General features: G+C 48.6%; 2 protein-coding genes and 2 long non-coding RNA genes across 7 annotated transcripts in view; 1 reads left to right on the top strand and 3 right to left on the bottom strand.

Annotated features, from left to right (window-relative positions):
* The window catches only part of TAMALIN (trafficking regulator and scaffold protein tamalin), a 7,783-nt gene extending 3,763 nt beyond the window's left edge, over window positions 1-4,020 (bottom strand). Inside the window, exons 1-2 of one of the 2 annotated variants that reach the window (XM_045467063.1) lie at window positions 3,663-4,020; window positions 1,473-1,522 (exon numbers count right to left, since the gene is read on the bottom strand). In XM_045467063.1, coding sequence (XP_045323019.1) covers window positions 1,473-1,522; window positions 3,663-3,914 — 302 coding nt within the window. In that variant the 5' untranslated portion in view covers window positions 3,915-4,020. Of the gene's footprint in view, window positions 469-1,472; window positions 1,523-3,662 lie in introns of those variants that run through there. The other variant, XM_045467064.1, reaches the window with a different exon arrangement.
* A 6,346-nt stretch (window positions 4,021-10,366) lies between these two features.
* On the top strand, window positions 10,367-14,106 carry LOC123592110. The gene is made up of 2 exons (XR_006709594.1): window positions 10,367-10,872; window positions 12,068-14,106. It is a non-coding gene; the product is annotated as an uncharacterized LOC123592110 (long non-coding RNA).
* ACVR1B (activin A receptor type 1B) lies at window positions 12,625-47,611 on the bottom strand. 3 transcript variants are annotated; one of them, XM_045467062.1, is made up of 10 exons: window positions 47,421-47,588; window positions 30,910-31,149; window positions 29,837-30,085; window positions 26,416-26,646; window positions 25,068-25,190; window positions 23,443-23,610; window positions 22,229-22,385; window positions 20,872-20,996; window positions 17,330-17,460; window positions 12,625-15,826 (listed from the first exon to the last, which is right to left on the bottom strand). In XM_045467062.1, the coding sequence occupies exons 1-10, from the start codon at window positions 47,509-47,511 to the stop codon at window positions 15,701-15,703; spliced, it is 1,641 nt and encodes a 546-aa protein (XP_045323018.1). In that variant the 5' UTR covers window positions 47,512-47,588; the 3' UTR covers window positions 12,625-15,700. The 3 variants fall into 3 exon arrangements, with proteins under 3 accessions (XP_045323018.1, XP_045323016.1, XP_045323017.1); XM_045467060.1 differs by lacking the exon at window positions 25,068-25,190 and having other exon boundaries at window positions 47,421-47,611; XM_045467061.1 differs by lacking the exons at window positions 25,068-25,190; window positions 47,421-47,588 and adding an exon at window positions 46,045-46,174.
* A 2,144-nt stretch (window positions 47,612-49,755) lies between these two features.
* On the bottom strand, window positions 49,756-54,496 carry LOC123591339. Its single transcript, XR_006709251.1, has 3 exons — window positions 54,087-54,496; window positions 50,735-50,853; window positions 49,756-49,804 (listed from the first exon to the last, which is right to left on the bottom strand). It is a non-coding gene; the product is annotated as an uncharacterized LOC123591339 (long non-coding RNA).
* Window positions 54,497-70,276: the final 15,780 nt, after the last annotated feature.

The following is a 70,276-nucleotide window of genomic DNA, read 5'->3' as shown; positions in this document are numbered from 1 at the left end:
CGCGGGTTGTCGGAATGCCCGTCCCGATCCCCGGCTGACCTCCGCCCCACGGAGCCGCGGAGACTCAATCTCGCCTCCAGTGGAGGCAGGCTCTGGAAATGGCTGGCCCCCGGAGGGAATGGGCTTCCCGAGTTTTTCAGCCACACCTCCAGCTTTCTGGTGAGCCCGAGAGACTGGCCGACTAGCCGAGGCCCCACATTCGGCCCCAGCCCTGAGCCTCTCGGCTCCACAGCCTTGGGGAGAGGGCTGGCCCCACCCCCAGAGGCCAGTCACGAGGCTCGACCACAGCTGCTCCTCCCAGCTGCGACGGGCCAGCCCACCAGATGTGAGGCTGGGGGGGGGGGGGGGGAGGGGGGAGGGGAGGCTCGAGGCCGCCCCTTCCCGCACTGAAGGCCTGCCCCCTGGACACAATGGTCTGGAGCGCCTCCAGATCCCCGCCTGCTGGGGGAGCCCAGAGTTTCCTCTGCCCACCCCCACCCCCTTCCTTCCCGCCCGGCCAGGGGCAGAGTGAAAGCAGCCTCCAAAGGCCCCCTCAAGTCTCGGCCGCTGAAAGGCCCTGGAGACCCAGGCCCACAGCGCCCAGCCTGACCCAGATGCCCCTCAAATGCCGCACAGCAACTCCGGGCCCTGACTCCTCCCCACTGTAAACGCAGGCCTTTCCCCCCTCTGTGTGAGCTGGGGCGGGGAATAGGGTGACCCAAGTGCTGTGTTACCCCAGCGCACTCTCGGGGTTTTCTGCAAGTGTTGGCGAACTTTTTCTGTAAAGGGCCAGAGAGTAAATATTTTGGGCTTTCTTTGTGGGCTCCATTCGGCCTCTGTCATACATCGTTCTGTTTTTATTTTTACAACCCTTTAGAAATATAAAAACAACTCTTAGTTCAAGGGCCAAACAGGCCAATCCGGCTGGCAGGCTGCAGTCAGCTGATCTATTTTAGAAGCCAGGTCCAAGTCTGCATGGGCCAGGGCCAGGGCCAGCACGAGGCCCGAGGTCAGGGCCTACTTCTTCCCCTCACCTCCGATGCTTCCTAAGAGGGCCGCCACAGGCTGGGACCAGCATAGGACTGGACTTCTGCAGGCAGGGCAGCCAGACTCAAGCAGCTGGACCCAGCTGGGCTGTGGTCTGGGCCCCCGGGGCTTGCTGGGGCTGGGAGAACTCAGGGGAGCCCGAAGGCTTCTGCTTCCTCCACCTCCCAGATCCAGAGCTCCCCAGGGAGGGCTAACTGGCAGGGACTGCGGGTGGCATGAGGAACACCTGATGACTCAAAAGTCCCTACCTCCTTTCTCTGCCACCCCCTTAGCACAGCCCACACCCCCACCTGCCCCTCACTCCTAGCAAGGGAGCCATGCAGAAAGGGTGGGAGAGTGACGCCCCCTGGGCTGACAGCGGTGTCGTGCTGCCCCCCCACCCCCATCCCCACCCCAGCACCTCACACTTTTGGACCAGGGCAGGGGCTGGGGTGCTGGTGACTCACCTCTGCTGTTCGGGACTCTGGCTGAGATTCTTCCAGCGGAATCCTGAGCCCTGCGGGGGAAGACAGAGGACGGAGCAGGTGAGAGGGGAACTGTTCTTGAGCAGGTACTGAGAATCCTATTCTGGGAGGTCCCTCCCCTGGGCTCCAGCCCTGGACCGTTCACCTCACTTCCTGCTGCCTGCCTGTCGGGTCCCAGTTCCACACCTGCTTTGCTGCCAGTGTAACTGTTTGCCCAGTACCACTCCAGCATCACTCCACAGTTCTCCCTAAGGCTCTACCCCATAACTGAGACTGTGGGGACACATCAGTCCTACCAGTTTCCAGATGCATGAACCTTAATGGTTCTGTGCTAGCTCCCAGGTTGGGAGGCAAGGGGGACTCATTAATCTGGATAGAATAGCCTCTGTCCTCAGGGCGTATGTCTGCAGGGCTCAGGACTCCCAAACCCGGCAAGCTGAGGCAGAGGCTCTTTCCAGAGGTTCCCCAAGAAGGGCTGGGGTCTCCTGGGCTTGCCTGTCAAGGTACTCCAGAGACCCGTGCCAGTCGGGCATGTCCTCCTAATTTCTCAGCCACCGACAGTGACTTGGGGGAGCTGCGGTCAGAGGCCCAAGCGTGGAGGGGCAGGCAATCCCAGCCTGAACATGGAAAGGCAGGGGACAGTGGGGCCAACTCTCCTCCCCCAAAGTACAGGCTGTTTCAGGGAGCAACTGTGGATCCCAGCTGTAGGTGGCCAGCTACACCCACCTCCACCTGTGTCTCTCGACATTGCCATATATTTTGTTGCTCTCTGGGACAAAAGCAAAAAAACACAGATCTCAAACTTGTCTTTAAGTCTCACTATACTTAGGAGAGAGATTAGGAGGTTTTGTTTGGTTGGCTGGGGGTGGGTGGGGGGTTGGTGACAGGCAATGTCAGAGCTGAGGGTTCCTGCCTCCCTAGGGCCCTTGAGAAACTAGTCTCTCTCCCTCCCTAAATTATTGGTCTTTGGGAGAAGCCATCCCAGGCCAGCCCTTGTCCTGTGTGCCCTCAACAGCCCAGGGCCTTCCTGGTCTGTGCCCTAGTTAACCCTCCCCCCAGGCTGCTCCAAGGCTAGGAAGTGAAGTGAGCCCTCTTTTCTCCAGAACCAAAGACCAGCCTCAGGGGTGAGGAGAGTTCCCAAATGGGCCAGGGTGGAAGGACTGGGCAGCATAGAGAGACCCCTTTGTCTTTCAACCCGATTTTCATAAAATGCAAATTCTCAACAAGCTGTTCATTGTGTGTGGTGGGGGGAAGCCAAGGGCCAGGGGAGGGGGGAACTGAGCGGGGAAGGCCACCCCCCTCCCTCCTTAACCTGGGTCTTCTGTCCCCCTTTCTGAGTGCTCAGGTCCCCCCAGGCCAGAGGAAGAGCCTCGCGGAGGGGGAGACTCAGAGGGCGGGCGCGGCTCGCATCCTTCCTGCCCCGCGGGCGCCCTGCGACCCCTCCCACTGCGTCCGGTCCCAGTGAAGTCCCCGGAGCGGTAGCCTTGCGCCCCGCACCTCCGACGCAGGGCCAGGCGGCAGGCCCGGAGCCTAGCAATCCGAGCGTCCCCTCGGAAGGGTGAGCTCTCGGGAGTCCGCGGCGCTACACACATTCTCGTCCACCCGCCTCTCCCCCCCGGGGGCTCTCGGACCCTCAACTCGTCCGGGAGAGCGGCGGGACCCCAGCTCTAGGCCTTCACGTTCCAAATGGAGAAGCCCAGGCTGGGGGCCTGGGGGCCTAGAGATACCTGAGCGGGGGGCGGGTGGGGGGGGAGTAGGGGGCGGGGCACAGGGGTGTTGAGGGCAGCTGGAGCGAGTAGGAGAAGGGGGTGCTGGGGAGGAGTCGGGAAGGAGAGGAGCGAGACGCGACGGCGGCGCGTGGGGAGTGGGGAGCCGCCGAGATTGGGGGCGGCGTGGAGGCGGGGGCCGCGGCGCGGGGAGGCTTGCGCCTTCGGAGGAGGGGGCCCGGGAGACTGGCCGAAGGACAGCAGGTTCTGAAACGTGTCGGTGGGGAAGAGCGGGCTGGGGGGGGGCGGGGAAAGTGGGGGACCCGGTGGCCCCCGAGGAATATATTGTGGGGTCAGCGGGCATAGATGCGGGATGTTGAGGGGCTGAGCAGGTCTCGGGGCAGGGAGGGACACCGGAGGGTACCTAGAGCTGGGGGGCCACGGGAATTGGGGGGTGGGGACGCACCTTTCGGCGGGGCAGGGTGCCCCCGGACACGGCGAGCGCGCGATACAGCTCGGCCGGGTGATAGTCCTCCAGCGCCGCGTACAGCTCGTCCCCGGGGGCTCCGGGGCTGGCGGCTGCAGCACGGGGACCGGAGGCCGGGGTCGGGGCCGGAGCGGCGGGAGCGACTTCCGAGTCGGGAGCCCTGGCGGCGGGGTCCGGGGCGGCCGCCGCCTCCTCCTTCTGCTGCAGCTTCCTGAGTCGGCGTAGGGTCATGGCTCCGGCGCCCGGCGACCGGCGACCCTCGGTGGCGGCGCTCGCTCCGCGCGGCGGGAATACCAGCGGCTCGGAGATGCCAGCCGGGCGGGCGGCAGGTCGCTTCCCTTTATAGGATCGGCGAGCTGGGCGGGCTGGGGGGCGGGCTGGGGGGCGGGCAGGGAGCGGCCTCGGGTGGCCTCGCCCCTGGAGCGGCAGGCCCCGCCCCCGGGGGGGTGCTGCCCTGAAGCCCCGCCCACAGCGTCCGACACCCTGCCAGGCTGGGGAAAGTCTTGACCCGAATACCCGCTAGGGGAAAACCTAGCCACGGAGGAGTGGGGCAGGGCATCCTGGGGCGGGGCCAGGGGTCTCCCGGATACCTGAAGAGGGGATGAGTGTGTGTGTGTGTGTGTATCTGTGAAGGGGCTTGTGCACGAGATTTGAAAATTTAGAGATGGATGGCTTTGGAGATTCATGGAGAATCTGGTGGTGAGGGTACAGAAAGGGATCACTGTAAGGAGGTTGGGAGGCTCAGGGAAAGATTCTGAGAGATCCAGGGATCTGCAGGAGACTTTAGGCAAGGGAAGAGTGGTGGCTGCGCTGTGCAGGGGGAAAAGGATGCACAGGGGGAAGGGTGAGATCCCTGAAGGAGGTTAGAGATAACCCTGAGCTGACTGTGCAGAACCCCCCCAGGAAGTGAGGGCCCGGGATCTCCCCTCTACACCGCTGCCCCAGAAGAGGTGAAAGGCTGCCTCCCCTTCTCTGTCAAGGGGAGAGGGAAGCGGTGGAAACCCGGGATCCCGTGGGCGTAGTTCTGGCGTGTCCCCTCGGAGAGCCTGGAGAGTGGTCCCTCCTAGATAAACTTTCCCCCAGCTCCTGATGTTGGAGCTCAGATACCCCTTTTCCCAGCAGAAAGATCTTAACTGTGTGTTGACTCATGGAGAGGGGAATGTGCCTGAGCTGAGTGGGTGCTCAGGGTTGGGGGATGTGCTCAACCATTCTCTGACCCTGTCTTCGGGACCATCCCCCCCACCCCCCCCCACCCCCGCCCTGTGTTACCGTGGCTGCCAGGCAGTGGGAGAGACTGGAACAGCCCAGCTGAAGTCTCTGTCGTCAGTGGTGCCCAAATAAGAAGTGAGAGGAGGAAGTGGAAGGCCAGTCTTGGCGTCTAAAGAGCAGCTAGCCACCACAAGGCGTCAGCATCACAAGCTGGGGGCCTCCGCATCCCACCATTGGCCACTAAACAGAGGCTGGGGAGGTACAGTCCCCATCTGTCCCCTTCTCCTCCAGTCTTCCCAAATCTGTGTTATGCCTTTACAGCTGACATTTATTGAGCATTTACCATGGGCCGTGCACACCGTTCTGTGGGTGCTGTTACATACATGTGTTAACTCATTTGGCCTTCGTAACAACCCTAGGAAATCGGTACCTCACGGATGAGGAAACTGAGGCCCAGGGAGGTTAAGTAACGTGCTCTAGGCCACTGAGTGCCAGAACGGAGGCTCAAAGCCAGGCAGCCCGGCACCGGAGCCTGCCATCCTAACCCCTATGTGATGCTGTCTGCTTCAGTTTCTCCTTCCCCCTACATTTATGCCCTGGTCCATGCCGGGTACCGGCTGGGCACTGGGGCTACAGAGTCTATGTCTGGTTATATATACATGCGCTGTGTTAGACGGGTGGCATGAACGGTCCAGAGAGGCAAGTGGCCACATCCGACAGGAAGGAAAGGCTGTCTCCTGTCTCGGTGCCCTGGTCTGTCTCAGTCGCTGTCCTTCCTTGTCTCCTTGACTCTGTCTTTCCCTCAGCCCCCCATCCCTGGGGCCCCAGCTCCTGCAGGAGCTATGGGTGGGAGGGGTCTGTGCCACCCCTCAGTAATTACACAAGTCCAGATGGCAGGATGCTTGTTGGGTGGGGGGCAGAGGGTAGACTGGGGGCTGCTGGGAGCCAAGAGCTGAGTCCCTTCCTCTCCCTCCTGCCACCTCCCCCTGGGCACCACCAAGTGGCCATCAGCTGAGGGGCCGAGGGGGTGTTGGTGGGGAAACATGGGACTCTATTGTGAAGCATCAGCACAGATGGACCCCTGGACCGTCTGCTGCCTGCTCCTGACAGACGGCATCTGGGGTGGGGGTGGGGGTGGGGAGGAGAGCAAAGGCAGGGGAGGCAGTGGTTTGGTTTCTTTTCTCTTCACTCCTGTGCGTATCCCTGAAGAGACCAGCAAAAGGGCACCCTGTAGGATCCCTTGTGCGAAGGACCACCACCTTACCTATCCCAGGGATGACCTAAAGGACACCTCCTTGCCTGAAAGCTGGACAAGTGAACACCACGGGTGTCACGGCACCCGCGTCTAACAGCCCTGTTGAGACATTCCTCCTTCGGGGGCGCCTGCGTGGCTCCGTCAGTTAAGCGTCCAGCTCTTGATTTCAGCTCAGGTCACGACCTCACAGTTCATGTGATTGAGCCACGTGTCAGGCTCTGTGCCGTCAGCGCGGCAGCTGCTTGGGATTCTCTTTCTCCCCCCACCTCTCTGCCCCTCCACCTGCTGGCATGTGTGGTCTCTCTCGAAATAAATAAACATTAAAAAAAAAAAATAGACATTCCTCCTTCAGGTTTCCCCCTCTTCCAGGCAGAGCTCCGGAGAACCAAAGAGTAAGTGTGGGCCCAGGAAATGCAATTTCTGGGAGGCACGTGGCATGATTTCCTCCAGTCCTGGAATCCAAGAGCTGGAAAGGAAGGGCCTGCCCTGTGGCCTGGCAACGATACGATGTGGTCCAAGCACTCACTGAACACAGGAGGCAAACTGAGGCCGGTGGGAGGGAAGGATGGAGGCAGGACAGGCCCTAGTACCCACTAGACCCAAGGTCTCCGGCCTCCAGAGACTATTTAATTCAGCTGCTAGTTGCTCCCCTGAGAGTTCAGAGAGTTCAGAGATATGTGTGTGTGCCTGCTTCCTTCTCCCAATCTCCTCAGTATCTCCAGGGAGGGGATGGGGGGCCCAGGATGCCACACTATGGGGTGGTGATGCCCTCTGGTGGCCGTGGGTCTCTGGGTGGAAAATCTTCAAACCAGAGTGAAGGGCTGTCTGGCTAGTGCCTGGCTCCACTCGGGATCTGAGTGGGGTTTAGGGAATCCCCCACATCTCCTCTCCTGTGCAAGAAGGTCCGTGTCCCACTGAGATGCCAAGCTCCCCTTCGGTCACAGAGTTCCGGAGTCTCACCGCTGGCCCAGTTAGGAAGTTGCGTTTTTGATCTCCACCAGGGCTGCCGGGCTGCAGGTGAAGTTCAACAAGGAGAGGGCGGACAGCTGGAGGGGCCTCCTCTGTGCAAGAGTCTCCACACGCCAGACACGCGAGGTCGCTGGCGCTTTGCCTTTTCCCACCCTCCGCGACTTCCTCCTAAGCTCCTAAGTCTCTTGCATGGCATCTGCTCCCCCCATCCTATCTTCCGCAGCTCCTTAAAGCTCGGGGGTGGAGGGGAGGGTGGGGAGGAGCGTGCTGCACACGCTGCCTGCCTGCTGGGACACCTCTCTCTGGGAGGCCTCCTTGCAAAAGCCCCATGACTCTGGCCCCTCAGACATCTGCACTCAATCTGTGGCTCATCCCGAGCCAGTCTGTGTTTGAGAAGAGCTCCCCAGCTTTTCCTCCGTTCGCTCCAGTTGCCCTGGCTCTTAGCTCTCGGGATAGGGCTCGCTGCGGCGTGGGCTCGCCTAATGGACAAGGTCTGCGGAAGACCCCTCCCCTTTGGGACGAGCCCCGGCCTGGATACCTAACAGTCAACAGTGCCCGGTGGAGGAAGTGGGGAGAGCCGACTCTTGTCCCCACCGTCGTGCTCTGTGTGCTCGAGCTCTAGGGTGCCATCAGGAAGCCGGGGCACTTAGGGCGAGAGCTCCGGCAGCTCAGGCCGCTCTGCAGTCTAGCTCGATGTCCGCTCCAGCATCATCATTTGCTTCCAGAACGGGGAGAATGAATAATAAATAGCGCGCTGGGATTCCCCTCTGGGTACTGCTGCTGCTCCTAAGCTGGGGAACTGGGAGAGGGAGGGCCTGGGACTCAGCTGGCGCTCTGGTCAGGAATGAGGGGCTGGGCCCCCAGTTGCATGACACAGAGGGAGGCACAGACAGCCGGTGGGCAGCTGACTGGGCAGGGAGTGGTTGTTTTTCCTAATGGCGCCTATTGCCCAACAGTTTCCACTGGATAGTGTCTGTGTGTGGCGCTGGGGCCCAGGGGAGCCCGGCAGCAGGATCTGGCACAGCCCAAAGAGCCGATTCTAGGGGGTCTGGGAGTAAGGGCGAAGCAGATATGGTAGTTTGTTTATGTTGGAGACGGGTGGCCTCTGGGCCTAGTGTGGCCCAGAGGCCTGGGACCACCTTGCCTCTTGGGTGGGGAGGACGGGGTGTCCCCTGCTATGTACACAGGAAAGATTGACAGAAGAAGGGAGGGTTAGCCCCCCAGCCTGCCTCCCAGCACCCATGTGCTGCTTACTCCTAGGACACAGGGCACGTGTTATTTTACCTGCCTTGCTCGTTTCAGAGCACGTACAGTGAGAAACAGAAGACAACTGTTCTTGGGGAGCCTGGCTGGCTCAGCGGGTTGAGCGTCCGACTCGGCTCAGGTCATGATCTCACAGCTCGTGGGTTCGAGCCCCGCATCCGGCTCTGCGCTGACAGCTCAGATCCTGGAGCCTGCTTCCGATTCTGTGTCTCCCTCTCTCTCTGCCCCGCCCGCACTAGCGCTTACGGGCATGCTCTCTCTCAAAAATAAACATTAAAAAAAAATTTTTTTAAGGGAAGAAAAAACCACACGCACAACAGTTCTTAGGGCCCCAGATACCCCAGTCCTCCGCCCTCTTGGCAAACACAGTTGCTCTGGTGGCTCGTCCCTGGTTCCCTCCCCGAGACAGGGTTGTGCACCCAACTATGGTTCTCCCATCGACTCCAAACTGAAGCTGGCTCCCCTCTTTCCCTGCCTGTTCACATGTGATCATGCCCCAAATTTGTGCGTTCTCCCATGGTCTCTCCCTGCCCTCCAGCTGTCCCTGTGCCACCACCACAGCGGTTGCCTCCCGAAGTCTGCACTGTGATCATCCCGAACACAAACAGGATCGCTTCCCCCCGCCCCCTCCCTGCGCCCCGCCCCTGCTAAAACCCACCAATGGCCTATTCCCTCCATCGGGAATCAGGAACCCCACAGAGGTTTTAACTTAAGGGCGGCTCCACATACTCATGCTAGAGAGGACAATTTGGAGATCAAGTCCAGACTCAAGAGGAAAAAGTGCTGATTTGCACAGGCTGAGGCAGCTGTCACAGGACAAGTGATGGCACTGGTGGCCTCCAGGATGAAGTCTTATTTCCTCAGCACGTGACAGCCCCAATGGACTCCCTCATTGCGGCTCTGGCTCCCTTGCCTCTAGCCTTAGCTGAGGACATCTGTGGTTCTTGAAGGGTGACACACGTTTTGATTAAAACCCTCTCCTCCTCTCCTCTGCCAGCAGGCCAACGCCTACAACAAAATAGAGATGTCACCTCCCTTGACCCCAACCCACTGGCGGTCCTATGCTTGCAGGACGTCCTGTATCTGCCCCTATCCTAGCATGTACCTCACCCCATTGTGGTTATCTACATGCCAGTCCGTTCTGCTAGTTTGGGAGCCCCTGGAGGGCAGGGGTGCCTCCTTTCTTTCCCCAGGCACCTGGTGTAGGCTTCCATGATACATTACGTATAATTCTATAACAGGACTTGCCAGAATCTGCCTTATTGTCCTCTCTGTCCAAACCCTCTCTCTGTCTTGAAGGGCAAGGACCACAGACTGCATTCCGCCTGCTTTATACATTTAGGGTTGCTCAACAAATTAAAGAGAGCCTAGGCCATCCAATTGCTCCTTAAACCTTCCCACCCCATTAGCACCCATCCTTGGTTCCCAAGGAGCATTCCTGGAGGGACCCACGGCTCTCTGCCATATTCCTTAAGTCCCATCCTGTCGGGCCAGGGGATGCTCAACGACTTCCGGCGCATGGTGCTGTTTGAGTAAACACGTCTAGATGTTGCTATGAAGGTATGTTTTAGATGTGATTAACATTTCAATCAGCAGATTCTGAGGAAAGCAGATTACCCTCGGTAACACGGATGGGCCTCATCCAATCAGTTGAAGGCCCTAAAAAACCCTGCAGTTCCCTGAGGAAGAAGGAATTCTGCCTCCAGACTGCCTTTGGACTCAAGACTACACCATCAACTCTTCCCTGCATCTCTAGCTGTCGGCTTGGTTTGAAACTTGCCAGCCTCCACAGTCAAGTGAGTCAATTCCTTGAACGATCCCTCCATCCGTCCACCCTATTGGTTCTGCTCCTCGGGAGAACCCCAGTACACCATTCCAGGCTTGATCCAAAGCCTCCCCCCTTCAGGCCACCTTCATTATGCATCCCTCCTAAGTTCCTGAGTGCCTCCTCAATTCTACTTTACCCTTCATTCTGTTTTGGTCCTATTTAGCAAGCACGTTCTCCAGACTGTAAACCTCAGAAGACACGACCTGCCAGGGACAAAAATTTAAGAGGTGCGAAAAAAAACCCAAGTGAGACATTATTCCAAAGAATTCAGGTCTCCTGTGTCACAGGGGCCTTGCAAAGGTGAAACAGTGTCAGTAACCTTCAAGGCACACAAAGAGGTACCAGCAAACTTGCCCTTCTGATGTTCAGAATGGTGCAGGTGAAGCTGCAATCCATAGCCTGGTGGATTTTCGGTCCACGCCTGGCAAGATGACTGATCCGTCACAGGATGGCTTTTTAACGGGGTTGAGATTCACTACGAGCCACCACATCTTTTTCAACAGAGAGCTTCAACAGCCACAATACCTTGTCACTTCAGAGACACCTGGATTTCTGCGGCTATCTTTGTCCATAAATGAATTATGGCTAGGGCACAAGGACAATTTAATTAGCAGCTGATCCGGGTTATTGGGCTATGTGCCAAACTTCAAGCCAACTTCTTAGAGGTGAGTTACTTGATTTTCTCCAGCCCGACAGTCTCAGATGAGAGAACAATGGAAAACTGTGGATAACCGTCAGAATTTTTTTTAGATTATTTATTATTAAATTAATTTATTTATTTATTGAGAGAGAGAGAGGTGGGGAGGGGCAGAGAAGGGGGGGGGAGAGACAGAGAGAGAGAAAGCCCAAGCAGGCTCCACACTGTCAGTGCAGAGCCCGACACAGGACTTGAACCCACGAACTGAGATTGTGACCTGAGCCAGATGCTTAACTGACTGAGCCACCCAGGTGCCCCTAGATTTTAAGTAATCTCTACACTCAGTGCGGAGCTCGACCTTGTAACCCCAGGAGTCACATGCTCTACCGACTGAGGTGCCCCAACAGTCAGAATTTTTAAATACTGACAGGCTGGGAGCAACGAGCACACTCTCTGATAAATTTAACAGGGTAAACATAGAAGGTCTTGCACTTGAGTTCAGAATACCAACTTCCCACACATGGGCTGAAGGACAAGGCGGCTGGGCTTTCCTCAGCCCATGAGATGCAGTCCTGGGGTCCTCAGATGTGACCCGCAGGAGTCAGGCACAGTCTGGGATTCGTGTCCCAGCCTGTGCTTTCAGTTACTGCCTGGATGGAATGTCGTGTGCCCTCCCGACCCCAGGCTCTAGCTGGGTTCAGTGGGGAGCAGCTGGCCCTGGGGGGCGGGGGGAGGGACATGGGACCGTGCAGGCGGGAAGGTGCAGACGGCTTAGGGGCTGCAGCCTGGGACGAGACACCCTGGACCCAAGGTCTTTTCCACCCCGTGAGCTACACTGACAATTTATCGACTTCTCCGACCCTCCTCCGTTCCTAATCTGTAAAGACAGGATAATAATGCTGTTTGAGGATTGGAGCAGTTAATATACACAGATCAACTCTGGGTTCATTGCTTAGCCACACAGTAAGTTTTCAATAATGCTAACTAATGTTAACTGAAGGGACCTTATATGGAAGAGAAAGGGACCGCTCTCAACCACCTGTGGAGAAGTCACCTGGAGGCTTCTGGTTCCACAGAGGAGGGGCTTGCTACCGAGCAGATGGCCTGCGGGTGAAGGCGTGGGCCTGCCAGCACAGGGAGGATGCTGCAGGGGAGTCCAGTGCCCGATGCCGAGGGACTAGGCGGCCGCAGGGTCCCGGCAACTTGAGCTTCTGCGCCTCTAGGACTCGATATCCTGGGTTCCCGCGGCCGAGAGAAGGAGGAAAGATCTGCCCCGCCACCCACACACTGAAAAGACGACGAAGCACGGGAAGACTCCCACCTCAAATCACCCGAGTCCCCCGAGATTCGCATTTATTCTCCAATCTACAAGGGGAGAAGCACAATCTGAGCAGGGCTCTTAGGCAGCCTTCAAGGCTAGGTGGCTGCTGACACACCAGGATCGAGATCCTCTTTTGTACAGAGAAAAAAATGCTGAAAGACAAAGGCAAACACAGACAAAAAAAGCCCAAGAAAACGTGTGTGGTTTGTGCCACCCCCTCCTCCACCCCCCTGCCCTGCACACTCCAGGCCAGGCCGCTCCCGGTGTTTCAGGGAGGGGAGACCCTGCACTCAGACTGGCTCCTCTTCTGATGCGACCTGCTTCGACATGCTGTCGTCATTCCGGCCAACGAGGAAGGCAGCAAGGCCACCTCAGCACGTGTCTGCTCCCTTCCCCACTCCCCTGACAAGAGCTGGGCGGTCAGTCTACACACATGGAAGACAGAGGGCACCAAAAAGCTCTGTGAATAAAACTTTAATAATGTACAGCAGAAATTGGACAGGCTCATTCTTATATTAAAACAAAAGATTTCCTATATTACAACTTATTTACATTTGCATACTGAAGAGGTAAAGTGTCTAAGTGGCTATTTTACAGTCCTTTCTAATAAAATGTACAAAAACAAACAGAAGTACCGAGAATGCCGTTCGGGGGCCTTGATGGCGACGTAAGAACGGGCTTTGACTTGGTCTGTGAATCCAGAATCCAGAGGTGTAGGTAGCCCTACGGATCAGGGTTAGTTAGCCCCAGGGGCCAAACACCACGGCTTTAGGCTTTAGTTTCTCCCCAACTCTCTAACTCCTAACCCTTGGTGTTAAGAGCGATGGGGACAGGGGTGGGAGCTTCCCAAAAAACCGCTCAGTCTTCCCCGAGGTGTGGTGAGGCCAGGAGGTCCCCCTGGGGAGAGGGCTAGAGGCTTGGGAGTCCCTGGGTCGAGGAGTGTTGGCAGATCCCAGAGGCTGGTTGTGACCGGGGCACAGGAGTCTAAGTTCCATTACCACCCACACCCTGCCTGGGTCTGCTGCAGAGCAGGTAGGTGGGGGGTCAGCAGGGCTGGGGAAAGAAGGTCCCCCTAATGACACCATTGGTATTCAAGGGAAATTAGTCAGTAGCCAGCAAACTGGCCCAAAGGGTGAGGCGAAGATCTCCTTTAACGCAAGGGAAGAAGCAACACGTCAGGAAAATAAATAGGAAGACCGGGAGCATCTGGGAGACCCGTGTAAGCAGGGAGAGGCGTGCCCCTCCTCCACAAGCTTTGGCAGAGAATCACTGGGCTGGAGGCAGGCATGCTCTCAGGCTGCAGACATCATATGCCTCCCCTGGGGGCAGGAAGGGGGCTCAGAATGAATGCAGTAATTTAGGGTCTCACTGCCCACTGCAGGGCTCTTTGGGGGTATGGAGGGATCCTGGTCCTTGGTGGTCTTTTCTAAGAGCAATCATTCCAGGCTCAAAAGGCTCTCAGAACCAACGGTACAAACTTCTGGTCTTGAAACAGGCACCCACTAACTTGACTCGGCAACTTCTTCAGTGTTCCAAGAGTAGGACCCAAGCCTGTCTTGCTCACATACGTATTCCAAGTGCCCAGCACAATGCCTGACACACAACAGGTACGCAGCAAACATCTGTTGAGTAAATGCCTGGAGGAGAAGGCGCAACCGGCTGGACAATGCACAAAAGGCCAGGGCCCTGAAGCAAAAACCACTCACAGAATTGAGGGGTGGGGGGCACAGTGCAAGAGAGACTAACCTCCAGGGCAAAGAGGGAGGGACTCTCGCTGCTCGGTGGGAACAGGCTCAGGTGCAAGGACAAACATTTCCAGTGTGACTGAGCTATGTGCGCTTGATTGGAGCATTTTTTTTTTTTTTTGTGGTTGTTTTGTAGCAATTTCTTTAAAAACAAAGAGGTAATCATCACATAGAGATGGTTTTCCTTTTATAAAAACTTAACAATATTAAAAAAAGTTAAAATTCAGACCCTTCCAATAAAATTTAAAAAAAAGAAAAAAGAAAAAAAGAGAAAAGGAAAGAGAAAAGAAAAAAAAGAAAAAAAGGAAAAGAAACGAAACGAAACGAAAAGAAAAGAAAAGAAAAAAGAAAAACAAACCACTCCAGTTAAAAGTTATGGCTTCAAAGTTATTATATACCTAAGATACGCTGACCAAACCACCACCCATAACCGTGCTTCTAGACATCATTAAATACTATACTCAGGTTAAAATAACAGGTTTGGCTCGGGCTTTTCCCTTTCACAGGCCCCTGAAGTGGGTACGTGTCTCCCATCTCCCCTCCACTGCGATCAGATAATCCAGTAAAAGACCCATGCAGATGCCTCCCTCCCACCCCGACTCCCCCCCCCCACTGCTTGCCCCCCCTTCCCCTTCCCCACCCTAAACCCATCACCACCAAAAATATACACTGCTGTTTCCAGAATCTGGGATATGAAAGACAGATGTGACATTCCAATGTGAGTCCCAGGATCAGGGCCTCAAGTCCCTTGGCCCTTCTTGATGCTGTTGAGGATGATGCCCTTGGGCTGGCTCATTTCCCACGGTTGCCGCTGACCACAACACCCGAGACTTCCACCGAGATTCTTTCCCTGCCCACCCCCGCCCGTCCCTGCCTCACATTTGGACCCAAAAATCTCCCCCGCCTGCCACGGACAACTGGGCCAGCTTTGGTTCCACGGTCTGAAATGGAGGTGCCGACACATGGGCAGGCGGAGCAGCCTGCTGGGAAGGGGGTCCCGCTGTGGCGTGGGGGTTCTGGGGGGAAGGGGCCAGGAGAGAGACCTTCGGGAAGGGCACCAGGGAGACTAGACGCTGCTCACTACCAAACAGAGGCACCAGCACGCAGAGACGGCATGACAACCACACCCCCGACCTGCACATGCACAGAAAGCTCAAGCAGGTAAGTGCGCACCTACAGACACACACATACACACACACGTGTAAGGGCGTGGCACGGACCAGGCACAACAGGGGACGCACCTCGGCACATGCACACACGGCTGGACAGACAGGCGGCAGGCCCCGCCTCTACTGCGTGAGACAGGAGGGGAGCCCGGGGCCCAGAGCTGCCCGTGTCAGGGGCTGTATTCGTGGCTCCTCTGGGCCACCGCAGAGCGCCGCCCGCCCCGGCGGAGCTGGTCCCTGGAGGACACCGTCGGTACTGTTCAGAAATGGCGACACGCGGCTCCCCCGGGGTCCTCTCGGGAGCCCGTCGCCACCCTGGCTATCCGCCAGACGCACCGGGTTTTGCGGGACTTCCCACTACAGCCAGTTCGAGTTGTGGCATCGAGTTCTCCACACCATCCGCTCTCAGAGTCTCCGTGCCGTTAGGAGGTAAATATAAAAGGTGTCTGTGTCTCAAACCCAACATGGGAGTGAGGGAGTCTCCCGGGCTCTGTCCCTCTTTGGGACCAGGGCTCCTGGCCACCGAGGGCTGGGCAGAAACGAGAGGTAGGCCTCCGTCGTACGCTCAACGCGGCAGCTGTGTGTAGTTCCCGCTGCCAGGGCTGCGTGTGGGGAGGGAGAGGCTTAGATCTTCACGTCTTCCTGCACGCTGAGCTGTGAGAGGGTCTTCTTAATGCGCAGGGCAGTCAGGCGGGCCGCGCCGTTGGCGTACCAGCACTCTCGCATCATCTTCCCCATGACCCGCAGTGCCTGCACGGAGACCCGGAGACCCGGAGGCCGCGTCAGCCGGACCCCGCCCCGGGAGGCCCTCCTGGCCTCGCTCCACCTCGCCTCTCAGCAGAGCCTGGCACCATCTCCCCTCCCCTCTGAGCCTGGGGAGCGCTCTGCGAGCCTCTGTCTCCCCTCGGCCCTCCCTTCCTCGGGGACCAGGAGAAAGGGGAGGACTGGCCCGCGAGTGCAGCCAGCCGGCCCACCATCGGGGTACTTCGGACGGCGGTACCCGAAGTAGCCTGTGCTCTGAAAATCACTTCTCTCAGGTCTGAGAATCCGTTTGTACGCTTCCGTACAAACTGTGTTCTTTGAAGGAGCACGTGAAGCAGGCACACCAGGAACGCGCCTGGGTGCAAGCAAGCACACGGCCGGAATCCCGGGGCTCATGTGCACGGACGGGATGGGGATGGGGAAGAAGCAGGACAGGAGCCCCTAAAAAGCAATTCTGTCAGAGGCAGAAAGCCACACTGCCACCGCCTGGACCACACGGGCGACCACTGTGGTCAGGCCAAGAGATGGATTTGGAAGGCCACCTATGGACCTCTACCGGTGACTGAGGGCGACAAAGGTCCCTGATTGCTGTCCTAGTCCAGTGGTTTTCAAAATTTCAAAAACTGACTGAAGAGGTTGTGGGATGGGGGAAGCTGAAGACCAGTTCTCTCAGCCTCACCCTCATCCTCTGAAACCCTGACCTGAGGGCTCCAAGGAACATTTTGGAAAATGCTGCTCTATTATGCGACGAGAAGACACCACCTAAAATGTGTGCTCAGCGATTCTGTTCTAAAATGCAGAAATGCCCTCTAGTGGTTAGAGTCCTTTCTAAAAGCAGAGCCACGAGGGCCCTGAAGACTCTAAGACCCCAGAATACCATGTTTATTTGGAACCTGTATCATGAATTTGTCCTCATTTCAATTATTTCCCCCAAATGCTGTCCCTGACCCACCCATCTGTATCTCCCCCAAATTCCAATCCTCCACACCCTCCTCCCTTCTGAGTTTTTAGAAAGGCCACCTCCCTCACAGACATGCCTTCTAAGTCCTGTCCTGCCATTCTTCTATGCCCAGTCTGAGCTTCGCTTCTTTTCTGGATGCCTCTATTTGATTCTTCCACAGAGCTCAGCTCGTCCCTGTGGTTCCAGAGCCATCTTTCTAGCTAGACCGGTCTAACGGTTCCCACCCAGTTTTTATTTCTGTCTTTTGCTGACCACCTCTTATCTGTGTCTTGGGGACCAAGCCTTTTCTTCTACTAGGCTGTCCATTCCCAAGAGGACCCTACAGTGCCCAGGACAAGGCACTGTGGCCCCTCTGGGATTCATATACAACAGCACATAACAGTATATAAGTGACACAGGGGGTACCTCTGGGCATGGCCTCATTGGCAAGCTCTTTCTCTCTTTCTTTTTTTTTTACTTGGGAAACCCTTTTTCTAAAGTAGAGAAATCAGGCAGATGGAAAAGCCACAGGAGGCAGGGAAGCTTCCTACCTCGTAACTCTGCCACCAGTTGGGGATGTTGGGACGTAGCTTCTGGTCACATACGACCTTTCGCATTTCCTCAATGGAAGGGTCAGAGGGCACTAAGTCATAATATGGTAGCTGATACTCTTCATGGACTCCTGGGAGAAAAGAAAATACCCACCTGAGTTATCAACAGAAGGAGGGCATTACTCAAAAACCTGTAACAACACTCATACCATGATCTGTAAATACCACCTCCCACTAAGAAGAGCTAGGGCTCTTGGAAAGGTTGGTGGGTTCCAGGAATGGGATTAAGAGACACACGAGATTAGTAAGGAACATCTCTGTCATACCAAAAGCAAGCAAACTATCAAAGACTACTGAGGTCATGTTAAAAGGCACCAACTTGAAAAGCTCCCACTGGCCAAAGATGAGAATATTTAAGCAGAAGTAAGACTAATCACTTCAATGGAAGCAAATATTTTAAGTCCACCAGTTCATTATACTTTAAAAAAAAAAAAAAAAAAGGACACCCAAATCCTTAGTCACCTTTGTAAGACGAGAGGTAACAAGTTCACTGTTTTGAAAAATGGTAAATAAATGGGAAGAATCAAGTATTTTTCCTGGTTTCCCTATTCAAACTACATATCTTGGTAACCAAATGGGACAATTACGGGAAGTTTCTCTTTAGAGAAGAAATCTAGCTAATACATGACGATTGACAGTATCAGAATATTGGCATTTTTCAACCTCTAATGAATATGCTCATGAACAATGATCACTGGTGGCTGTTAACATCACAAAAAGAGAAATGACTGGTATTATGTACCTTGTAACAGAACTCTGGGGGAAAAATATATATGATTCTAGTCATTAGATGCAACTATCATAGAAAAGTCACAGGACTAGAAGAACACGTGAATGCCATAAAAATGTAGTTGCCAAAATCTAGACAGGAAAACTTTACAGGACAAATGACCTGGCTTCTCAACTAAACTGCAGAAGAAAAACAGTGGAGGGGGAAACTATACATTACAAGAAACTTAAGATGTGTATCAATCAACTGCAGTGGATGGACATGATTTGAACGCTGATTTGAAGAAACCGTTTTAAGAAAATTATGAGACAACTGGGGAAGTCCCAACACTAACTGATGTTAAATGATATTAATGTTCACTTTTTTTTTTTTAATTTTTTTTCAACGTTTTTTATTTATTTTTGGGACAGAGAGAGACAGAGCATGAACGGGGGAGGGGCAGAGAGAGAGGGAGACACAGAATCGGAAACAGGCTCCAGGCCTGACGCAGGGCTCGAACTCACGGACCGCGAGATCGTGACCTGGCTGAAGTCGGACGCTTAACCGACTGCGCCACCCAGGCGCCCCTTAATGTTCACTTTTTAAAGTGTGATAACTGTATTGTATTTAAGTCCTTATCTTTTAGAGCTACAAACTGAAACAGTTTCCATAATAAGCTAATTTGAAAAATCCAACGTAACTTTCCCATGCCTTTTTCCAGGAAAAATTCTGCTGTTCTGAGCTACTAGGATATTTTTTAAAAATGCTTATTTATTTATTTTGAGAGACAGAGACAGAGCACGAGCAGGGGAGGGGCAGAGACAGAGAGCGAGAGAGTGAGAGAGAGAGAGAGAGAATCCCAAGCAAGGGGCTCAATCTCATGACCTGAGCCAAAACCAAGAGTCAGACGCTTAACCAATGGAGCCACCCAGGTGTCCTGCAGTAGGGCGGATTTTTAAATAGAGTCTTGGTAAACATCTAAGGGATGCTTTAGAACCTATGCTCTGGCCTCAGTCTGCCGGCGTTTGAATCTGAGTTTACTAGCCGTGTGACCTTGGACAAATTACCTATCTCTGTGACTCATTTTCTTCATCTGAAAAATTATGACAGTAATAGTCACCACCTCTTAGGTTTGTAGTACAGATTAAGTGAGTTTATACACAGTGAATGGTGAATAAATGTTAGTATTATTTAGGGGTGCCTGGGTGGCTCAGTCGGTTAAGCATCCGACTTCAGCTCAGGTCATGATCTCACAGTTCGTGAGTTTGAGCCCAGTGTCGGGCTCTGTGCTGACAGCTCAGGGCCTGGAGCCTGCTTCCGATTCTGTGTCTCCCTCTCTCTGCCCCCCTCCCTGCTCACACTCTATCTCAAAAATAAATAAATATTAAAAAAAATTTTTAATCTATTATTATAATACTTAGCCCCAATTTCTGAATGGTGTAAGAAGGAAAAAAATTAACTTATTGACAGTTTAAGACCTGTATGACCAGATTTTTCTTAATCTGTTTTATCTGCATAGAATGATCAAAGTTTTAGGCTGGCTTAGTCAGTAGAGGATGTGACTCTTAATCTCAGAGTCTTGAGTTCGATCCCCATGTTTGGGGTAAAGCTCACCTAAGAAAATAAATTTTATTTTTTATTTTATTTTTAAAAATTTTTAATGTTTATTTATTTTTAAGAGAGAGAGAGAGACAGAGTGTGAGCAGGGGAGGGGCAGAGAGAGGGAGACACAGAATCTGAAGCTGGCTGCAGGCTCTGAACTGTCAGCACAGAGCCCAATGAGGGGCTCGAACCCATGAACCGTAAGACCATGACCTGAGTCAAAGTTGGACGCCCAACCAACTGAGCCACCCAGGTGCCCCAGAAAATAAATTAAAAAAAATTTTAAATGTACAATTCCATGAGTAATACCTGTGTGGCTACTCCATAATTTGGATCTTCCCAAACACATCAGAGATGGAAAAGGGCAGTAATACAGAAGAGGGTTCTGCTGGAAGACTTGTCAGTTTTAATTAATTTAATTTAACTTTAATTTATTTCATTTCCAATGACCTGGAATCTCTTACATCAAAGATAAATAGCTGAGAGAAAGGTTCTAGTGGTTCCTGAACACATTCACATGGCAGAATACTTGGAAGTCGCTGTAAAGTACTGATGTGCTAAGTTAATGATAAAAACTGTTTCCTGCTAGGTCTGATACTACCTTTTACTAGATTCTGGCATGGGTTAACAGGTGCAAATGCCAAAAATGTAAGAAAAAATTACAGGAAGAAAAAACCTCATTTTGAGAAAATTCTACGTATAAGAAACTTTCTGCTCCAGATTCAGAAATTACCACTATTATTTTATCAACGAACCCCCACATTTCCCAGCACTGTGGCTAGAGAGCCATGTCAGAACATACTTAGTGCCTCTTGTGTAAAGGAGACCCCCTGAATTAGTCTGGAACTATTCCTGCCCAGGGCTTTCCCAACCTCTTAAGGATCAATAAGGACGATGTGTTTAAAAGAAAAAAAAAAAAAAAAAAAAAGCCAGACAAGCCTCCGGAATGGTTACTTCTATGCAAAACACTATCCAACAGAGTCAACACACCCTTGTACAACCCCCTCCAACGTTCCCTCATCTTTGAGAGAACCTGAGTTGTGACAGGCTCTGGCACTAGGCATCCAACAGGTTGTAAAAAGAAAGGAGGTAGTAAGGCACCAGCACCCTCAGGTGATCTGGCATTCTAGACTGGGAGGTAGGAGCAAGAGAAGGCCAAAAAGAAAGGTACCTCCAGAATTGCATCTTCGAGCAATCTCCCAATACACAAGGCCGAGCGCGTAAATATCGGCGCATTTGAAGGAGTCAAAGTGCTTCATATTAATGGTCTCATCGAGTACTTCGGGGGCCATGTATCTGCAATAGCAAAGGAAACAAGATCATGCACAGAAAAGGATTTCGTTACTTAAATCAAAGTCGTGATTCAGGGGCCCTCTGAACGTGGGAATGCATCCCCCCAAGAATGGCCCTTGGGGAGGAGCAAGTGATCGAATTTCTTTATTGCAAACTCCCATGTTTTGGATTAGAATCTAAATACTTCAGCACAGGTTAGGTGATACCAGGCTGCTCTTATTTGTACCTCTATTTTTTAGCCACCGGGATTTATTTTAATCATGTCTTGATTTCTTGGCAGAGGGATCTGTACTGCGGGTCACAGGGCAGTAACAGTGCCCAGTATCTGGTTGCCACTAGAGTCCTGGACTTTATTAAATGTAGCCAGTGATGGGTTGAGTTTAAATTTCATTTTGAACCTCTTTTGTTATCTTACCTAATTACACATATATGAAAATTAATTCTAGCTGATCATCAAAGTCTCCTTCAGTTAATTAGTACTACTCAAGCCACTCCCCTCCCCCCCACTCTCCCCAACACACATACAGAGTAAGGCAAATCAGGGGATCACCTCAGGCCTCACACTTTGGGGCCTGGGTAGCTGCACTCATTCATGTCAAAAGGGGAAAACCAGCAGCACAATTTAGTGAAGTTCATGGAGATTTGACAGGTAAACAGATCTCCTCTTCTGTCCCATTACAAGACAGTTCCATTTTCAACTCACAAAGTCAGTCTGCAATCACAATTCCTTACTTCTTACTTCACTTCTGTATGAAGTGGGAAGTAGGCCCATCTTCCTAAAGGTGCCCCCAATCTCCACCCTAAGATCACCTCTGCTCTGGCTTGGCAGACTTGCTCTCTAACCCCCAAGCAAGACACAATCCCTGCCTCCTCGGGGTCTCCGCACAAGTACCCCTTTGGACTGCACATGCTTCCTCTTGTCCTAGCCAAGCCGGGTGCCTATCCCCCCTCCAAATCTTTTTCTAGATTCTCTTTCTCTGCTGCCTCCCCCTGCCCAGGAACAGCTATGTGTATATAGTTCTACGAAGCTGTGCTCATGGCACTCGTATCTGTTAGATGCAACCAGTTCAGCTTTCCACTGTGGGGAGCGGGGCTTCAGTTCAGCTTTCAGTTGTCTGAGAGCAAGGGCCACACCTCCTTTTCTATGCTTCTTTCTCCCGTGCACATGGGAAAGGGCACACAGGTGCTACTTGGTACAAGGGTAGGACAATGGCAGAGGCCCAGGGCCTTCCTACCGTTTGGTTCCCACCCTCTGATTTGGGGCAATGTCAATGGTGTCAGTGACCGCATCATGGCGGACAGCCAGGCCCAGGTCTGCAATGGCGCACATGCCATTTTTCTTCACCAGGATGTTCTTTGATTTTAAGTCTCGATGAGCAATTCCAGGCTTCCCTGACAGAGAAAAACATAGGGATCTTTACAGAGAGATAGTATAAATGTTAAAAGCATAGTCTCTGCAGCCAGATTATGTGGGTTCGAGTCCTGGCTTTGCCTCCCACTAATCCAGTAACCCTAAAAAAGCGACTTAACCCGTCTGCACCTCTGCCTTCTCATCCATAAGGCTACCCCAGTCCTTACTTCATGGTAATGTGAGGATTAAATGCATTAGTGTAGGTAAGTGAAGAGCTTAGAAGGGCATGCGTATTAGCTGTTACCACTATCACTACCCCCGCCCCCGCTTTCCCTGAACAGATATGCTCCAGGATAGAACTGCTAAGGAATTCCAAGGAAAGCTGCTGCACTGGCTAGGTTCTCACCGTCAAACAGGTGAAGATCAGGACTACTATTACTACATTCACGGGAGCTAGGAACAGGATCAAACATCAATGGTTGGCTTTCTGTCAGGGCCAGCACACGCTGTTGCCCCGGTCAACCAGGAATCAGGGAGGGAGCACACCACACCTGCTACCTTGACGAGAACCATGATCCCCCAGAGAACTGATGCTACAGTCAACAAACGAGGAAGCCTGAGGTCTTCTTCCTCCAGGAGAACCCTCCCAGGTCAGTAAAGACCAGTGTCTAATCCATCATGCAGTCCGTAAGCCAGCTGCTTCCAACGGTGAACGCTGAAATTACCAAACCTGTGCTCCTTTGCACTAGCTTGTTTCATCTTCTGGGTTCCGTGCTTTTACCCGTGTACCGTGGGCTCCTGAGAGGGCAACTCAGAACACTAGCTCACCAACCAACACCCATGCCAGGCCATCAAATGACAGACAACGGAATCTTTATGTTCTAGAGCCCCTGAGGGCATTCTAAAGACAGAGGTGAAGAGACCCCAATGGAAACACCTCTTGTTCTCATGTAGAACTCAGACCTCTCTCCCTTAGATTAGGCCACAGTTCCTGAGGCTCACCTCCAACTTCCTCATTAAAGACGAGTTCTGGGAACTAAATCAGGATGGTACAGGCTTTTAAAGTCTACTCAACTTCACTCACCAGGGTTCACTCACCTTGGGTACCCACAATCTCCATGTGCAGGTGGGCTAACCCACTAGCCGCAGACAAGGCCAGCTTAATCATCCCCTCGATTGTCACCGTGTACCGGTTAAGATAATCAAACAGGGAGCCATGCTCATGGTAGTCTGAGACGAGCCACAGCTGTGTCCAGGTGCCATTATCTGCAGAGAACCACAGAGGAGTTCTGGAACAGGCACAACTACCAGCAAAAAGGTTAAAGCAGGAAAGAAAGAATATGTAAACGACACAAACTCCAACTAGACTCCTGAATTCACGCTTCCAGCCTCCACACTTCCTGAGGCCCCCCTCTATACCCGTTTCATCTACACTTGTCCACCAACGTGGGGCTCCAGGAAGGACAGAAGAGCAACATTCTTAGACCTGCTCCCTTATTTCTTGCAGGTGGCTGTCTCAGTCTGAAAAAGATCTACTCATCTACACGTTAGACCATGACTGGCTGCACCCACCGCTGCCAAGGAGGAGGGCTTCACAGACCCTCGCAGTGTGCTCCGGGACCCTGTGAGCACAACCTAGCCCCAGCAGCTGTCTCATCTGTAATGTCTGCTTTCAGTCCACTGCTCCCAGTAGGCAATGAGCTCTCTGGGAGAAGAGCAAAGAGCTCCTTTATGCGTTACTGTATTCCAAACAACAACAACAACAACATGCTTAATTTATTTATTTAGAGAGACAGCATGTGCATGCACACGCATATATGCAGGAGAGGGGCAGAGAGAGAGAGAGAGACAGAGAGAGAGGGAGAGAGGGAGGGAGGGAGAGAGAGGGAGGGAAGGAAAGAAAGAGAGAGAGAGAGAGGAAGAAAGAAAGAAAGAAAGAAAGAAAGAAAGAAAGAAAGAAAGAAAGAAAGAAAGAAAGAAAGAAAGAAAGAAAGAAAATCCCAAGCAGGCTCTGAGCAGTCAGCACAGAGTCCGACATGGAGCTCGATCTCACAAACCATGAGATCATGACCTGAGCGGAAATCAAGAGTCAGATGCTCAAGTGACTGAGCCACCCAAGTGCCCCCCAAAATGGTTTTCAATGCAGGAAGGGCACACTTCCAAGTATTCCAGAGAGGTCATCTTATCCTCAGAAGAGCAATAGAAGGTGGACAGCATGCACTTTTATATGAGGTGACAGGTAGGAGGCGGCGTGTGGTGGGAAGGAGGAAGGAGAAAAAGAAAAACCCAAAACTGGTAATCTAATTAGGTTATGCTTCTGTCAACAGGAAGATTGGAAATTGGATTGAGATCTCCCAATTCCAGGCTGGTGCTAGTTCCAGGACACTATACTATATATATCATGCTAAAAAGGCAGAAACGAAGGAGTCCGATTTTTCTTCTCCCTTGGCCCTGATGTGAGTTTTTACGGCCAGATCCCTACTCACACAAGCTGCCAGAATCAATAAAGGGAGTGGCTCTTGGAAGAGCACCAACCTTGGTTTCTCTGATTACAAACAAGGGGTCCACCCAACACACCATTCCTGCACTCCAATCAGCCCTGAAGTCGTGAGGACCCTGGCAGTTAAGTTAAAGTTAAGGGAAGACGTCTTCTGATCCTTGAAGCTACATGTAAAATTGAAATGTTATCAAAGGTGCTGCTGTTTTTAAAAAGCACAGCTTACGCAGAGGGAGTATACAATTCTCTCTTCCCCTTCTTCCCTTGTGTTTGAGTCTGAGCCTCTTCAGCCTGGGGGCAGCTGAGGCCGTTACAAACCCCCACAGCAATATGAGGAACCAGCAGTCCGATGTCGTTTTCGGAAAGAAAAATAAATACTTAGCATCTTCCATAGGCTTTGTAGACACTAACTTCTAAAAATTGCCATGTCACGGGAGCAGACTGTGTCACAAGGGCCAGAGAGACTCTTCTAAAATGTAAACACAAACATCTCAGGGTCTTTCTGACTCCACACGCACCACCTGCCCATGTGTCTGTTGTCCCCTCTATCTGGAAGCTGCGAGGGCAAGGACTGTGTCCGGTTCTCGTGTGTGGTGATCGGAGCAGCGGGAAGTAGTCAATAAACGTTAGTGAATCAAAGAACGAAATTCCAATTACTACCCACTACCTCAGAATAAGATGTAATCCTCTCAAAAAGGTCCTTCATAATCTGGTGTCTACCTCTCCACCCACACAGCCAACCCACGTTACTTGTAGGGTCCCAAACACACCTTCCCTCTACACGTGTGTCTCAAGTGCCCTTCCCGCTGATTTTTCTTCCTGACCAACTCCTGATACTTCCTGATGCCTCAATGAAGTTCAGGTATGACCTCCCTGACGCCCATCTCAGCCCCAATTTGTGCTCACCAGAACAGTGTGCTGTTTGACTACTTCCTATAATCAACTGTTAGTTTGCTTCTCGCTTTGCTAGTCAGTGAGGTCCTCCAAAACGAGGATGCTCCTGGCCATACAAGAGACTCATTTGAAAGTAAAAAATCAAAAGGGAGAGGAAGGAGGAGCTCAGGGACTCAGGTACAAGCAGACCAAACACTGGGCTGGAAAGACGATCGGGGAGCAACATTCTGGGTAGCCAGGTCATCCCTGCTGTGCCTGCTCCACTGCAAGGGTGGACGATGCTGATTATGTCACAGAACATGGACCGCATGCTTTTCCGGGCTATCCCTCCCTGGCAGGGCAGAGACCACGGTTCTTCATTCTAGCGGTTTTCAAGGTAAATTAACTGGAACCCCTACAGGGACTCCACTAGGGGGGAGGGGAAGGGCGCAGGCGGGCTAAGGGGTTCATCTTGTTTATCTGCTTAGTAACTGCTTGCTTAATAGCCTGGCTTTCTGTATAAGCTTTGCATAGAAGAAAAGTTGGAAGGACTCGCAGCTTATTCAGATTCTCTTTCTACTGGTAACAACCACGAAGGCAAACAGAGCAGTGCAGTCCCACAGCTGTTCAACTTCCCCAGTCACCCCCTGCATCTGGGACTACTGTTGGCTTTGGGACACGCTCCCAGCCCAGCTCTTTACCTTTATTGTCAGCAGCAATAAATCCAAGGATGTTTTCATGGCGCAGCATCACTGTCTGGTAGATCTCTGCTTCCCGGAACCAAGACCGTTCTTCACGAGAAGAGAAAATCTTCACCGCGACATCGCCACCCCTCCAGCGGCCACGCCACACTTCCCCAAACCGGCCCTTGCCAATAATCTCCTGTAAAACGATGGTTCGGGCCACTGTGCGCTGGACAAAAAGGGGCAACCCTGGGGACCAAAGAATGGAAAGAAAGCAGATGCCGTAAATTCGCTAAACTCTGCAACTCCCACCCTCACTGCCACACTGGAAAGGCCAGTACCACACAGTGCCCCCGCTCTACCCTGGCCCGCTGACCGTGGAGAGCTGAGGGTGCCCCACACCACGTCCAGGTAAGCCAGCAGGGGCGAAGCCAGGCAGAGACTGGGGGTGAATGAACACAGAACGGGAAACACATGCGATCAGCTGTGCCTCATTTAAACAATTTCTCCTTTCAGTTAGTACGGACGACAGACTTGCACACAACCTCCGATCAGATTTATCAACTCTGCAGCTGGCCTCTTGTGGGCCAGTCCACCCATATCTGCTTTATGCAGACTGAAGAGGAAAGAGGGCAGACAGGATGAGACGGGGCTTGAGCCCCAGGGGTGCCTCCGGCCATTCTGCTCAGTGGCCACTAGAGGGCGGTGCCATGTGGCCCATGAGAACCAAACTGGGCCTACAAGGCTCCCACCTCTTTCCTAAGAGATCAAAGCTCTGCTCACAGGTCAAGCTCCAGACACAGAATTCAAGACTACCCATGCTTATCCTAAGATTAATTTTACTGTCTTTGTAGGGCTCATTTATTGCTTCATGCAATCTATCCAATCACACTTACTATCATGACTGACTCTGAATTCTCACTTCCTCTCCCAGACCAAATAAACATGTTATTAATCCCTAAGTCCTGTGGATGTGGATGCTTACTACACACTAGGCACCATGATAAAAGCTTTAGATAAATTATCTCCTTTCCTCACAACCACCTATATAAGTTAGATGGTGTTATTATCCCCATTTTACAGATGAGAAAACTAAGGCTCGAAAGGGAAAGTTAAGGGGTGCCTGGGTGGCTCAGTCGGTTGAACGTCTGATTTCAGCTCAGGTCATGATCTCATGGTTCGTGAGTTTGAGCCTCGCATCAGGCTCTCTGCTGTCAGCACAGAGCCTGGAGCCTGCTTCGGATCCTCTGTCCCCTTCTCTCTCTACCCCTCCCCTACTTGCTCTCTCTCTCCCCCTCAAAAATAAACAAACATTAAAAAAAAAGGGAGGGGGGGAAGTTAAGTAACTCATTTGAATTCACACAAGCTGCAAGAGGCAAAGAAGGGATTAAAACCTAGATCTACAGAACTGACTCCAAAGTTGATGCTTTTAACTACAACAGTATAGAATCACCAAAATGTCTCCCATCAGACCCCTCCTCTCCATCCCCGCTGTGCCCGTCCAAGTTCTGACCCTTCTTTAAAAGACTCCCAACTGGTCTCTCCACCTCCCTCGTCACCCTGCTCCTGCCCTGCATACCCACAGTCAGCCCTGCCTCACCCTACCCTCCCTAACAGGAGGTTGGTAAATGAGTGAATTCACCCTCCACACCACTGCCAGAATTCCTTCCACAGGAAAATACGAACATTTACTTTGCCACATGAAAACTTCCCGTGGATGCCTCTCACCTTACTGGATAAAGCACAGCACCCAAGGTCCTTCCCACCTGGCCTGGCCTGCCAGTCCCCATCCTCCAGTTGGACAGGCCATGCCTAAACACACAGTGAACTTTCGTGCCTTTTTGTCCTTTTGCTGAAGGGGTTTTCCTTGGCCTGGAACGTTCCCTGTCCTCTTACTTCCTTAAACCTCCAACTCAGTCTTCAAGACCCCTTTAAGTGCATTCTCCCCCATGAGGCCCTTCCCAGCAATCCCTATCTCTTCTACCCAATTCTGGGTCAGCTTTTTTCATCTTTGTTTACCCTGTATCACCTGGAGGGTATTCAGCATATATTTGTTAAAGGGAATCGAAAGTCACATAAGCAGCATGGACTTATTGCTTTAAAAACCACAGTATTAAAACTCCAGCACCTTGGAAACTCTGCATATTTGGGATTGATAACGGACTAGACCATCCAGGGAGAAATAGTTATTAATCATTTTACTCCGGATGACTAAGTAACCACCATGGACCTTCGCTAGCTTCAGCTAGTTCTGATCTTAAAAAAGACCCCAGAAAACCTGAGCTACCCTCCTGTGACAGCAAATCAAGTCACAGAGTCAGTCAGGCAGTTCTAACCACTGCCCTACCTCTTTCAGCAAAGAACAAGACATATATTTTCTCTCTTCCTAAAAATATGCAGCTTTTAAATATATCCATCATTTTGGCACTCTCTACTGCAGAGCTTAATAAAGGCAAAACCACTGAAATTCAGGAGATGTCACAGCTCAAAGTATTCCTTGTGTTCAAGGAGGAATGTCTGCCCATGACTGATGGCATAATTTCCCTACAGAACAATAGTCTTGTCACATGGCAAGGAAACCTACATAAACACGTACAAAATTCTCACAATATAATTCTGTGTGTTTTAGCTAGAATGGCGATAGTGACCTTTGCAAATGACTTTTTTTTTTTTTTTTTACAAAAACAGAATACCACCATCACTAAAATAATTGTTTATTTTCATAAAAAGACTCTTTTGTAGTCATTTCACATCTAATAGCCAGCTGAGGTATACCCTGAGACCTGAGCGACCCTGAGACCTGAGCGACCCCAGCCCCTTTATCCTGAATTCTGGGCTCACATCAAGGTCCAGGGTTCGGTTCAATTCTCTCATCTGACAAAGACTCGGTTACCAACAGGCAGTACAGGAAATGGTGCTGATAGCCTGCTGCAAGCCCAAGTTGCCTTTATTTAACCTCCCCCAAAAACCCTTGGGCAACTGGTACAAGTCAATGATTCACCAAATCCCAGCTCTCAGCTTTACTCAATGTCCTTAAACTCCCCTTGTGGTTGCTCGGAGATCAATGATTAGCTGTCACCACACCAAGAGAAACCCGGCACACTCCTGTTTCTCAAAAGGGGCCCTTAAATTGAGCACTCCACTGCTCAGGTGGAACCAGGTGAATTTTAATAGACATACAGTTACAAGACTTGAAAAGAGGCAGGGTTTCTGGAGTGGAGAGTTTTGCACTTGACCTTTGGAATCCCAGGGAATGAAAGATTTTCTGTGAACCCTTTATCTTATTACATATCAGACTCTAAAAGAAGGGGAATTATGAAACCAAACGCCTCAGTGCTGGCAGAAACAAGGGCAAGGCCCAGTCTTCAGAAATGCTCTATCCTGCTGGGGAACAGTGACGAAAACCAACAACACACACAACCGCTGGAGAACTCAGTACCTGAACCAGACCCTGATGTGGAGAGATCGTAGACAAGATCCTGGAGCGTCTTGTCTTTGGAGAGACACATCTCACACGAGGGATCTTCCATATCCAGTCTCTGGCGGTTGTGATAGACACGCTGATGATAGTTAATGACAAGGAAAACAATGATGATGATGAGAAACAGGAGGAACACTGGGCCAGCAATAATGCCTACCAGCTCCACGGGGCCCCACATGGAAGGGTGCTCAGACTCCTTGAGGTGACCTGGGTCAAGTGAGAGAGGAGAGGGAAAGAACACAGTAAAAACATGGGAAAGCTCTGGCCTTATTTGTCCCCGACACCTCCCTCCACGTGCGAATACCCTTTCCCTCTCCCTGCATTCAAGGTGCCCTCGATCTCCCAGGTCTCACTGGTCTATGTGTCTGCCTGATGTTCTCAAATGCAAACCTCTCCAGTGAAGGGGCCCTTTTCAGCAATCACGCTCACAAGGCACTGTGTCACCGCCTGCCTTTCACGGGCCTATCCCGCCTCAGTGTCCCAGACAGACACCAGGTTCTGTGCCTCCACTCGTGACAGCTGTGCTAAGCTCTGCAGCCTTAAGTACCCCCTCCTCCGATCTCCCCAGTAATGCCTTCTAAATGGCACATTTGCAAAGGGGTGCCACCTAAAACTTCCCAGCCTGGATCGCTGTCCTTCTTTTCCAACTCCAGCCTCTCTTCCCGTCCCGCCATCACCCTCACCCAGCAGCTGCCTTCACATACCTTTCCATGGGGATCCCTGCCTGGCTCTCCCACCCCTCACCAGCTGCCCATGGCTGCTCAGCCAGTCTCCAAAGCGCAGCTTCCACCTCTGGGACAACCTTGACAGTCTTGTCTACCCTCAACCTCTTGTCTACAAATCTCCCTCAACCTCTTGTCTACAAATCTGACCTGGGAAGAATCCTATCCCCTTGTCACCTTAGGGAACATCAAAAAGGTACCTTTACCTATCACCAAACAAAGGGATTAGGGAAGAGTAGAGAAGGACGAAATGACAGGGGTGCCCTACCTCCAGGATGAGCCAATAGTCCAACAAGGGTGTCCACTCACCACTGGGCACCCTAAGGTCGATCCTGTTGCAGAAGTCAGTATAGCAGCAGTGGGTGTTGCGGAGGTCCTCAGAGCTGAGGCAGTAGAAGGGTTTCCCGGCGGGGACCAGCTCCACTTTGGGGATGCAGGTGCGCACGTGGTGCTCCATCCCATCCAGGTTGAAAATGGAAACCATGCAGGCCCCATCTGTTTCACACGTGTAGTTGGCCTGGAGGCAGCTGGTACATGCACACTGCAGAGCTGCAGGAAATTTGGGAATACGGTGACATTAACGGTGAGATCCTATCCTAGGTCCCTTTCCAGACTTAGAACATAATCCTTTAGCATACTGGATGTTCCCAAATAAGGAGCTTTTATAGAGACAGGGCCAGAAAGAGGACACCATCAACGGGAGGGAGCACAAACTTTTCACCTGTTTATTCAGCGCAGAAAGCAGGCTTGCAAGCCCTACCATTTTCTTCTAAGTGTCCTCCCTATCTTATGCCTGTGAGAAACAGAGAAAGGACCTTTTGAACTTTGCCTTAGACTTATCACACATTATTTTGTGGCTGGGAAAGAAGCTTTCCTTTAAATAGACGCCTGAGGACTAGAGGAAGGTACCTTCCCCTTGGAAGACACAGGACACCACCTCCTGCCCCACCCCAAACCATCCAGGCTTCCTCACTTGACAATGGCTCACCGACCCCATCTCCTTTCTCCAGCATTAGGCATGCCCACCGTTTTCTGAATGCAGTATGCATGCTCTCACACATTCTTTTGCTGCAATGCTTTTTTTCCTGGCTACTTCTCACAAATCCTCTAAAATTCAGCTTAACCATCACTTCCTTTGAAACGCTTCCCGCCCACTAGTCCAACATCCTCCTCCTCCCTTTAGTCCATGGCAGGTGCACCTCTCATGAGGGACAAAAAGAATAACCTCCAAAGACGATATTAATGCCCTCCTCATCACGTTATTGTGAGGATGAAATGAGCTAATATATAAAATGTGTTCAATAAGTTCAACCTACTCTGGAAAGCCCCTGGATATCACATTTAAAATATAATATCCATCCATCCATCCATCCATCCATCCATCCATCCATCCATCCATCCATCTTTCCAAATAGGCAGTGTATGCAATCATCTCTGGGACTAATGAGTTCTGCTGGGTGTGTTTTATACATAAGTGTGCCCTGTTGACAGGAAATTACTGTAAATGAATTTGGCGCCTCTGAAAGCCAGTTCAGCAGCCCTGGAATCTGAAATCCTTTATTTATCCATCTAACAAGAATAGCACAGACAGCAGCAGTTGGTTCTCCCCAACACTGTCTCTCATGGGCCTAACCTAGCCCTGACCTCTTGGAACCAGCGGGAGTGCGGCTGTGGCCACTAGGACACTTAGGTTGGGACTTAGCGCCGAATGAAGCGCCCACCCATCAGGGAATGGAGGTGGCAGAGCCCACCCAAGTCTCGGACTGGACACTCAGTGAATAATATCTGGCTACCAGGTGGGAATATATTCAAACCGAAGCCCCTAGAGAAGAGACATTTACGACCAATCCTATGAAAAACTAGCCTGTTGTAACTTACCCCTTCAGGCTGTAAACAGTCTATCTTTGTCTCTTCCTGCAATACACTAGAAGGCATCTCTCCGCTTTTCAGTTCCAAAGACCGATTCTAAATATCTCAGTGTCCAAGCCCCCTTCCCCAGGCTTTCTATAAATGACGCGATCCCTCGCCATTCCCACCCAAGGAAACAAAGCAGAGCGCACCCGCACACTGACAGGTAAACGGCCGCTGTGGATCCTCTACCGTAAGGCCTTCGATCAAAGCCCTTTCTTCTGGGAGGAATTCCAAAGCACGCAGCTACCTGCTGAAGGGTAAGAGTAGCGTTCTATTTTAAGGGCAGGAAGTTTAAAGCAGGTACCCTTTAGACTAGGATCCAAATCATAAAAGGAATTTTAAAAGTAAGTTCTTCCTAAACTTCGATTCCAACCCTTTTTAGACACAGGAAAGACGAAGAACTCTCCTCGTTTTCCCCCAAATGCCTTTATTTGCTTCCCCTTTTATTCTTGCCAGCTGAAATTTACTTCCGCAACTCTCTGAATACTCGAGCCAAACCTCTTCTACTCATACCGGAGTCCTGACCGGTAATCCAAGAAAGCTACTGCCCCTCCCCTTGGTGTGGACATTCAGGCACAACGGGGTTCCCCGTGGAGCGCACACCTCTCAATACATGTGCCGTGACATCCAGCACAGAGAACAGCATTGGGCTATTTTGGGAAGCAAGAAGGGAAAACGAACAACTCCAAGAGGGCTATTCTGAGCACAGTGGGACACACAGGCCAGACCCGTAGCCGCCTTTTGAAAAAAAGCTCACTTCTGAGTCTGTCAATTAGACAGGAGAGCCAAGAGTCTCTGATTCCAGATATTTATTCTCCCTTCGTTGGTTCACGGCCTCTTTCACAGTGATTCATTCTGGAGAACGAACACACCCACACGTGGCTCATTATTTTTGGGAAGTACTTAAACAATCTTGGTGTAAGACAGGAAAGAACAAAAGTGGTGAAATCTATGTGAGACGGGACGAAGAACGGAACTGGGAGCAGGGCCATGCGGGTTCGTGATAAGGACTTAGGCAAGTCCCTGAATCTATCTGAGCCTCAGCCGCCTAACCAGAAAATACCATTTATCTTACAGAGATGGTATGAAGATTGGCCAAACATCCGCTAAGTGCTGTGAGTGTTCTGAGAAAGACTCTCCCTGCGCACATCTGTGTACATCTATACATTTTACAGAGTGAGGGAGAAGTCTGAAAAAGATGGATTTTAAGATAACCATCACTACTGCCCACACCCCTGAAAAGGTTTCAGTTACTACCAGTAGAGCCACAGCAGGGTATCATGGCAGGCACAGGTCAGAAAGAGCCAAGCTCAAATACCAGTGCGAACATTAATCACATGACCTGGAGCACCCTGGTTTCCTAATCTGTAAAGTGGGGCTGTTAATAACTATTTTACAGGACTATGTAGAACTATATGAAATAATACATTTCAAAAGTGCTTAGCAAATAGGTGTTCAGTAAATTTTAATCTCTCCTCTCAATGTAAAACTCAAACACACACACACACACACACACACACACACGCACAAACGTGTCTCTTTAACCACTAATTAGGAAGTGGCAAGTTACAGTAAGACCACAGCAGGCACAGCAAGAAACTGCTGTTCTGGTCTCAGCTCTGCCAGTAACTAGTCGTGTGGCATTGGGCAAGTCATTTAACCTCCCTGAACCTCACTTTCCTCATGACTGACCAGAAAGAAGGGAGTGAACTAGATGACCTCTACATCCTCCAGCTGAAATTTGAATCCAGTTTGTTTTTAAATTCACACTGTCTGAATCACTGATTCAACAATGGGAAGTGGTGCTTTAAATGTTATATACTTTTTCCTGAACTTTAAAGACAGACATTAGGGCTAGTCTTGCGTTAATGTTCGTTTTTCAAAATAAGTGATAATAAAATTATAAAAATACCTGAATTGACTGTAAACGTACAGTATACTAAATCACAAACCTAATCATGATTTCTTTAAAAAGCTAAATCTGGACTAATGAATGCTAATAGCCCTTTATAACCTACTTCACAGTGACTCATCAGGTTAAATCAGTCTACACGCGCGCATATAAACAATACATACATACCTAAAACTCTTCCGTATTCCATAACCAAAGAGTTATGTAGTAGAAATGACACAATTTGGAAAACCAATCACAGAGGAGTATCAAAATCACTCTAGACACAACCAAGTTAAAAAGTGGTCAGAACGACAGTCTCACTAGCCCAGCATTTTGTTATAAACAAGTCAGTCAAACCGGAACTAAAGACAAAACCACCTAAGCGAGATTTGAACGTGGCTCTAAAATATGATGAGAAGGTGGTATGTGGGAGGATGTAGATGCAAATTTGATTCATGAGAGAGGCTGTGTTTGGCGGAAGACCAACAAGTCCCAACTTGAGCAGCCTCTGTCTAGGTGCATGTTATGGAGACACTGACATGGCCAGCTCTCAGCAAAGACAATCCCACCGCAGGCAGGACACTGGGGTTGGGTCTTCTCTCTCTGACCCGCTGACCTACACGGGGAGGACACGCAGCAAGGGTGTGGCTCATGGGAATTCCCAAGCGCCACCATACAGGCATGGACTCATGGCCACTCAGCCCGCTATTCTGCCCTAGACTGCATCTCCAGGGGACAGGGTAGGGGGGCGTGCAGGGTGGTAGCACCAACCTCAAAAGGTAAGAAGTGAGCCACAAAACGGCCACATTTGTCCGGGTAGATAAAGGTCCACAAATGTTCTAAAATGCTTTAAAGCGACAGGATTTATGATTTTTAGCTTATATCAACTGCTCCTTGGAGAATCATAATAAGCTTCATCAATTTTGTACTAGAATGGAGCACTGCCCTGTTTGGGCACACTAAGCTTGCCTCTTTCAAACCTCACTGGGCTCACCTTCTACTTTTATAGTAGCCAACATAGTGCCGAAATCAGCTGGCGTAGCCCTTTCTCTTCATGATCTTGCGACTTGATCATAAACTGCCTCTTGGCCCTCCTTCCAGATGACAGCATCCGTCAGACAGACCAAACTGATAAGAATAGCCTATTACAACCCATGATTATTTTAATTAATCTTCTCTGGACCTTATCCAAACCCTCCAACAGCCTCCTTAGGATAGAACAAAGACTACAACTCTGTGATCCTAAATAGCCAAAATGATCTTGGGGGGAATAAAAAGAACAAAGTTGGAGGACTCACACTTCCTGATTTCCAAACTTACTACAAAGCCACAGCAACCAAAACAGTGTGGTACTGTCATTAAGTATAGACACGCAAGGGGCACCTGAGGGGCTCAGTCGGGTAAGCATCTGACTCTTGATTTCAGTTCACATCATGATCTCACGGTTCATGGGATCAGGCCGCAGGTCCAGCTCCACACTGACGGCACGGAGCCTGCTTGGGATTCTCTCTCTTCCTCTCTCTGCCCCTCCCCCACTTGCATGCTGCACGCAACCGTGCACTCTCTCACAAAATAAATACACTTAAAAAAAAGGTATAGATACAAATCAAAGAAATAGAACTAAGAGTCCAGAAACAAACCTACACATCTGTTATCGGCTGATTTTTGATAAGAATGTCTGGAACATTTAAGAGGAAAAACTAGTCTTCAACACTTGGTGCTGGACAACTGGATACCCACATGCAGAAGAATGATGTCGGCTCTTTCTTCACACTGGACACAAAAATTAACTCCAAATGGATCAACAACTTAAATATACAAACTAGAACTTATATTCTAAAACTTCTAAAACTTTATAAAGGAAAACACGAGTAAACTTCACGACTTTGGATTTAGCAACGGTACCTTCGATAGGACACCAACTGCACAAGCAACAAAAGAAAACCAGATGAACTGGCCTTCATCAAACTTAAAAACTGTAAATCAAAGGAAACTATCAAGAGAATGTAAAGACAGCTATGGAATGGGAGAAAATATTTGTAAATCACATATCTAATAATGGTCTAGTATTCAGAATGATTACAAAAAGAACTCATAACAACACAGAACAAATAAAAAATGGGCAAAGGACTTAAATAGACAATTCTCCAAAAAAGATACACAAATAGCCAAAAAGCACATGAAAAGATGTTCAACATCATCTCAGACGCAAATGAATTTTAAATGAAAATGAAAATCAAAACCACAGTGAGACACCACTGCACGCCCACTAGGAAGGCCATAAGAAAAAGAAAAATAACAAGTGTTGGTGAAGATTCCAAGAAACCAGAACCCTCATATCGTACTTTGCCAGTAGGATCATAAAATGGTGTAGTCACTGCGGAAAAGTTTGATGGTTCCTCCGTCAATTAAACACTCAATTACCATATAACCCAGCAATTCCAACCCTAGGTATATCACCAAAAGACTGAAAACAAGTGTTCAAATAAAAACTTATACATGAATGTTCATAATAGCCCTGTGCATATAGTCAAAAGGTGGAAACAATCCAGATGTCTGTCAATGAGGGAAAAAACAAAACGTGGTGTATAATCCAGCCATAAAAATGCATAAACTATTGATATACACTACAATATGAACTTTTTTATTTATTTTTTAAATTTTATTTCTTTTATTTTTATTTTATTTCTTTTCTTTCTTTCTTTCTTTCTTTCTTTCTTTCTTTCTTTCTTTCTTTAGTTACTTATTTACTTGTTTGTTTTTGAGAGGGCACGCACAGGCGCACGTCCAAGAGGGGGAGGGGCAAGAGAAAGGGAGAGAGAACCAAGTGGGCTGCACAGTGTTACCCCAGAGACCAATGTGGGCCCGAATTCAGGAACAGCGAGGTCATGACCTGAGCTGAAATCAAGAGTCAGATGCTTAACCAACTCAGACACCCAAGTGCCCCAATATGAATGAACTTTGAAAACACTACGTTAAGTGAAAGCAGCCCCATACCGTACGGTTCCATTGATATTAAATATCCAGAAAGCACATTAGTGGTTGACAGGGGCTGGGGGTAGTATGGAAAGGAGGAAGGGAAGTTACTGCTTAATGGGTTACCGGGTTTCCTTTGGGGTAAAAAGTTCCAGAACCAGATAGTGGTCATGGCTTGCAGAAGGTTATGAGGTTACTTAACAGCACTGATGATGGTCGTACTCTGTCTCTTTCTCTCAAGAATAAATAATTGTTAAAAACATATATATTAAAACGGTTAAAAGTGGGGGCGCCTGGTTGGCTCAGTCAGTAGAGCATGCAATGGCTGATCTTGGAGTCATGAGTTTGAGCCCCACATTTGGTGCAAAGATTACCTAAACAAATTTAAAAAAAAGAAAAGAAAAAGAAAACTGGAGGTATAGTGTTCTTCAGATTGTATCCTTCCTGAACCCCCATGCTCTCCAAGATGTACCAGCAACCTCTGAGCTCCACAAGGGAGGAAGCACTGTCCTGCTTTGCTTCGCCTTTTCTCACTGGCGTCTAGCAAATAGCACTGGGCTTAATAAATCTCAGCCTAATAATCTGAGAGGGAAGGGGGGCTCTGCCACAGTGGCTTTTACCATCCACATACATACGTTTCTACGTGTGTACTCTTAAAAGAACTCCACTGCTTGAAAAAAACAAAGGAAAAAAAAAAGAAAGAAGAAAACCAGTGTTTAGTAACTTCTGATCTAGTCAACTGCCCAAATGTTTGGGAAAATCCTGAATCAGGTTAAAAAAATGGAGGTGTCTGGCACTAAACTGTCACAAAATCGAGATAACGTTTGGTTCTCCTGGCAGGGAGTGATGGGGGACAACAACTGGGAACTGACAACATACCAGCAGCCACAACTCTAACCTAAGTAGAAAAATCTTACAGTGTTGAAGTAAAGCAATCAGCTGCTGCTACTGGTTGGTAAAAAAGACCCAAGTTACACTTTCACCCTTCACCATCATCAAAATTAGATTTAAAAACACATTAAAGCAAAACAAAAACTCTCAAGTATCCAAGAGCCAAAATAAAGTCAAGTTTTACATGTGTAGTTGGGTAGTACCTAAAAAAAACAAAACATATACTGGTAAAAAGCACTTATGAAAAAAATGTAACTGACTTAATAAAGGAAGTTATTTGTAGGAGGAGGGAAAAAACCCAGAGATTTAACAATAAGACACTTGATAAGCTTGGTATTTAATTCCAATCTGGGAAAGGTCTCGGAATGGGGTTTGCATAAGAGAAAGGTGTTTGAAAAGCCAGCTCCACACTATATCTATTCTACCAACTGCCTTGCTGACATTCTACTTGGAGACAAACCCAACCTTAGAGAGCTGTTTAAACAAGTTCACCCCTAAGCCTCAGGTCTAGAGAATGAAAGCTTTGTTCTCACTCAAAAGAGACGTTTGATGTTTATGCTAAGGAGACCTGTCATTGCAGCTTAATTTATGGCTGACTGTAAATACCTGAGTATCTACAAGGGCCCACCTGCTGCCCAGGAAAATGTCAAGGTAAAACTGGATTGAGTGGCATCGTTACTACAGAGCGTGCCCAGTGTTCCTAGGAGCGAAGCGTATGGACTCAGCTGTCATGTTCAGAATATCTACTAGTAACTGGATACTTCTCCTTCACCTACAGTTTATAACAAACGTATAAAATCATTCTGTTTTCTTTCTTTGTTGTACTGAAATAGACGTACATGTGGCTCATTAGGGCAGGGGAGGATATTTATGAGTGTTTTGTATTTGCTCCCTGACCTATTTCCTATACTATGGATGAGTGGAGAGGAGACAGTGCACGTCACAGTTCTGAGCGAGAAGAGGGATAGGAATGGTTTCAGGCAACTGGGACAATGAAGGAGAAAAAAATCAGCCAGAGCTGAGAATAAAACTAATGAGGCTGAGATCAAGTGCATTTGGCTGGCATAAAACGGGTAGGTGGTAGAATAAAACAAAGATGAAAGAGGTGAGGTAGGAAGAGAGCTTATCATGTTCCAAGTAACTCACAAATGTCTGTAGCATTTTTAAGTGACCAGGATAAAAACTGTACATATAGGAGATACTAGAAGTACAGCAGGGAAGAACTGGAATATTTTACCTAGGATATTGCTGAGAGGATGGAAACGAACCGGATGGATTCACTTAAACAAACTTATTAACTACTTAAAATGTGCAAGGCTCTGTGACAGGATAAAGCCACATAAAGAATAAGCCAGTTCCGGGGCACCTGGGTGACTCAGTCGGTTAAGCATCCGACTTTGGCTCAGGTCATGATATCGCGCTTTGTGAGTTCAAGCCTCACATCAGGCTCTGTGCTGACAGCTCACAGCTTAGAGTCTGCTTCAGATTCTGTGTCTCCCTCTCTCTCTGCCCTTCCCCTGCTCATGCTCTGTCTCTCAAAAGTAAATAAACATTAAAAAAATTTTCTTTCAAGAATAAGCCAGTTCCTAGCATCAATTTTTAGGGGGAAGAGTCTGGGAGGTTGGGAGGAGCAGGATGGACAAAAGAGGAGGATGGACTCATCGACCAGGGGAAGGCAAGAGGACAAAGATCCCACACTGGAGGATGGGTCGATTTGGCTAAGAAGAGAAGGCCAAGGCCAAGAAAAGCACAAGGCATATTAGGTCCACAGCGAACAGACCGGCGCAAGGTTCCAGCCAGAGACAAGGATGGTAAGGGAGACCAAGGCCAGATCAGATGCACTGTGATGCTCGGCTAAGGGTCTGGGGGTTATCCTGGAGGCCACATACAAGCAGTAGAATCATGAGATACAGAGGGCATGCTCTCCAAAGTTAAACCCAGCAATAGCATGGAGGACAAGTGGGAGACTGGAGGGAGAGACTGGTTAGCCAATTACTTTCATAGTCCTCGTAGTATATGGTAGAGTACAGGATGCAGAGCATACGCTTTGGAGTCTGACAGACCTCAAGTTCAGCACCGAACCTCTCCATGCCCCAGTCCCTTCATCTGCAGAACAGGGATAAAAGCGCTCAGAGACCAGCTGTACAGAGTAAGTGTACAAGTCCTTAGTGTAACCCTTGAGTATATGGTAAATGTTCGGTAAACCAGATGCCCTTATCACTTCTGCCGTCCCGGTGCGTGACAAGGGTCTAAACTCTTCCTAGTTTTGTGGCTGTTCCAACAAGAAGAAGAAGGAAAGTCAATTTGTGTGTCAACCTCTAAAGGGCAAGCACAGACTCTTCAGTACCCCTCTCACCATTCAGCTTCATCCTGGATATTAGAAATGAATGCTTATTACAATTCAATTTTATCGACCACAAATATAAAATGTGATATACAAATGTACACCAAGACAACACATGATGATCTAGGGCAAGGCAGGTTCACCACAACTACTTAATAAAAAAAGACATGCTTCAGTTCAGATTCCTCAACTCAAACATTGCAACCACCTAAAAAACTTATCTCCAAAGCAACAATAATCTCCTCTCTCCTCCACTCACTCACCCACTCACAAATATCTAGGAAAAGGTAACTGGCAGTAGACGAAAGCCACATGCGGTCAAAGAATTTTTCACACGCGAGGTCCATCACCAGCATGGCTGGGCACCAAGTCTCAAGTCCCCTCGAACCCATCCTAGCTAGCTAGTTCCCTTCCTGCTTTCCTTCCCCTCACATATCCATCTAAGCCACCACACGCACACATTTTTGCAAACACCACTTATTTACTATCTCACAGATTCTGTAGGTCACAAGTCCAGACACAGCGTGACTGGTGTTGGCCAGGGCTGCCTTCTCATTCAGGGCTGGGACCTCTTTCAAGCTCACTGGTTGTTGGCAAACTCCACTGCCCTGTGGATGGAAGCCTGAAGTCCCTATTTCCCTCCTCGCTGACAGCCAGGGACCACTCTCAGTTCTGGGAGTTGGCCCGCAGTTCCTGGCCACGTGGCCCCCATGGGCAGTTCACACATGGATGTTTACTTTCTTCCAAACCAGCCAGATCACTTCCGACTTCCTCTTCTGCAATCAGCTGAGAAAAGTGCTTCCAAAGGGCCAGCGTGGTTAGGTCAGGTCTACCACGACAGTCTCCCTAGTTGAAGATCAACTGATTTGGGACCTTAATTACATCTACAAAATCCTTTCAAAGCAGTGCCTAGATTCATGTTTAATAACTGGAAGGTGGTATATTCCAAAGGCAGGAAATCTTGGGGGGAGGGGGCAGAGGGTGGAGCATGGTAGGCAGAATCACCTTATACAGTATCTTTATTTATCATCCACGTGACCTGCCAGAAGGTAAGCTTCATGAAGGAAGGCATTTTTATTTCCTTAGTCTACTGTTGTACCTCTAGCACCTATGATAGTGCCTGGCATATGGTAGGTGCTCAATAAGTATGTGTTAAAGGCATCTTCAGATCACTAGAGTAGTACTCTCTCTATATTTATTTAGCTTATTTACAGGCTGTAAATGGGACTTCTGTCTATATTCAAATTCTGGTTCAGTGAAACCATTTAGGAATTCTTGGAACTCCACACGATATAATTTTATCTCTGCCACAATTATCTGTATGGCTCTCACGAAATACAGGTCATCCATAGGTTCCATACTCATTAAAATTTATTTGTAACCTCAAAATCAATACTCTCGGCGTTCTCACTGGCATTCACACACATGTGCAGAGTGGTAAAAAACGTGAGTCGTCCGACACACGTGTTCCTGGCTGATGGTGAACAAGGGGACGACGCTCTGTCTTCTTGCTCCAGCTTTCATACAGTAAATATATATGCGTCCTTTTCATAGTATACTCTGTGCCACGCTTTTCCCCTTTCTGCATTTTTTTCTGTTGGTGATTTCACCACTTAAAACGGCCCCCAAGGGTAGTGCTAAGACCCTGTCCAGCGTTCCTAAGTTCAAGACGACGGCGATGTGCCTTACAGAGACAATATGTGTATCAGATAAGCATTGCTCAGGCTTGCATTGTGGTACTGTTGGCCTCAAGTTCAAGGCTAATGAACCAACACTATATATTGAATAAGATGTCTTTAAACAGAAACACACACATTAGCAAGGTTATGCACTGACTGCCTGATGAAAATGTGGTGACCAGTGGCTCACGGGAACCTAACGCCATCTTTCCCCTAGGAGCAGTAGTTCAGTATTTGCTAATCCGGTGTTCCAGTCAACTTTACACAACATAAGTACCATGAATAAAGACACTGGGCTACATTAGCCTTGTTTTACAGATGAAACCATGAAGTTGAGAGAGACGTGAAATGGTAGCTCACAGCACACTCTATCTGGCACATCATTCAGTTTTATTTTCTCCGGAGCACTCATGACTGAGAACTGTGTTTACTTATTTATTTTCAGTCTCAGCCACTGCTACTGTCATGACAGTTAGGGATTCGGGGATTTTCATCTCTCTTGTTCTCTTGGGATCATCTCCCCAAGCCAAGAACCATTCCACACACATACCCAACCTAATGAATAAAGAAATCCCCATACGTAATTGTGTAAACATCAGGGGTGATTGATACTTTTAAAGGGAAGAGCAGTTACTTTCATCACGCTAAATTCAAGGTATTCACCAAGACAAGCGCAGGCTTGGGATGAAGTGGAGAGAGAAGAAAACCGAAAAGAACACCAGAGCTGCCCGAGGAGGCACTATCTCTGAAACCCAGAGAGCAGGTAAAATGGTCTGGGATGGAAACTTCACAGCTCAACCAAATGCTGGCGGCTCTACCGAGTAAGGGAAAGAGAGATACGCTCCGAAATAGCATTTTTGCTTGGTGTTACATTTATACTTGGCGGAGAGGCCGGCAGGCAGAGAGAACAGGCAAGAGCAGGGACGGTGCCTCTGGAAGCCTAAGCGCAGGTCAAACCAAGTGTGTGAGAGAAACTGAGGAGAGCGAACCCCAGGAGCAGGCAGGTAGGTAGGTATTTGAACGTGGCCATGAGGCAGTGCCTACAGAGTGGGAGAGGTGCGGGTCACACTGCAGGTCTGAGGGGCTGATTCCGACCAAGGCTTTGGCATTCCCAGGCTGGGCCGAACTGATGGGCTACCAATGCCAGCAGCACTTCTGGCGTCGGAGGGACCAGCGAGAAAGGGGACTCCAGGATTTGCTTTTTATAAATACAGAAAGGAAAATGAGATAAGACCCCCTTACATCAACTCCTCCTGTAACAGACCAGTAACACAAGAATTCAAGACAAAGAGGCGGGATTCCAGAATTCATGTTCACCGCTGCTCTGAGCAAAAACTGAACAGTAAACAATAAGGATTTCAAAATTAAAACAAAAGAGCCACTTCAGTATTCTAATTTAACCTTCACAAATAAAGAAGATCTAAAGCACCATGGACTGAGAATTCCATTCCACCTCAACACCCTGTACTCCTGAGTTGTTATGAGAACAGACTGCAACACAATTCAACTCATGTTCCAAAATGCAACAAGCAGCTTCAACAGGACATGCCGAAAGCAGCAGCACGTCTCCTCGTTTACTGATTCATATTTTGGTAGCAAGGTTACAATTAGCTCACCGGTGGAGAATAAACCTATTTATAACACAGCAGTCCACCTGAAAGACACAATCATCTAAAAAGGTTTTTAGAGGAAAATGAAGTGCAGCTTCTTCCTGTACTGACTGCAGATTCCCAAGGTCCTTTCGGATGAAGTCCTCAGTCTAACCTTCCTGTGTTCACAGGCACCATTCCAGCCACCTCTCAGCCTCCATGTTCTTATGTAACATTTACATAGTGCCATAAACATACCCAGAGTTGCGTAAGAATTAAAACGTTGCCAAACCAATAAAACCTAAAGCAGGTCGCTCCCTCCAGACTGTCTTTGATTAGCACAGGTACGCTGCCCGGGATACGATGTAAGAGCCTGTCAAAAGACAGAAATTAACTTGAGGAAATCTGAAACGGTCCACAAAAATATGCACGAATCAGAAGAAATCAACCACGCGGTGGCATGTGGTGCCCCTATCAATCCCAAGAGTATGTTATTCTGCCCCGTAAGATAAAAAGTAGCCCAACATTGCTCCTTCACTGAAGTCAGAAACTGTGTCTAAAAATACCTCCCAGCCAACTGGCTATCAGCAAGTTAGTCTCACAAATGTCCCAAGAAGAACTACACACACCATTTCCTTACTTTACAGAGGGAAAACTGAGGCAGTCACGGAAAGGTTAAGCAAGTGACTTGTTCAAGGACAACCTGTAAGGGAGCAAAGTTCTAGGGCTGAGACCTGGCCTCCTCCCTCCATCTGGCTCCAACCTTTAACCAGAGTAGCCATTTTATTATGTTTTAATCACACCTGTTCCAGGAGCTCTTTTAACAAAAGTAACCAGAGATTCTCTTTTTCTCTACAAGAGTTCGCTCTCACTGTACTTCAAATCCATGTCCCCTCAACAAAATTCTAAGACTTGGCCTGAAATTAGATGAAGTCTGCTCACAGAAATTCAAAATATTCCTATCAGAACCTCAAATGTCTCCCTCATTGCTTGGGTCTTAAGAAACGAATGTCATGTTCTCCCACCACTAACAAATGCAATTGTACATTTTTAAAGACTGTTGTGGAAATTCCAAAAGTAGGCCTTAAAACCTGCTATACCCATCAAGTGGTTGCTGTTTACAACCTGGAACTCATTCTCCTTGTCACTGGCCTTTTACAAAGTCGCAGTTCATGCCCTAACAGAAACACCTATCCCTTTCTGCCCTCATGCCATGTCCAAGTACCAGGCATCAAGGCTCCCTGGCTCTGCCACTCCTCCAGCCCACCTAGGGGAGCACACAGAGGAAATGCAGGGGAGGAAAGCAATCAACTTCTTGTTATCCCACAGCCTCTATTTTCCCAGAACTGACGTTTTACTTTCAGCCTTTTGCAACAGTGGTCTCTGTAGCATGCACTATTGGCAACTAGATGTGTCCCGGAAAAAACTGTAGTGTCTGGCCAAGAAGTTTAAAGGCCTTCGAGAATGTTTGCTGGACACACAACCTAATTTCCAATTTACCAAAAAAAGAAACTAACTCCCTATTATGCCCACCCATCCTCATCCCAACAAACATCCATTTTAGGAAGGTTACAAAAAATGAACTCTGCCCTATTCAGAACCAGTTGGATTACCAATTAAACATTCTTAACTAGGCTCACCACAAGAAAAACCCCACAGATATTACACCAAATCAACAGGGAAATGGCTGTTAAAAAAATCTTACATATATTAGGGCCAGGATAAAAAAAATTCTATGGACAGAACCGAAGAGATTTACTCAGACACATACAAAATGACAAACCTGAAGGCTGAGCCTCCTTATTTACTATCCTACTAGAGAAATAACATGTTACACATTCCCAGAACATGGCCCATAAGAAGGCCCGGCAAACATTATTCACAACCATGATCCTACCACAACCGACGGCCTGTGTTCATACACCTTCACCATGTTTATCAGATCCCACAGCACGTTACCCATACACAGAGCAGCGAGACCCAGGAACACACACGAGGTGCTTAACAGAAGCATTAGCCAGTGAACAAAGACCCCACTGCACAGGCTACACCACTGGGAGCAAATATCAAAGCTGAAGATAATGAACTTGTTTTTGAGACTCCAAAGTAGGATGATGTCTTTTCTTGTTTGTCTGGTTTATTAAAGAAGCCTGAACCCACCTGAGAATCATTATTTTTAGTAGAGAGGAGAGCCACAGTGCACACACTTGATCTCCCATAGCTGGAAGGTTAGGGGCTGCTGAGAAGTCAAAGCACAGGCTTTGTACATCGGGAGCGAATACAATCCTGATCGTCTCTCCCAGATCCATCTGCGGGTCAATAATCACTTCAATATAACTGCCAAATATAACCTTCATCTGCTACCCCAATGCCAAAACACATTTAAGACGAGTCTCTTAAGTTAAATATTTTAGGGTTTCATCTGCTCTTTTCTGCCCCCAAAGCCTCATAAACAACACACCCAGCCGGGTGTCCCACAGAAAAGGTGCCCACCTCTAGAGTGGGAAGGGTGGGGGTTGGAAGGTAAGGGGCGTGTGAGGGTGGGGGAGTGCGTGGGGGGCAGGGCTGGGAAACGGGATTGTGTGGGAAGGTAAATAAGTACTGACCAAGGGCCGGAGTCGGTCCAGTGGTGGGATCTTTAAATAATCTTGGGGGCTGGAGGTAGGTTCTAGGATTTCACCTGAAAGGTATCCACAAGGTGATTAACTGAATGGGCCCCCTGGGGTGGGGTGGGGGAGGCGAGGCGGAAAGCAAATACACCTAGATGCAGATTAACCGTTCGGGAACTAGGTTTCCTAGGGTTAAAGAGATTCCACAGCCAAGCTACAAAAACGTTTAGGGGCCTGTTGGTCTCGCTTCCTCCCAACAGCTTCCACGGGGCATGTGTCTGTGGGGGGTTTTGCCCCACTGAACTCAAAGGGGTTGTGCGCAGGGTAAATGTGACTCCCTTTCCCAGAACATTAGGGAGGAAGGAGAGGGAGGGGAAGAGACACCCCAAGTGCAGGTCCTGAAGGAAAGGTTAGAGACCCCTTCCCCTGTCATCTGAGGTGCGCAAGGGCTCGCACCATCAGGGTACCTCGGAGAAGCAAAGACCCATCGCCCGAGCCCCTCAATCTTGGCGGGAGAAAAGACGCCCCCCCAAGAGCATCTGGTGGGAGGGAAGGAAGACCCCCGCCCCTGGACACGCTGAGAGGCAGAAGCACGGATCTCCAAATCTTAGGGAAGGGATCCCGCTCTCCCCTCTATGGAACAAGGGGGTGCTGGGAGCGCGACCCCGAGAGCTCCCCGAAACCAGTTCCGTCTGGAAGGGGGCTCGGGTCCCCAGGGGCCCCGCGTGAGCTCGGTCCTGGCAGGGCAGCCACGCCTCGGGGGTCTGGGGACGCCGACCGAGGGTCACCCCGACTCCTCCGCGCCCCCCACCCGGCCATATTGTGCGCGTGGGGAGGGGGCGCGCTGTAGCTAGGGGCCGCGGCGCGAGGCCTCGCCCTCGCCCGGCTTTCTCCATCCCGGCCCCCGCCCCCCGGCCCGGGACTCACCCTGGATCCCCCGGGGCCCGGACCCGCCGCTGCCGGCGAGCAGGAGGAGGACAACGGGGAAAAAGGAGGAGGCTCCGGCCGACTCCGCCATAGTAACCGCCGCCGCCGCCGCCGCCGCCGCAGCCCAGCAGCGCCCAGCGCGCGCGCGCGCGCCCCCGGCGCCTCCCCTCCTCCCTCAGCCCCGCTCCCGCCTCCCTCTCCTCCGCCCGGCGCCGGCACGTGCGCTCCCGGCCGAGCCGGCGCCGCGGCCGCCGCGCGCGCCCCCGAAGGGCGGGGCCGGGTGCGCGCGGGCGCCCGCCTTAAAGGGGAGTGTCCCTGTTAAAGGGGTGGGAGGGGCCCGCGCCTCGGCCACCTCACGGGTGGGTGCGGAGCGCTCCGCGGAGAGGCCCGCGCCTGACACGCGGCCTCCACCCTGGCCTGCGCCCCGCCCAGCGTGCAGTTATCAGCACCGACCCCCTCCCCCGCATCGAATGTTCGGCGAGTCGCGTGCGTGTTCCCGTTCCCTCCATCCCCACTGCCTAGCCTTAAGCCCCCATCACGTCCCGCGTCCTGCCCGGGTCCTCGCAACCGGCCTCTGGCTGGGCTCCCTGTCCCGCGCGGCCGCCTGCCATCCGCCGGACGCAGGCAACCTGTGTGATCGCAGTCTGGGGGGGGTCCCTTTGCAGGACAGAGCCAGGTTTTTAACGCTACCGCTCAGTCTCGGTGAGGGTACTTCGGGACGAACTCCCATTCTGCCCGGAGGTAGAACCCTCACTTGATAGAACCCTTTTGGGTTTGACATTATATATCAAACGCCTTAAAATATCTATACCCGTGGACTGCTATTATTCCTTATCTGGCTTCAAGAAATGATAGAGATGAGGACAAATATGTACGAAAAATGTTAACAGTTGCATGTTTATCATTGTAAAAAGCTGGAAACTCAAGTAGGCAATAATAGAAGACAAATAAATGCTGGCCCATCAATATGATGGAGCATTATTTAGTAACTAAAAAATTACAGAAACGAGTAAGGTGAGATACTTGTGAGATAATGTTAAATCAGCAAGCAAAATACCAAACTATTTACAGCATTATTCTAGTTTTGTTGGTAATGTATAACTGTACAGAAAAAAGACTGGAAAGGAATTACCCGATATTATCAGTAAGTATTGCCAGAACATTTTTTTTTTACTTTTTCTTGAAACATTTCAATATTTTCTAAATATTTTACAAATATACAAGTGTTGGGGCACCTGGGTGACTTAATTGATTGAGCATCCGACTTCAGCTCAGGCCATCATGATCTCACGGTTTGTGAGTCTGACTTCGGCTCAAGCCGTGATCTCATGGTTTGTGAGTTCGAGCCCTGGCTGGGCTCTGTGCTGACAGCTCAGAGCCTGGAACCTGCTTGGTATTCTCTCTCCCTCTCCCTCCCTCCCTCCCTCTCTCTCTCTCTCTCTCTCTGCCTGCCCTCCCCCACTCATGCTCTGTCTCTCTCTTAAAAATAAACAAAAAATTAAAAAACAAATAAGTGTTACTTACAAATTTAGAAAGAAGTGCTTATAGAAAGCAAACTGAATCGCCCATATCTTTTTGAAAAGAGTTTACTTTTTTTAGCTTGGGAGTTTGAACTCATGAAGAAGGCAGGGTCTTTGGAACCAGACTTCTGGATCTGAATTTTCCTTTTCTAACTAACTGGCATGAACACTCAGGCAAGTTTCTTAATCTAAGTACAGTATGTCATCATGTGAGATCTAGGGGTGGACAGGATGACTGGAGGTAGGGGGCAGAGTTTCCCAAATGGAATCCTTACCTTTTAAGTTGTCACCAATCTGAAGAATGCCCCTCCTCACCTCCAAAAAAAAAAGACTGCAGCCACACCCCCCAGACACAACTGACATGCAAACACACACGTGCAAAGTTACGCAGACACTGTCTACAAGTGGGTCAGTGGCTGGATGAGTAAACACCTTATTTTTATACTGCTCTCCCTCACCACCCCAAAATGGGCACACACACCCCAGTCCATCTAACTGGTCTCTCAAACCCTGCTCCACCCATACTTAGGGGACCCAGCTGTGATGTGCACAGCACTGGGTTACTGTGTTAGTTTCCTAAGGCTCCCTTAACAAAGTATCACAAATTGGGTGGCTTAAAATAACAGAAATTTATTCTCTCACAGTTCTGGAGGCTAGAAATCTGAAACCAGGGTGTCAGCAGGCCCATACTCTCTCTCTAAAGCCTCTAGGGAAGAATCCTTCCTTGTCTCTTCTGGCTTCTGGTGGTTCCCAGAATCCTTGGTGTTCCTTGGCTTGTGGAAGCATTATTTCATTCTCTGCCTCCACCTTCACATGGCCATCTTCTCTCTGTGTCTGTATGTCTGTGTCCAAATTTCTCTCTTCCTATAAAGACACCAGTCGTTGGATCAGGGCCAACCCGAATCCAGTATGAGTTCAACTAATTTTAACTTGATTACATCTGTGAAGATCCTGTTTCCAAATACGATCACAGGTTCCGGGTGGACATGAAGTGTGTGTGTGGGGGGGGCATTATTCAATACAGTTACCTTCACCAAACTCTGCAGTTGAGGAGAGAAAACTAACCCCCCAGGAGCACATTGCTGAGGCCAAGGAGAAGGAACTGTGCTTCCCCTAAACCTTGCTGAGTGCTGCCACTGTGGCTGCAAGACCCAGGAGGAACCAGTAGCTGCTTTTCTCCCAGACAGCATGGTCGGCTAGATACCTGAATATACAGCCTGGAGAACCAGAACCCTGGGGCAACAGCCCAAAAGCCAGCTCCACCATCTCACTTGATAGCATTTGACTTTGGGCAAGATACTTTACCTCCCTAAACCTTGATTCTCTCATCTGGAAAACGGAGCCGGAGCCGATGATAGTTCTATGTCGCAGAGATGTTGCGAGGATATTGTATGTAAAGCACTTAGCATAGCCTCTGACACACAGGAAGGGACGTGAAAAGAATAGCTGTGGTGAGGATGAGGATGATTTGACCTTTACTGCAATCCTGTGAAGTGGCTGAGGCATGTCAGTGTGTGTGCAATTTACAGGTGAGGCAGTTGAGAGCTAGGGAAGGGAAGCACCTTGCCCAAGCTCACGTATAATTAAGCGCTGGAGCCACAGCCTACTTACTGGTCCTGTGTTCCTTTGACATCATAGCATCTCATGCTTTCCCAGGAACTGGTCTCCAAGAGCCAGCTGAAGGTGGGGAAATTAGACTGGCAGGGGTGTGGGACGGGTTGGATCGTTCACACCCTATTCCTGAGAATTTGGCACACCCCCTCAAATTAGAGCTTTCCTAGATGATGTGCCTACCTTCCCTTTTAGGTCCTGAGCCGAGCACTAGAGAGCCCAATCATCGGTGTCCCTGTGAGCTGTCCACTCACAGATCGGCTCTCTGACCATCCCTGAAAGTTTCAGCAAGGTGTCCATTTCTGTAAAAAAAAAAAAAAAAAATATTCTGTGAAGATTTCTCCTTCATCTTAGGACCGGACCCACATCACACTCTTTAAACTCCTTGTCTGCCCTGTCTCTGGACTTTGTCATGGGATTCCCTGGAGCTCCCCAGCCTCCAATGACTGGACCATCCAGTGTTACAGCTGCCATCTTAGTCACAACGCACCAAGACGTTGTCATCTTAGGGGATTTGGCATAGTTTGCCTTGGTGGATAGCAGGGTCATTAACCTCAAGAAAGTAATGGCTCATCTTCATTCATCCATTCTACAAGCACGCGTGGAGCATCTATGGTATACAAGGTGCAACATGTAAACTTGGAGAAGTTGTGCTCCTTGCCTTCATGGAACTTAACAATAATCGAGACAAGCATTTCTAAAAAGGCAACATGTGATATATGCTATAACACACACCAGTAAAGGGGCAGTGGGGGCACTCAGGAAGGTCTGGATGCTTCAACGCTGCAGGGACAAGCTGAGGAGGTGGGAAAGGTTTCACGGAGAGGCCATGCTACAGTTGACTCTTGGAAGATCGATGAGTGTCCCCTAGATAGATAGGAGGCTTGTGGAGGCAAGAGAAAGCAGGAGGTTGTTCCCCGCAGAGGGCGCGGCACAAGCAAGATACTGAAGTAAAACTGCCTGGCATTTAGGGGAACCATGAGCGGCATGGCAGCACACCCAAAGGGTGCAAGGTGAAGGGGGCCGGTGGTGGAGCTAACAGGTAATGTTGAAGAGCTAGACAGATGTGGAAACATACTTTGGAAACATAGTTTTCTTAGCAGGGTTCTAAGCAGATGGGTTGTTGTGTGTGTGTGTGTGTGTGTGTGTGTGTGTGTGTGTGTGTGTGTGTTTTATTATATTTGTGTTTTAGAAAGACCACTTTGCTGAACCAAATGAACTTGAACTTTGTGCTGGTGGTTGGAGGAAGGCAAGGCTGGTGGTAAGGTAAACCAAAAAGGAGACAATTCCAGCAGTCCAGTCAAGATAGGGGGACCTGACTCTAGGCAGCAACACTGGAGATGGGAAAGAAATGTGAGGGCACCGGGTTGGCTCAGTTGGTGGAGCATGCAACTCTTGATCTTTGGGTTGTGAGTTCAAGCCCCGCACTGGGTGTAGGGATTACTTAAAAATAAAATCTTTTTTCAACGTTTATTTATTTTTGGGACAGAGAGAGACAGAGCATGAACGGGGGAGGGGCAGAGAGAGAGGGAGACACAGAATCGGAAACAGGCTCCAGGCTCTGAGCCATCAGCCCAGAGCCTGACGCGGGGCTCGAACTCACAGACCGCGAGATCGTGACCTGGCTGAAGTCGGACGCTTAACCGACTGTGCCACCCAGGCGCCCCAAAAATAAAATCTTTTTAAAAATGTTTATTTATTGGGGCACCTGGGTGGCTCAGTTGGTTAAGCAACCAACTTCGGCTCAGGTCATGATCTCACAGTTTGTGAGTTCAAGCCCCGCTTCGGGCTCTGTGCTGACAGCTCAGAGCCTGGAGCCTACTTCAGATTCTATGTCTCTCCCTCTCTCTACTTCTCCCCTGCTCACATTCTGTGTCTCTCAATAATAAATAAATGTTAAAAAATAAAAAATAAATAAAATGTTTATTTATTTATTTTGGAGAGAGAGAGCACATGCAAGCAGGGGAGGGGCAGAGAGAGAAGGAGAGAGAGAACCCCAAGAAGGCTCCATGCTGTCAGCGCAGACCCAACACAGGGCTAGATCTCATGAATCATGAGATCATGACCTGGACCAAAATCAAGAGTCAGCTGCCTAACCAACTGAGCCACCCAGGCACCTACTTAAAAATAAAATCTTAAAAAAAAAAAAAAAAAAAAAAAAAAAAAGAAATATAGGTTCAAGAGATCTGAAAGAGGTGGAAGCTATAAGATTAATTGGATGTGGGAAGTGAGGAAGAGGAAGGAAATGGGGATGGCCCATATGATTCCAGGATAATCTGGCTTGGTTGACTGGATGCTTGGTGGCTCCATTCAGCAGATTAGCAAGAGCAGGTCTGGGAGAAAGATGAGCTCCCCATTGGGTGTACAGAGTTTGAAAGGCCTCCTGTAGGCACCTGAAGCCATGGAGATATGGATTTGGAAGCATATCATAATTGTTCAAATAGCTCAGGGTGTTGCTGGAAGTACAGCAACACTGGCAGGAAAGAGGAGACAGAGAAAGAACAGTCAGAGAAACAGGAAAAGAACTTGGAAAGAATAGACTCATGGAGACCAGGAAAGGGTTTCAAGAGATCAGTGGTTTCTTTTTTTTTTTTTTTTTTAATTTTTTAATTTATTTTTGAGAGAGAGAGAGAGAGAGAGAGAGAGAGAGAGAGACATAGCATAAGTGGGGGAGAGGCAGAGAAAGAGGGAGACACAGAATCAGAAGCAGGCTCGAAGCTCTGAGCTATCAGCACAGACCCTGATGGAGGGCTTGAACTTGCGAACTGTGAGATCATGACCTGAGCTGAAGTTGGACGCTTAACCAACTGAGTCACCCAGGCACTCTTAGGTCAGTGGTTTCTAATGTTGAGAAGAGGTAAAATAGGATGAGGAACAAAGAATGTCTAAGATTTGATTACTTGAAGCCCATTGGTGATGCTTACCTGAGCAGGTTCAGTGGAACACGGATGGGGTGGAGGCCTAACCTCAGGGGGCTACAGGTGAAGGCGAAGTGAAGGCTTAGAAAGACTGTCATCTGTTCTTTAAAGAACTTGGCTGTGACGGGAGAGGGAGGTTTGGATTTCTTTCAGAATGACTGACCAGTTTCCCTGAGCAAACCTTCTGCTAAAGAAGCAACTCAAAATGCTTAGTAAACTACCAAGAAAGTATAGAATACTTGAGTCAAAAATGAAGGAACAAAAAGAGGGGAAAGTAGAGCAGCAAAGCTGGTTTTCACCTTGAGAGCATTTGCTTACCAGGTGAACTTGAACTTTGGTTTTCAAAGGCAAGCGGATACAGGAAACAGAAGACAAAGCCCAAGTGCCCAAGGTGAGGAGACTAATAAGCAACTATCTGCACAAAGGTGACCCACAATGGGTAATAATATACTAGGTTGAAGGATGAACTAGAAATAATTGACTCCCCCAGGAGATAGGCAAGGAAAATTGTTGGACTTGAACCTTGGCTCTGAGTGAGAATGGGGGAAAATCTTCCCTGGGAATTCTCAACCACAAGCTGGCCTGCGTGATTGAATTTCATTCCAGATTCCCCCTACCTGGGTGATGTGAAAAACTGCACACTATTTGGATTCAAGTAGTCCTGTGCTGGTGGTACCTCCTGATTGTACCTGGAAGAAAGAAGAGCAGATCATCTCTAGAGGAAGCCACCTTCATCTCAAGCTACAACAAATTCTCACAGACAAAATTGCAAGAAATATAAGCTCTGTAGTCAAAAATCCAAAAAGCAACTAAATAGGGCCAAGAGAAAAATAGGAGCTGACTTAGAATTGCATACAATAGTTCCCCCTGTCCACAGGGGATGTGTTCCAAGACCCCCAGTGGATGCCAGAAACTGAAGATAGTACTAAGCCCTTTATATACTATGTTTTTTTTTCCTATACATACCTATGATAAAGTTTAACTTATAAATTAGACACAGTGAGGGATTAACAACAATAACCAACAATAAAAGAGAGCGATTTATAAAAATATACTGTGATAAAAGTTATGTAAATGTGGTCTCTCAAAATATCCTATTGTACTGTACTCACCTTTCTCCTTGTGATGATGTGAGATGATAAAATGCCTACAAGATGAGATGAATGAGGTGAATGATGTAGGCTTGTAATGTAGTGTTAGGCTACTACTGACTTTCTGACAATATGTCAGGAGGATTGCTTGCTTCTGAACCATGGCTGACCAAGGGTAACTAAAACTGTGGAAAGGGAAACCACAGATTAGGGGGGCTACTATACTCATAGAAAACGTCTTTCAAAAATGAAGGCTAAATAAAAAATGTATAAATTATATATGAATTCACGAGTACTTTATTAACTGTCAGGTATTTGCTAATAGAAGAGAAATAGATTATATAACTTCCAGGTTAAGAGAAGGAAGAAAATAGAATGAGAAAAATAATCAATCTGAAAGGAGGCAAGAAAGGAAAGCAAAAAAAATAATTTTAAGGTAGGATGAATAGAAAACATAAAAAAAATGGTGAAAATAAAATCAAATATATCCATGATTACAATAAATATGAATGGGCTAAATAATCCAATGTAAAGACACAGATTTCCAGCCTGGACAAGAGAGAGAAAGGGAGATTTCCAGAAGGATACAGAAGGTCACAGGAGTGTTTGCTGTGTTTTGTTGGTTGTTTTGTTGGTTTAGTAAGAAGGGAGAGATTGCAACTGAGACTGTGGTAAAGGAGCCAAGATGAGTTCAAAGATACAGGAAGAAGAAGGAGTAAGTGATGGATCCAGAACCTACGGTGTATGGGGAACACAGGATCAAGATCCAGAGTAGCCTTGGACAGAGGCTGGAGGAAGAAGGTGAACTAAGAGAGTTTATAGGCATGAGGGGGCCACCTGGGTGTTCTCAGCCAAACTGCAGTCATGGCCCTCTGTTGTGGTACAATATGGTCAGGAGGCAGGATGGCATATCATGGTGGGCGTGCTTAAATAGAGTGGTGAGCATTTGTAAAAGCCACTGCGGAGAATGGGAGTGGCATGCAGGGACATGGAAAAGCAGAAAGGGATCACCAGAGTGGCACTGGGGCCCGACCAGGGTTTCAGAACCTAAAACTGTGTTCATAACAAACTTTGGTACAGTTTCCTCTGGAAATACTTAGCAGTCCCAGGTGGGCAGAAGAGGGAACATTTGGAGGATGAAAGGTGAGAAGTAGGATGATAGGTATTGGTAGATGAAAGATGGGACAGAGAGTTGAGAGAAGCAGAGGGAGGGCAGTGTAGGAATGGAAGGCACCTGAATGTGATATGGCTGATGGGTGAGGATGGGAGTCTGGCCAGAGGGGCCAGCCTGAAAGCCCCAGACAACATCAGATACCCGATGCCATCAACCATGTGCAATGGTCCCAGAGGATGATGCTGACCTCTGGTGTACTGGAGAGAAACTCTCCCCTGGCTTTTCTCACTCGCTGCTCCAGAGGCCATTGCATGATTTTAGAGTTTTTTCTTTAACCCTCACACTGACCCTGTTCCACTCCAGTGCCTCCTTGGTAAACAGGCCTGGTGCCCTCAGCCTTGATGATTCATGCTTCAATTTCTATGTGAGCATGCCCAATGGCCAAACAGGATGGTTCTCCTGGTCATTCTCCTTTTGTTGGGGACCTCTGAGCTTTTGCCTGTCTGGCCCCCTCTTCTCCACACCCTTAATGAGACTCCAGTTCAGAGCCTCATACCACACATCCCTGGTACCGCTAGTGCCACAACCTCTCTGCCGCCTGGCCACCCTCCCTGTGGTCACCAGGCACACCGCTGCACATCCATGTCCAAGAAAGCCCCTTGCACTTTGTCATCTACCTTCCTGACAGCATATAGGCTCCCTATTGCCCAAAACACCAAGCCAAACCCATGACATTCTGAATCTGGAGGAGATTTTAGAACTTATTTTAGTCGGATCTCATTTTACAGGTGGAGGAATTGAGGCTCAGAGAAGATAAATGACTTGTCCAGGATGGAACCAAAACTGGCAGTCAAGCCCTCTACCTGAGGAGAACTTAATATCCATCCAGACTTACTTAAAAGTAGAGCACAGAAAGTGACCACTTATTCTCCTAAGAGCTTTAGATGGATGATTTGTTTTATTTATTTATTTTAGTAACCTCTACACCCAACACAGGGCTCAAACGCACGACTCAAGATCAAGAGTCCCATGCTCCACCAACTGAGGCAGCCAGGTGCCCCCCAGGTCTTCAGATGGAGTCGTCAGTCTTCACAAGCACTCCATTGTAGAGATGAGGAACTGAGGCATAGAGAGCTTCAATAACCTGCCCAAGGTCACTCAACTGATTAATCCCCACCCTGATAGCTCTCCTATTGTCCTGGATTCTGTCTCCCTCTCCCTCGCTCTCTCCCCCTCTTATATATACACACCCACACACACCCCTCCACCACCCCACCCACACACCAAATCCTCACTCATAGTCTTCCCCCTGCCTAGACAGCTCTTGATCCCTCTTTTCCATCTGGATGACGAGAATCAATGCCCCCTTCTCCTGGGTGAGTACATGGGTCTGCCCTCCATCCACAGATGATTGCACCAGGGTTGGGCATCTGAACCATGGAAAAGCAATAAGTAGACTGGCTGAACTATTTAATTTTTCTCTGGTGGGCTTCGAACTAAGGAGACGCAATAACTGAGTTACTTAGATGGTGGCAGGAGCTAGAGTAGTACTCTCGGCCATGAGGCATCAGGGTGAGCTGGGAGAGGAGAGTGGAGTGGAGCAGAGGCAGGGAAAGAGAGAGAGAGAGAGAGAGAGAGAGAGAGATTACTGAGATGTGCCTGTGGGTATGTACATGTGCACACACGCCCTCCAGACTTACCCATTCAAACAATACCCAGCCCAGTGTCTTCTCAGATCCCATGAGATCTGGCTGTATTTTCCAGTCCCAGTTTCTCCGAGATTCCCATGTCTTTCCAGAGAATTCTCTTTTCACTTCCATTGGTTTGAGTGTACTGGTCCTTGTAGCCTGCAAGCCTTAGCTAGAACACCAGTTCAAGGAATTGTAATGATTCAGAAAGAGCTCAGGGCCTGACTCCTCCAGGAAGCCTTTCCCTTCCTGGCTGTGTTCCTCTCTCCTTCCCCAGACAGACCCTAAACCCTACCCCTTCCCCTTCCCTCCCGATGTTTAGTAAATATCCACTCATTGACTGGACCTTCTAACTTCGGGGCACCCATTTCTAATTTTGCCATCTGCAGTTGGACTATCTTTATTGCTGTCATTTTATGTTCTAGCAAATCCATGCATCCATCCATCATATATTTATCCCCGGAACATGTCTTGAGTGCTACGTGCCGGGCACCGGGCTAGGCCTTGGGAATGGTTGAGATGAAAGTCCTAGTTCTTGCTCTACAGAAGTTTATAGTTCAGGAGAGAAATCCAGAGTCTCATCACCAAACTGGTCATGCCAATAACACCAATACAGCCTCTGGTTTCATGATCCCAGACACACACACACACACACACACACACACACACACACGCGGGCTCTGTCTTATTTTCTCCTCCCCGTTCCTTCAGCCCCATCCTCACACCAAGTGACCACTCCGTCTCCTGCCTGACCTCACACTAACACTGCTCTCTGCTCAGGAAGATGCCCTGGAGTTCTCTACCCTCCACGGTCTCTCCTTCCTGATCATTCTGTGGTATGGGAATTGACACTATAGTCTAGAGTGTGTGTGTGTCTTTATGCTATTTTAAGACCCCAGCACTTTGCAAAAACCTGGTGGAGAATACTGCCAAAGCCAAAGGGTGGGGGAGGGGGCTGAGCAACCTGAGCCTGGGGCCGAGCGGGTGTCTGCGAGCCAGGTTAGCGGAGCCAGCTGCTGAGACTCTGCTCCAACCTCCCGGTTAACTGCTGGCGTCCCGGCGGACCTGCTGGCCCGGCCCAACTCCAGCTCCACGTTCTCGTTGCTGAGCCCGGCCCTCATCCCTCCCCAGGAATCGCTTAGGAGTTTGCACACCAGGCAGCATGTAAAATTGTTGTGTTTCTGGAAACACACACACACAGAGAAGCCTTGAAATTCTTCTTGGAACAGGTCCAGGGATTTATTTATGAAATTCCCAGGGGGCGGGAGAGACAGAAGTCTGGACTTTGCAGACTGAGTGCTGTGCCGCCATCCCATCAACATCACCACCAGCTCTAGGGTGCACTTACTAAATGCCCACCACATGCCTGGGCCAGCCTGCAGGGGGCTGTGGTTGGGCAGGAGGCATGCTCAGGTGAGCAATACTCAGTGGGGACCGTCTCCCCCGCCCTCTCCACGAGAGGAGAAAAGCAAACATGATACTGACACAATTTGGCCATAGTCCCCCGGTCTGCAACCTCTCTCCCCCTTGCTCACTACACTTCGGAGTCCATGCTGTCCTGTGGATGGACGTGCAGGGCCCCTAAAAAAGGCTCATGGCTAGTTCTACACAAGTGAGAAACTGGGAGCTGGCTGTAGTGTGCTGAATCTTCTACCCCCACCCTTGGCAGTTTGGCATGGAACAGAAACGGGGTTTATGCCGAGGCAGGGCGGGGTCTGCCGGCTGCGCAAGAAAGCCGAATAGGGGGTGCCTCGGTAGCTCAGTCGGTTAAGTGTCCAACTTTGGCTCAGGTCATGATCTCATGGTTCACGAGTTCGAGTACCGCATCAGGCTCTGTGCTGACAGCTCAGAGCCTGGAGCCTGCTTCGTGGATTCTGTGCACCACCCCCCCACCCCTCCCCTGCTTGTACTCTGTCTCTCTCTCTCTCTCTCTCCCTCAAAAATAAATTAAGCATTAAACAAATTTAAAAGCCACTTAGGATGGTTTCCAGGTCATCCCCAATGATGTCCTGTGGGTGCTTCAGAGGGGAACTGGATAGAAGCAAATGGTCAGGCTGATGGAGATAACGAGAGAACCTTAACTCTGCTTCCAGGAGAAAAGTGTGTAGAAACTTCTTGGTATAAACAAGCCTTCAGATCTCTGCCCCTTATCTAGCCCACTATCTAAGAGTCCACTTGGCAGAAGAGGCTTCTGTTGCCTCCCTTGACTCGGTAGAGGTGGGAAGGGAGGGACCTAAATGTCTTTTGTTTCCCATATATACCCTGTCTTTCAAGGGGAAGGCATAGGATCAATATCTGTATAATGACTAATCTTATGCAAATGTGGTGATTTTACTTCAAGAACTTTGAGGTAAGGTCCCAGACGAAAACAAGGAATAGTCTTTCAGAGATAAGATAGAATGATAGAATTAAAGACCTCAGTGTGAAACCTGAAACCATAAAAGTCCTAGAAGAGAGCATAGGCAGTAATCTCTCTGACATTGGCCCTAGCAACATTTTTCTAGACACCTCTCTGAGGGCAAGGGAAATAGAAGCAGAAATAAACTATTGGGAGTTCATCAAAATAAAAAGCTTTTGCACAGCAAAGGAGACAATCAACAAAACTAAAAGACAATGTATAGGATGGGAGGGGTTATTTGCAAATGGCATTTCTGAAAGAGGGTTAATATCCAGGGGTGCCTGGGTGGCTCAGTTGGTTGGGCGTCTGACTTCGGCTCAGGTCATGATCTCACAGTTCGTGGGGTCGAGCCCCGTGTCAGGCTCTGTACTGACAGCTCAGAACCTGGAGCCTGCTTTGGATTCTGTGTCTCCTTCTCTCTGCCCCTCCCCTGCTTGCCCTCTGTCTCTCTGTCTCTCTCTCTCAAAAATAAATACAGATTAAAAAAATTTTTTTAAAGGGTTAATATCTAAAATAGGGGTGCCTGGGTGGGTCAGTCCGCTGAATATCTTGACTATTGATTTAGGCTCATGTCATGATCCTACAGATTCATGGGAATGAGCCCCAAGTTGGGCTCTGAGCTGATAGTACAGAGCCTACTTGAGATTCTCTCTCTCTCCCTCTCTCTCTGCCCCTTTCTCGCTTGTGCTCTCTCTCTCTCTCTCTCTCAAAAGTAAATAAATAAACATCAAAAAATAAATAAGCAAACATTTTTTAAAAAGGTGTAGTATCGGGGCGCCTGGGTGGCTCAGTCAGTTAAGCGTCCGACTTCGGCTCAGGTCATGATCTCACGGTCCGTGGGTTCGAGCCCCACGTCGGGCTCTGTGCTGACAGCTCAGAGCCTGGAGCCTGCTTCAGATTCTGTGTCTCCCTCTCTCTCTGACCCTCCCCTGTTCATGCTCTGTCTCTCTCTGTCTCAAAAATAAATTAAAAAAAACATTAAAAAAAAAAAGATGTAGTATCCAAAATATATAAAGAACTTATACAACTCAACACGCCAAAACCAAATAATCCAATTAAAAATGGGCAGAAAACACAAACAGACATTTCTCCAGCAGACACATGAAAAGATGCTCAACATCTCTCATCATCAGGGAAATGCAAATCAAAACCACAGTGAGCTATCACCTCACACCTGTCAGAATGGCTAAAACTAAAAACACAGGACATAGGGGTGCGTGAGCGGCTCAGTCAGTTAAGCATCCAACCCTTCAGCTCAGGTCATGATTTCACGGTTCGTGTGTTTGAGCCCCACAGCGGGCTCCACACTGACAGTGCACAGCCTGCTTGGGATTTGATCTCTCTCCCTCTCTCTCTTCCCCTCCACCAGTCGTGCTCTCTTTCTCTCTAAAAATAAATAAACTTAAAAAAAAAAAAAAAACAACCAAAACCACAATGAGATACCATCCCACACCTGTCAGAATGGCTAACATGAAAAACTCGGGCAACAACAGACGTTGGCGAGGATGCAGAGAAAGAGGAGCTCTTTTGCGTTGTTGGTGAGAATGCAGGCTGGTGCAGCCACTCTGGAAAACAGTATGGAGGTTCCTCAAAAAGCTAAAAATAGAACTACCCTATGATCCAGTGATTACATTACTATGTATTTACCCAAAGAATACAAAAACACTAATTCAAAGGGATACATGTCCCCCTATGCTTTTGCCACATTATTTACAATAGCCAAATTATGGAAGCAACCCAAGTGTTCATCGATAGACGAATGGATAAAGGAATATTTAAAAAGCCATAAAAAAGAATGAAATCTTGGGGGTGGGGGTGGGGTGGGGAAAATGGGGGATGGGCATTAAGGAGGGCTTGTTGGGATGAGCACTGAGTGTTATATGTAAGTGATGAATCAATGGGTTCTACTCCTGAAGCCAAGACTACACTGTATGTTAGCTAACTTGAGAATTAAAAAAAAAAAAAAAAAAAGAACGAAATCTTGCCATTTGCAACAACATGGATGGAGCTAGTGAGTATAATGCTAAGCAAAATAAGTCAGAAAGAGACAAATACCATATAATTTCATTCGTATGTGGAAGCTAGGAAACCAAAGAAAGTTAAGAAAGCAAAGAAAGAAAGAGAGAGAGAGAGAGAAACAAACCAAGAACCAGACTCTTAACTACAGAGAGCAAACTGATAGTTCCCAGAGGGGAAGTGGGTGAGGGGATGGGTGAACTAGATGAAGGGGATTAAAAGAGCATTTATCATGATGAGCACGGAGTAATGTATCGAATTATTGGATCACTATATTGTACACCTGAAACTAATATAACACTGTAGGTTAACTACACCAGAATTAAAATTTAAAAACTTAGAAATACAGAAGCACCTGAGTGGCTTAAAGGGTTAAGCGGCCGACTTCAGCTCATGGTTCGTGAGTCTGAGCCCCGCATCAGGCTCTGCACTGGCAGTGGGGAGCCTGCTTGGGATTCTCTCTATCCCTCTCTCTCTGCCCCTTTCCCACTTGTGTGTGCTCTCTCTCTCTCAAAATAAATAAATAAATTTTTTAAAAAAACTTAAAAATATTTAGAGAATGACAGAAAGAAGGCCACTGCACTTACCACAGGGATTGTAGGACTTTTAAAAATCAAAGGCGAGGGGCGCCTGGGTGGCTCAGTCGGTTAAGTGTCTGACATCGGCTCAGGTCATGATCTCATAGTTTATTAATTTGAGCTCCGCATCAGGCTCTGTGCTGACAGCTCAGACCCTGGAGCCTGCTTCGGATTCTGTATCTCCCTCTCTCTCTGTCCCTCCCCTGCTCTCTCTCTCTCTCTCTCTCTCTCTCAAAAATAAATAAACATTAAAATTTTTTTTAAAAATCAAAGGCCACATCCAGAAAAGAATTAAATCAGGGTACAGGTAATTGAATATATCACGTAAAAAATGGACACTGGAAGAACAATAGGGACCGTTTTCCTTTTGGAATGACAGAACCTTCCCTACCCTAACTTTGGAGCAACTGAAGCTCCAAACGCTGAAGTTTTTAAGCTCCCCATTCTATTTAGAAAGAACATCCCCCAAAGTTCTAGTGGCCTCACAGACCTCCGGAAGTTTCTCTCTCCCTTGGGAAGCCCCAGCCTGGTTTCACAGAATGGGTTGGGGTGGGGAGATGTGCCTTCTAGCAGCCTCTCCCAGGTGAAGCAAGCAGGTGTGGGCAGGCTCACCTGCCTGGGAAGTGTGTTATGAGTAGGCGGGCCCATTCCTGGCTGGGAGGAAGATGGCGTCAGCCTGCCAGGGCTTGTGTGCACATGTGTGCGTGCGTCCGTGCGTGCGTACGTGTGTGTGTGTGTGTGTGTGTCTTGGGAAAGCGTTGGCACAGTGCTAAAGGCACAGCAACACTCCCCCCACACACCCCTAAAGGTACATTAAACAACCATGACTTGCCTCCTCAGGCTTACAGGCAAATACCTACGTGCAGATGTGAAATTCCAGATTTGCTTCTAGGCACCTTAGTAGAAGAAAGGCCATGGATTTTGTGTTCAGACAGATCTGAGTTCAAATCCCAGCTCTGTTATTGACCAGCAGTGTGATCTGGGACCCAACACTCAACCTCTCTGACCTTTGGGTTCCTCACTGGTAATACAGGAATCATAATTTTTATCTTGCAACCTTTTTGTGAGGAGAGAGGAAGAAACCGTCCTTTATCAAGTGCCAGAGGCCGTAGAGAGGAGAGTTACGACTTCCTAGATGTCCGTAATACAATCACTCAATTCAGACTGCCAGTTTTTAACCTCACCGTACTGCTCTTGTCACCTGTAAAACAGGGACAGTAATGGTCCCACCTCAAAGGTTAGTTGGGAGGGTCAAACAAGTCAGTATACATATACGGCACGTTGGATGATGTCTGGCCATAGCAAGTGCTCAAAACATGTCAGCTATTGTTCTCTGCGGAGCCTGCACTCACACCCGCATGGTCTGTGCCCTCAGGACCCAGCCCCACTAGCCCTGTCTCAGCTTGCCCTGCCTGTGGCTTCTGGCTACTTTTCCTTACAGTAAAATCTGGGTTTTTTTTTCCCCCAAGCTGGTCTTTCCCAGGCGGTGCTGTTGTCATGGGAACCGACAGGGGCTGCCCGGGGTTGGGGGGAGAAGGGGTTGTAGATTAAAGCCAGAGAATCCCACCACTGCTGTTGGAGGTACTACAACTGTAGGCTGGCCACCGTCCTTGCCCTACAGGGGCAGACAGTGGGGGCCAGAGGGAGGAGTTTATGGGAGCTTACTCCTGCCCGTCCTGCTGCTGGGCAGGTAGGTGAAATCCCATGATTCAAAATTATCTGCCACCGTATCTCCATCATCTTGTCAGAAACACAACCCGGTACTGAATGCCATTGCTGCCTTGTGAGGCTGAACAAATGCACGGCTTAGAACAGGGATTCATAGTCGATGTGTTATTGCTCTTCACCTTTGAGAAAACTATGCTACTCCAGAGTAGGTATAATTAGCCTCACTTAACAGATGGGGAAACTGAGGCCTCAGAGACATCTAAGTGAGTTGCCTGAGTCACTTGGTAACGTGTGGAAACAGCCGTGGGAATCCAAGCCTTTTGATCTTTACCATTATCCTGAAACGCCTGGGAGCAGAGGAGGAGGGGTGAATGGACAAGAGCTGGTCCCCATAATCCAGTGATTCTGGGAGGACGAAAAAGCACTCTTCCCTCCTCCCCCACGAAAATTCCACTTTTGAAAATTAAGGCAACCTTTTTTAAGAGCAAAATGGCCACACATCAAGAGCCTTAAAGAACTTCTAAACTTGAACCTCATAATTTCACTCCTAAGAAATTATTCCAAGCATATGCCTATTTCCTGACCCCACAATTCCAGTTGTGGGAGTTTATCCTGAAGAAATACTGGAATCAGACACATGCCTAAAGACTTGACTGGGGAATGTCATCACAGTTTCAGCTGAGATAGTAAAATACTGGTACAAATGGATATTCAAAAATGAGAATTGTTCATGTAAGATACAAAAGGTTGTAGAAAAGTATTTAATGACACAGAAAGATGTTGCTGATATACAGTTAAAGTGGGGAAAAGCAGGTTATAAAATATGTACAGCGTAATCTAATGTTTATTTTTAAATTATGCATAAAAAAGAGCTGGAAAGATATTTAGCAAAATGTTTATGAGGCTTATCTCTGGGTGGTGAAATTACAAATATTGTCCTCTTGATTATCTGTACCATCAAAATTTTCAAAGATGACTAACTGTTGTAACTAAAACAATCAATGTAAGCTAATATAAAATAGCCTATCCCACAAAAATATACGTTGAAGCATGATTTAAGGTAGAAGAAAACAAAAACAAAACAAATATATATATGTATGGAATACATATATATGGAATAGCATACATAATATATATGTAGAGACATTTATTAAATAAATTTAATAAATTAAATTTAGTAATAAATTAAATAAATAATTTAATAAATTCATTAAATTCATTAAATAACATTATTAATATCATTAAAATTATTATAAAGCCCGTGTAGAAATATTAAAATGTTAATGACATAGTAAGTGAAAATCATATACTAAGTGAAAAATGACACAAAACGGAGTGTGCACCATGATTAGAGGTGCGTAATGTATGTATGCAATGGAAATATTTGTTTCAATTTGATAGGGCGAGGGATTAGGTGTAATTTTGTCCTTTCTTTCAAAATTACCAAAATATGATAATTTTGGTAATTAATTAAATTAAATTAATTAATTTCAATTAAAAAAAACCTTACTCATAGGATGATATAGTGCTAAGCATCAGGCCGTATTTCTAAAACCATTCAAAGAGTTCTGACGTCTCTTCTTCCAACCTCACCTCATTCATATTCATATTATTGTTATCGTTCATTGAATACCCACCACATGTATACTTACCTCATTTCCATCTTCCACAATGAACTCTGTAAGACAGGTAAATTACTTACGATTTTGTTGGTTCCAAGTAATAGAAATCCAGTCTACCACTCAAGAAAAACCTTTTTTTTTTTTTCTTTTTCAGTTTAAGGATGCAGGAGTTTCTCCCAGACTCAGTGCAGTGAGTGTGTCTCAATCAGTCACTGGGAGGAGGAGGTCAAATGCACAAGATTCTTTCTCTTCACCCTTTCTTCCTCTCTGGGCCTTTGCTTCTGTGCACCTGTTTCCAGCTTCTTTGATGCAAACCAGCTTTCTCGGCTTCCTGTCCACATAGGAACACACGGCTCCTGACAGCCTTTCGGTCTATGCTCAGTCCGGCCGCACAGAAAAGTCTCCAGCGTGACTCTCTCTGGGTCTCAACTCCTCCTTCAGGAGGTAGGGACTCATGGTCCAGCTTGGGTCAGGTCCCAACCTCGGGCCCCATCATCATGTTATATGAACATGGCTGCCAGGAATCACCACTGTTCCTACACGAATAGGATGAGGGAGCAATTGCTAAAAAAAAAAAAAAAAAAAAAAGCATTTGAGAATGGATAGGAGGAGGTGGGTCGGGTAGTTGGAAAGGAAAACCAGTATATGCCACACATTTTTCCTCTTTCTACAGATGAGGACACCAAGGCTCAGAGAGGTTAGTGGACAGGCTTCAGGTCATACATATGGAGCTGGAATTCAGACCCAGGTCTGCCTCTCTCAGAAGTCCACTGCATCACATCACCACACACATTTATTGACAGCAAGTTAGTCAGACCTAAGAGTGTCCCAGACGGAGGAGACAAGATATGCAAAGGCCCGGAGGCAGAAAAGGAACTGTGGGCCTAAGGGGCTGAAGAGAAGAAGTCCAGGCTGACTGGACCACACAAAGAGAGAAGAGGGCTGAGGAAAGAGATGTGGCCAAAGTTGCAGGATGGTTCAGATCAAGCGATAGGGGCCTTTTGATAAGGAGTTCGGACTTGAACCTGAGAGCAGTGACACGCAGCAGGGAACATTATGGAATATCCATTTGCATTTTAGAGGAGCTTCTTCAGCTTCAGTAAAAAGGATGAACTGGATTGACTAGATGGGTGCAGGACAGAAAGAGGAGTTCCCACTAACCTCGAGGAGAGATGTCGGTGGCTGGGACCAAGGTGGGGATGAAGGTAGGCAGAGTTGGGAGAGATAATCGGGATGTGGAAAGGACAAGGGTTTGGGTTTGATTTCTCGACTGATGGCGGGGGTGATAGGTAGAAGGAGGTCGCGAACAAATCTCATGCGGAGTCATACCATTTTCTGAACATCAGGGACAGAACAGGTTTGGGGTGATAGATAACGAGTTCCGTTTGGGACATGATGAATTTAAGAGGCTTGGGAGACATCTAAGAAGTCATCCAGAAGCAACTGGGTCTTTAGGGACACCAGCACTTACGGGAGAGGCAAAGAAAAGAAGCCCACAGAGAAGTCTGAGAAGGAGCCCCCACTCAGGCAGGAGGGAGACCATCAGCGGGAGGCAGGAAAGCCAAGAAGCGGGATGGTTAGCAGTCAAATGTTGCCCAGAGGATGAGTTAAATAAGGAAGGACTGATAAGGGGCCACTGGATTTCGCAACAAGGAGGCCAGTGGTAACCACCAAGAGATCAGTTTCCATGGCAGAGCTGGAAAGTGGTGGGCCGAGAGTGGGAAGTGAGGAAGCAGAGACTTTGCCAATAAATGTGACCATGAAGGGGAAGGGTGGTTGAGAGAGACTGGGGTGGTTGGAAGGTGGGGGGTGAGTGTTCTTTGTTTGCAGCAAGCTTCACCCTGATGGAAAGGACCCACAGAGAAGGGCAAATTGAGGATTCATTCCGAAGCCTGAAGGGTCACTGAGAGAAGAGGAAACTGAGGACCCAAGCCAGCTGCCTGTTTTTATAAATAAAGTTTTATTCAAACAGAAAAGAGACAGAGACAGAGGAACCTGAAAGGGGGACCGGATATGGATGCAGGCGAGTTTATAGGTGTGGTGTCAGCAGTGAGAGCGCCCTGGGCTTTCATTTTCTACCAGAAGGCAAAATCAGGGAAATGTGAGATTCACCACCACCTCATTTAGACAAGTGTGATAAATCTGTTTTTGTGGTTTTACCTCAATACTGTGGGATCAAATTCTCAAATTCACACCTGAAATACAATAAAAATGCAAATCTGGGAGAAGTGCAGAAAGGCCAGTTTTAATGAGTGAATATTGTTTTTTAAGAAAGAGGTAATTTTATTCACTTCAGGTACATACAGTAACACCAAATATTACCTAGTGATTGGGAAAGAATCACTTGTAATTAGCATAGAAATTGTTTGGCATGTAAATTAGTTTTTCTGAAGTACTTGACTATGCTTAAAAACAGTACTTTAGTATTTTAAGAATTCCCCTTGTGGGGTGAAACCACTTTATATCTATTTTAAGACCTTGTTAAGTCTGCTTAAATGTAGTTAATTTTTTTTTTTTTTCTGGAAAAGATACCGGCTGCATCAAAAAACTGTTTCTGGCAAAGGTAAGATTGTATAAGTGTGCACCACACAGGCGCTTTCCAAAGGCCATTTCCACCAGAGAGCAGATCTGATTGCCGGAGATTGTTACTAAGGGAACAGTGGGGTGCGAATATAAATTTCACTTCACAAAAGACCTAACGAAAGTATTGATCCAAAGAGATCAGCCAGTGAGTACAGGATAAGAAGCCTGTGTCTAATTGAAATAAACACGCATATAGACTAGCATATATATGTATATATGCAATCTTAGGTTTTTACCTTGTCCTGCAAATCTCTCCTGTTTAGCTGCTGCCCAGATAAGGAAACCAGGGAGATTAGAGAGCCAGGGGCTGGGGAGAGCGACTGGACTGCCTTTCTCCCCTCTCACTTGAGAGTGGAGCAAAGCTAGAAGCATTGACCCCAAGCCAGCCTATAGCTCCACGGAACAGAAGCTGTAAACACTATCCGTGAGGATAGTACACTATTGTTGGTATTGGTAGTATTATTTGTTGAACAATTTTGGCCTGGCCCTTTGCCCAACCTGCTCACAACCACCTTATGTATTATCCCCATTTCAAGATGGGGAAGCTGAGTATCCGTGCTGATCTGCGTCCGGGATCGCAGGCTCGTGAATGGCCGTCAGAACCCCAAAGCTCCGTGGTTGTGGGTTTTGTTTCCTTACCACCCCCGCAACCCCCCACAACGGGCCTCAGGTTAGTCACACGGTCACTTGTTATCATCTGTGCAAGCGGCCTGTGCAAGGCACCTCTCGGATTTTGTTTTCTATCTCTTTCTCCACTCCCTTTTCCAATCTCCATCCACCTGCTCCCCTCACCCCCCAGGCACTGTGGTGAACTTGTTCATGTCCTTAAATACATGCTGTGAAGGCTGTGGCGTTGTTTTGAATATGCATGCATTCTATTATTATTGTGTGGGGGGGATAGAAACACTTGACATAAGGTCTACCCTCTTAGCATATTTTTAAGTATACAACACAATATTGTTAACAATAGGCTGTATACTGCACAGAGCTCTAGAACTTTATCTTGTAGAAATGAAACTCTGGGGGCGCCTGGGTGGCGCAGTCGGTTAAGCGTCCGACTTCAGCCAGGTCACGATCTCGCGGTCCGTGAGTTCGAGCCCCGCGTCGGGCTCTGGGCTGATGGCTCAGAGCCTGGAGCCTGTTTCTGATTCTGTGTCTCCCTCTCTCTCTGCCCCTCCCCCATTCATGCTCTGTCTCTCTCTGTCCCAAAAATAAATAAACGTTAAAAAAAAAATTTTTAAAAAAAGAAATGAAACTCTGTACCTTTGACTACTCACATCCTATTTCCACCTCCCCCAGCCCTGATAACCACCACTCTACTCTCTGCTTCTATGAGTTTGACTATTTTAGATTCCTCAAAAAGTGATACCTTGTCATATTTGTCCTTCCATATCTGGCTTATTTCACTTAGCATAACGTCCTCCAGATCCATCTATGTTGTTGCAAATGGTAGGATTCCCTCCTTTTTTTTTTTTTTTAATGTTTATTCAGTTTTGAGAGAGAGCAACAGAGAGTGAGCAGGGGAGGGGCAGAGAGAGAGGGAGACACAGAACTCAAAGCAGGCTCCAGGCTCCATACTGTCAGCACGGAGCCCGACATGGGGCTCAAACTCGGGAACCGTGAGATCATGACCTGAGCTGAAGTCGGACACTTAACTGACTAACCCACCCAGGCACCCCATGGAGTCCCTCTTTTTTAAATATTAACATTCATTAATGGGTGAATAATATTCCATTGAGTGTACATACTGTGTTTTCTTTTCCTAAATATTTTTAAAGTTTATTTATTTTGAGAGAGACAGAGACAGAGAGAGCAGGGGAGAGGCAGAGAGAGGGGTGGAGAGAGAATCCCAATCAGACTCCAAGCTGACAGTGCAGAGCCCAACATGGGGCTTGAACTCACGAACCATGAGATCATGACCTGAGCTGAGATCAAGAGCTGGATGCTTAACCGACTAAGCCACCAATCTTTTTTTTATTTATTTAGACAGAGACAGAGACAGCAAGAGCAGGGAAGAGGCAGAGAGAGAGAGAGAGAGAGAGAGAGAGA

Source organism: Leopardus geoffroyi, chromosome B4, assembly GCF_018350155.1.
Source record: "Leopardus geoffroyi isolate Oge1 chromosome B4, O.geoffroyi_Oge1_pat1.0, whole genome shotgun sequence".
Classification (NCBI taxonomy): Eukaryota; Metazoa; Chordata; class Mammalia; order Carnivora; family Felidae; genus Leopardus; species Leopardus geoffroyi.
This window is presented reverse-complemented; position numbering and strand designations above follow the sequence as displayed.

What these genes read in the sequence shown, in the direction of transcription:
- ACVR1B (XM_045467062.1), bottom strand. Translation starts at nt 47,511, where the DNA reads ATGGCGGAGTCGGCCGGAGCCTCCTCCTTTTTCCCCGTTGTCCTCCTC. An exon ending in GAATTGTATACTCCCTCTGC is followed by an intron (nt 23,611 to 25,067) that starts GTAAGCTGTGCT and finishes GGTTCTCTGCAG; the next exon opens with ATAATGGCACCTGGACACAG. An exon ending in TCGAAGATGCAATTCTGGAG is followed by an intron (nt 17,461 to 20,871) that starts GTACCTTTCTTT and finishes CTTTTCTCCCAG; the next exon opens with GAGTCCATGAAGAGTATCAG.